General features: G+C 36.0%; 1 pseudogene; it reads right to left on the bottom strand.

The window, feature by feature from the left end:
- Positions 1–42823: 42823 nt before the first annotated feature.
- LOC128730106 (uncharacterized) lies at positions 42824–43563 on the bottom strand (annotated as a pseudogene).
- Between the last annotated feature and the right edge of the window lie 28526 nt (positions 43564–72089).

The following is a 72089-nucleotide window of genomic DNA, read 5'->3' as shown; positions in this document are numbered from 1 at the left end:
AAGAGCGAGTTAAAAGAACACGTCAGTAGAATTTATTAATACGAACTTTAAGTTGGAGCCGAACTCCAAGATTTTAGAAAAAATTCACTCACTTTTCTACTTGTGAATCGGTGAACACCAGACTGAGAATGAATCGCGAAAACGATGTACCAAACCCGACCGCGAATTCCACAGTGCGACAACTGTCCGCAGTTCAGCTGGTGGAAGAGACACTGTTTCGATACCAGGAGTTGGTACAGCAAGCCAGGGAAGCGAACGAACGAACCGCTTGATCCAATCCTTCGAAGCAACGGATCACCAGAGAACGACTCACGCGCCATCACGTGTGAGTATCGTTTCCGGATGGATCTTAGGCGAACGAGTTCTCAGCCTTTGATATCTCGCAGACACAATACATCGCCCGGCAAGGGAGAAAGCGGAATCTGCCGACGTTCACAGGCAATCCCGCAGAATGGCCAATGTTTCTATGCCTGCTTCGAGTACACCACGGAGACGTGCGGCTAAAACTATGACCGACTGCAGAAGGCCCTAAAAAGGGGAGCGCATTAGAGCTCAGATTTCCACGCTTAGAATGCTTTTCGGACGTCCTGAGATTATTGTTCACTCCCTGGTAAACAGGCCAACAGGCGAGCAATGCCAGCGCCCAAGCATGGCACGTCTCGAAACGCTCATCGACTTCGGTGTCACGGTGTTCAGAACCTCTGCGCGACTATCACGGCCTCAGGGCTGGATGAATACGTGTGTAAGGTGGCGTTATTAAACGAGCTGACGGAACTCGCTTGCCATCGTCGATTGAACACTCGCGTAAGTTTCGGATCACTTTAGTAACAATTTCGCTGCTGTTGTGGTGTCGAAAGTCAAGAGATAGCAAAGAGAGAGGCCATTCCTTTAATTTTCTTCCTTTTTTAATACAATTTTTTGAGTGCCACTCACGGGAGTGGCAACTCACTTTTCACTCAAATCATCACTCCACGACAAAACATGACGAAACCAATTGTTCGTTAAGGTTGAAACATCTTGGGCGAACACCCTCCCCCCCCCCCTGCCCATGACAAAAGAGTCATCATAAAGCCTAAGCCTGATGGCGCCGTAACGGGGAGTGAAACATAGTTTTGGTAATTGGACGCGTTACTATTCCTTTTTGACGGTTTTAGTTCCACACCACACGCGTAAGATGAGCCTGTCCAGGGTCCTGTCCATGACCAATGCGGCCAGGTACTATCTCACTACGATTCACAATCCGGTTTTCCCTTTCTGCATTTTGCTGCAAAGATACTCGGTTGTCCAATGCCCTCCGGAAGCGTTGAACAAGCATTTGCCAATTGTTTTGTAATTCGTCCAAAGTGTACGCCTTCAAACGAGTGTTTTGCAGGGATGAGATGATGTGCCGCAGTGCGACATGAGCAGGTGTAAGCGCCACCAAAGCACTGGGGTCATCCGCATATAAAGGAAGGCGAGTTCTATCTGCTGCAGAATGGTGGCTGTGTCCGTCGTGCGAAAGCCTAAGAGCTGCCTGTGGAGGTGTCTTTTGGCAGTAATCCACCGAAGTGTGGCGCTTGTGGGTGGTGTAAAATGCCATTGTCGGCGAACAGTGACGGATGCAATTTTGTTTTGGAACATTTCTCGTTCGGAAACATTTCAAAACAGTTGAAACATTTCAAAACGCATTTGCAGCACCTTTAAAGTTTTTTTCTCTTTCCCGTTATCGGAATGTATATCCGATGGTAATCGCGCGACGGGATGATAATGCGGCTAAGAATCCGGCTGTGGTGAAGATCGTCAACAAGCTCCAGATGAACTGGCTTCGTTGCAAAACATACGAACATAAAACAGCTCTCTTGTGCGTTGGTTTAAGATAAGCTGGGTCGGCTTGGCGTTCCCTGCGTTCATACGGGGAGTTGACCAGTTTGTTGTTGCAGCACTTGCCTTTTCGGGTCCTGCCGCATGCACCGGAAGCAATTCTTCACGATTCGCCCATCGAGTGGCCAATATTCTTCTCGAATCTGGGCAGCGCGACGAGATGAGCTAGCGGTTGTTGGGTTCTTTGGGCAGCAGCACACGATGGATTTGTTTAAATTGATAAGGGAAAAGCGGCGCAAAGTTTCAAACGCCCGCCTACTCGCACTCGCACCCGTTTTTCCGTCGAGAAATGGATTCAATCGTCGAAATGGAGGTGAAAGTTTTCCCCACTGACTTCTTCCCCGTTCAAGTAGCCGGATCTCGGATGCAAAATTCGTCTTGCTGCGCCAGTTTACATTCGTACCGATTTTACGAGCAGCTTCCATAAACAGGGGAGGGAATCGACCATGTAGCGGAGGTTGACTGTTTGTGTACGTGTGTTTTGTGTCTCGTGTGTTTTGTGTATAAAACCGGGTATGCAATGACGATGTTAATTCGAACCAAGAGTGAGTGATCTGACAGCGCTTATCCTGACGCTGAGTTTCCACATCCGAGTTTTCTGCAGGCCATTGGGACGGAGCTGATGCTAACCAAATCGGGACCGCAACGCCACACCAGAACTCTTTAGTATTTCAGCTGCTGAGTTCCCTCGAGACAGGATTTGATGATGATGACAAGCCGGGGATGTGAATGATTTCTGGATCTCTGGAACGCGATTCGCCAGATTCGAAACGATTCGGTTTCGTCGATCCTCATGGCTCGTCTAACACGATGATGGAGATGTGCTCCACAGCATACAGCAGCGCAAAGTTCTAATGTGATACGTTTCAGTGCGGGCAACGCGGGATTTCGACGCGAGCAGACTGACTCGTACCTGCCCCCTGCTGCCATATGCATTCTCCGATGCGTCTGCAAACGTATGAAGCTGTACTTTGGCGTTAGATAAGAGCACAACCCTATGCTGGCTTTGGAAGTCAGCCAGGCATCTTGCCGGGCGTCAGTAACCGATTTCCATTTGCTACCGATTTGGATCATCCCATGCAACTTTCTGAAGCCACAACTCCCTGCATCGTATGGTGAGGTGGGTGTTATTAATTGTCGGCTCGAAACTCGAAAACTCAGAGTACCCTTTTTCGGGCATCGAAGCGATGGAAGATGGTTTCGTTCGGAAACAAACTGCAGGGAAGACTGTGTGACCGATGTGTTCCGCTGGTAGGCCGGTAAGCACACGTCCACTGCACGTTAGATGTCCACGTTCGATGTTCGAATCTTCCTCTGGAGAGCGCAACTCGGTTAATTGTTGGCGAAGCGCATACGAGGGCTTCCTTTACGCTGTTCGCACCACGCGATGAAATCGGGAAAACATAGAAGTTTGTTTTTTAGAGCGCGTGTAGCGAGTGGCTAATCGACACCTTCATCTTCAGCAAGCTGCAATAATGTGCGGGTGGCCAAGAACGAGGATGGAGCCAAACCGTATGTTACCGTAGCTACAGCTCGTACAATCTAATCGACGATCGTCTGGTGAGAAACGGAAGAAGATGCGAAACTAATCGACGATCGTCTGGTGGTGCAGCACAATTTGTCTATACAGTTTTTGGCGATATTAGCTACGAAAGCGATCTTATAAGCTCGAAAACGAAACGCAAACTGATGTCGATGAGTTCATCTTGAACCGTAGGTCCAACTCGTACTGTTTCATTCAGCGAGAAACCAAACGTCGACGTTTGTGCCGAACCATCAAATACAATTCTAACCTTCGTTGTGGTGCTTGATGCCTTCAAAAACTGTACGATAATAAGCGGTAGATAATAAGCAGCTGTATGTGCCCCAGTTCCAATAAACTCGCTTCATGAATGCTTGGTACGCCCCCATTCGAAGTGCTGAGAGTCGCGTTCCAATCTACGCTCAACGCTGCTCAAAGCACACGAATAGCTTGAGCTCTAGACATTCGCGCGAGCATTTTGCCAAAAATCTGGCTGTTTTGGGGAGGCGAACAATATATCTCTACGCGGTGTCGTCACGTGCCGTCAATGTATCATTTACCCGTAAGTTCCGCTCAGTTCCAAAATCGTTGAAAACGACTCCACCAGAGGAGGTCATCCAGAGTGCTCGACGGCAGTTGTGCCGGTCATTACCCAGCCAAACACACTGTGCATCATGTGTTCATGAGCCGCTTTAGCAAAAACAAGCGATCCGCTCAAGGCACACTAGATGGTGTATTCCAATCGTTGGTGTTTTTATATCGCGCGCGCGTGTGTTGGGAGATTCAGAGACATCTGCACTGCAAACGAACTGCTTGCGGGAGACAATTCCCGTACGGCTTTTTTTTTTTTGCAGATTGGCCTGCACCAACGATAGTAACCTCTCACCTTTTCGTTGCTTCAGCCGCAGTCGGTGAGCGAGGCCCCATCGCTAATTAGGCAGTAGGCTGTGATGCGCTGTCCACGAGAGCTCGCGCAGGATGAGCGATTGTTTTGTGTTGTTTATGGCCGTGGTGAGATGTCAATGTGTATTAGTGTGTGTGTGTGTAGCATTACAGTAACGCCATTTGTACTGTGATGGGCAATCACGAGCCAATGTGATCTTTCCCGCAGACAATTCGATCGATGAATCGATGACGCTCCTTTGGTTCCATCGCTTCGAAACGCGGGCATCATGCGCGCTGTAGCAGCAAAACTAGGCATGGCGAGGAACGTTTATTCGCCGTTCAGTTCCTCGAGTCATTGTCCACGCGACGTCTGACGGTGAAATTAAACCGTCGTACTTCTTCGGGTTGGTGTCACTCGATGCGTGTGCCTCCCAATCGTCGTAATGTAGCTATGGGCAGCTTAGCTACTTTGTAGATGTTCGAGAATGCTTCCCCCAAGTGCCCGTGTCTTCTCGCAAATGTATTGCTGCAATATCTTTTTTTTGTGTCGCTCAAATGCATCTACAAGATGGTGCAGTGATGCTACGCTTTCCTTCCGTGCAGCAGGAATGGCAAAGAATGGCTTGTAAATGGCGCTTTTTTAAGCAGATATTCATTGGAGTATCGCTCAGTTAATGTGTTCCACGCCTAAATCGTAATTAGCCGCGCGCTTATGACGTGATTGACTCTATCTGTATGAGGCACGCAAAACGTATCGCGGAATGTCAACCATTGCATATAATTTGTTCTACTCATAGCATGGAGCAAAACTCGCCTATAATTGCTCCTCTATATAGCAATCGTCAACATCACTGAAACACTAGTGAACTATATTTTCAGATGCTTTTCATGTACATTCTATAACAATCCCCACTAGTTATATATATATCTTTAAGTCAATATGTCTTTATCCATTGCAGTGTAATTATTCCGAATTTTGAAAAACACAAAAACCTTCACATGATTTTGTCCAATAGTAAAAAATAACAAAATTAACAGTCACATACTTGAGGCGCAGAAGAGGAAGTGAATTAAATTATGTATTAAACTACACATCAAGGAGAGATTTGGATGAATTATAATAAAAAGTTATAAAAAAAGCAGCTGCAATTCATCAAGCGATATTGGAGACATTTATATGCCATAACAGAAATTGTGTAGCTTCGTAACGACCCTTAAACTAAGTTTCGTCGGTATACGATGGAGTTAGTCGCGGGTGTAGCCCTAGCAAATTCCGTGGAACATAGCCTACCCTTCCAATTGTGTTGCGTGCCCTCCACCATTCTCTCTCCGCCTCAGCTCCTTTTCGAATCATAAGAAGCTTATCGTTTACAAAGCAGCTCAATTCATCCGACTGTTGAGTGTTCTCCATTGTTTAAAATTCCCCGCTTTTCTTGCATACTGTAAAGGTATTCTGAACAGCCATCAAATCCTTCTTCGGCTTGTTCGCATTTTTCGGCCGGTGTTTCATGATCAGACAAGGTAGCTGCAAACAAACAATTTTTTTAGTACATCCTTGATATGAAAAAAAATTTTTTAGTACATCCTCGTTCTAAAAAAATTTTTTTAGTACATCCTTGATATGAAAAAAAATTTTTTAGTGCATCCTCGATCTAAAAAAATTTTTTTAGTACATCCTCGATCTAAAAAAAATTTTTTTAGTACATCCTCGTTCTAAAAAAATTTTTTTAGTACATCCTTGATATGAAAAAAAATTTTTTTAGTACATCCTCGATCTAAAAAAAATTTTTTTAGTACATCCTCGATCTAAACAAAATTTTTTTAGTACATCCTCGATCAAAAAAAATTTTTTTAGTACATCCTTGATTTAAAAACAATTTTTTTAGTACATCCTCGATCTAAAAAAATTTTTTTAGTACATCCTCGATCTAAAAAAAATTATTTTAGTACATCCTCGATCTAAAAAAATTTTTTTAGTACATCCTCGATCAAAAAAAATTTTTTTAGTACATCCTCGATGTAAAAAAAAATTTTTTAGTACATCCTTGATATGAAAAAAATTTTTTTAGTACATCCTAGATCAAAAAAAATTTTTTAGTACATCCTCGATCAAAAAAAAATTTTTTTAGTACATCCTCGATCTAAAAAATTTTTTTAGTACATCCTCGATGTCAAAAAATTTTTTTTAGTACATCCTTGATATGAAAAAATGTTTTTAGTACATCCTCGATCAAAAAAAATTTTTTTAGTACATCCTTGATCTAAAAAAAATTTTTTTAGTACATCCTCGATCAAAAAAAATGTTTTTAGTACATCCTCGATCTAAATAAATTTTTTAGTACATCCTCGATCTAAAAAAAATTTTTTTAGTACATCCTTGATATGACAAAATTTTTTTAGTACATCCTTGATATGAAAAAATTTTTTTAGTACATCCTCGATCAAAAAAAATTTTTTTATTACATCCTCGATGAAAAAAAAAATTTTTAGTACATCCTCGATCTAAAAAATTTTTTTTAGTACATCCTCGATCTAAAAAAATTTTTTTAGTACATCCTCGATCTAAAAAAAATGTTTTTAGTACATCCTAGATCAAAAAAAATTTTTTTAGTACATCCTCGATCTAAAAAAAATTTTTTTAGTACATCCTTGATATGAAAAAATTTTTTTTAGTACATCCTCGATCTAAAAAAATTTTTTTAGTACATCCTCGATCTAAAAAAAAATTTTTTAGTACATCCTCGATCTAAAAAAATTATTTTAGTACATCCTCGATCTAAAAAAATTTTTTTAGTACATCCTCGATCTAAAAAAAATTTTTTTAGTACATCCTCGATCTAAAAAAATTTTTTAGTACATCCTCGATCTAAAAAAAATTTTTTTAGTACATCCTTGATATGAAAAAATTTTTTTTAGTACATCCTCGATCTAAAAAAATTTTTTTAGTACATCCTCGATCTAAAAAAATTTTTTTAGTACATCCTCGATCTAAAAAAAATTTTTTTAGTACATCCTCGATCTAAAAAATTTTTTTAGTACATCCTCGATCTAAAAAAATTTTTTAAGTACATCCTCGATCAAAAAAAATTTGTTTAGTACATCCTAGATCAAAAAAAATTTTTTTAGTACATCCTCGATCTAAAAAATTTTTTTAGTACATCTTCGATCTAAAAAAAATTTTTTTAGTACATCCTTGATATGAAAAAATTGTTTTAGTACATCCTCGATCTAAAAAAATTTTTTTAGTACATCCTCGATCTAAAAAAATTTTTTTAGTACATCCTCGATCTAAAAAAAATTTTTTTAGTACATCCTCGATCTAAAAAAAAATTTTTTAGTACATCCTTGATGTGAAACAATTTTTTTTAGTACATCCTCGATTTAAAAAAATTTTTTTAGTACATCCTCGATCTAAAAATATTTTTTTAGTACATCCTCGATCTAAAAAAAATTTTTTTAGTACATCCTCGATCTAAAAAAAATTTTTTTAGTACATCCTTGATATGAAAAAATTTTTTTAGTACATCCTCGATCTTAAAAAATTTTTTAGTACATCCTCGATCAAAAAAAATTTTTAGTACATCCTCGATCTAAAAAAAATTTTTTTAGTGCATCCTCGATCTAGAAAAAAATTTTGTTAGTATATCCTTGATCTAAAAAAATTTTTTTAGTACATCCTCGATCTAAAAAAAATTTTTCTAGTACATCCTCGATCTAAAAAATTTTTTTAGTACATCCTCGATCTAAAAAAAATTTTTTTAGTACATCCTCGATCTAAAAAAAATTTTTTTAGTACATCCTTGATATGAAAAAATTTTTTTAGTACATCCTCGATCTAAAAAAAATTTTTTCAGTACATCCTCGATCAAAAAAATTTTTTTTAGTACATCCCCGATCTAAATAAAATTTTTTAGTACATCCTCGATCTAAAAAAAAATATTTTTAGTACATCCTTGATATGAAAACATTTTTTTTAGTCCATCCTCGATCAAAAAAAATTTTTTTAGTACATCCTCGATCTAAAAAAAATTTTTTTAGTACATCCTTGATATGAAAAAAATTTTTTTAGTACATCCTCGATCTAAAAAAATTTTTTTGTACATCCTCGATCTAAAAAAAATTTTTTTAGTACATCCTCGATCTAAAAAAAATTTTTTTAGTACATCCTCGATCTAAAAAAAATTTTTTTAGTACATCCTCGATCTAAAAAAAATTTTTTTAGTACATCCTTGATATGAACAAAATTTTTTTAGTACATCCTCGATCTAAAAAAATTTTTTTAGTACATCCTCGATCTAAAAAAATTTTTTTAGTACATCCTCGATCTAAAAAAATTTTTTTAGTACATCCTCGATCTAAAAAAATTTTTTTAGTACATCCTCGATCTAAAAAAATTTTTTTAGTACATCCTCGATCTAAAAAAATTTTTTTAGTACATCCTCGATCTAAAAAAATTTTTTTAGTACATTCTTGATCAAAAAAAATTTTTTTAGTACATCCTCGATCTAAAAAAATTTTTTTAGTACATCCTTGATATGAACAAATTTTTTTTAGTACATCCTCGATCTAAAAAAATTTTTTTAGTACATCCTTGATATGAAAAAAATTTTTTAGTACATCCTTGAACAAAATAAAATTTTTTAGTACATCCTTGAACAAAAAAAATTTTTATGGATCGTCCTTGATAAAAAAAAATTTTTTTAGTACATCCTTGATATGAAAACATTTTTTTTAGTACATCCTCGATCTAAAAAAATTTTTTTAGTACATCCTTGATATGAAAAAATTTTTTTTAGTACATCCTCGAACTAAAAAAATTTTTTTAGTACATCCTCGATCTAAAAAAATTTTTTTAGTACATCCTCGATCTAAAAAAAATTTTTTTAGTACATCCTCGATCTAAAAAAAATTTTTTTAGTACATCCTTGAACAAAATAAATTTTTTTCAGTACACCTGTTACAGACAATTCGGCGCGTGTTTGTTTGTTTACCCGACGTAACGGCACTGACCGGTAGGAGACAGGATAAGAGTGCCCATTACCGAAGGGACAGGGAAACATCGCAGAGATGACGCGGGAAAAAAAAAACGGCCATCGCGAGGGGGCCATTGGAGTTAAACAAATTTCAACGACGAAACCGAAGCGATAAGACGTGGATTTTTTTTGAACACCACCATCGCACCGCGCGCGCTTAAAAGAACGACCCAACGCAATCAATTGACTGGAATAAAGTGTCAGTGGAAGAGCGAGTTAAAAGAACACGTCAGAGTAGAGTTTATAAAATACGAACTTTAAGTTGGAGCCAAACTCCAAGATTTTAGAAAAATTCACTCACTTTTCTACTTGTGAATCGGTGAACACCAGACTGAGAATGAATCCTCGAAAACGATGTACCAAATCCGACCGCGAATTCCACAGTGCGACAACTTTCCGCAGTTCAGCTGGTGGAAGAGACACTGTTTCGATACCAGGAGTTGGTACAGCAAGCCAGGGAAGCGAACGAACGAACCGCTTGATCCAATCCTTCGAAGCAACGGATCACCAGAGAACGACTCACGCGCCATCACGTGTGAGTATCGTTTCCGGATGGATCTTAGGCGAACGAGTTCTCAGCCTTTGATATCTCGCAGGCACAGTACATCGCCCGGCAAGGGAGAAAGCGGGATCTGCCGACGTTCACAGGCAATCCCGCAGAATGGCCAACGTTTCTATGCCTCCTTCGAGTACACCACGGAGGCGTGCGGCTAAAACTATGACCGACTGCAGAAGGCCCTAAAAGGGGGAGCGCATTAGAGCTCAGATTTCCACGCTTAGAATGCTTTTCGGACGTCCTGAGATTATTGTTCACTCGCTGGTAAACAGGCCAACAGGCGAGCAATGCCAGCGCCCAAGCATGGCACGTCTCGAAACGCTCATCGACTTCGGTGTCGCGGTGTTCAGAACCTCTGCGCGACTATCACGGCATCAGGACTGGATGAATACATGTGTAACGTGGCGTTATTAAACGAGCTGACGGAACGCTTGCCATCGTCGCTGAACGTTCGCGGTAAGTTTCGGATCACTTTAGTAACAATTTCGCTGCTGCTTGTGGTGTCGAAAGTCAAGAGATAGCAAAAGAGGAGGCCATTCCTTTAATTTTCTTCCTTTTTTATACAAACTTTTGAGTGCCACTCACGGGAGTGGCAACTCACTATTCACTCAAATCATCACTCCACGACGAAACATGACGAAACCAAGTGTTCGTTTAGGTTGAAACATCTTGGGCGAACAGTCGCTGAAGCTCAACTGGGGGATGCCATCGAATCAGCCTGGGGCACGTTACGCTTTCGACTTTCGCTTCAACGACTGGCTGAGTCATCTAGTGGTGGAAGCAGCCAGCATTGGTGAGCATTTCGTCGGTGTACACTCCGCGGGGTTCAGCGAAAGCAGACAACATCGACACGTGAATGCGGCATCTGGCGACCCGGACCTTCACAACCAGCAGTGTGCCAGCGTTCAATGCGCCAAAGTAGAAAGCTGCCCCGATTTTCTGGCAACGGATATCGGGGACGCCCGCTGGCACAACAGTGCGTGAGATGCGTCTGTGTCGAAAATGGCTCGAACAACACCTTCACAGAACATGCTTTGGTAGAAGAATGGGGAATTCTCTGGTCTGGTGGACCGGAAATCAGAAAAGAGAGAAGCAAAACATCAATTAGGGTGTCGTTGAGAATATTTGTACCGCCCAATGTACGTTTGCCGTGGACAGGCCTGGCGCTACCAAAACAGAGCGCTATGCGCACAGAAACTTCAGAGCACCTGTCCGGCCTCATAAACTGACCTCATACACGAGTATTACACCTAGCGTTTCTCATTGGTAAATGACAACTGCCCCACTAGGTCATCCGCTTACGTATCGAGCGGGCCATTCGAATGAACCAGGAAGGGCGGCCAAAACGTCTACGGTTCTTACCAAAAAAAAAAAAAACCCCCCGTGATGGGAACGAGATTCTCAACCACCATTACACCGCAGATGTGTCCGCGTGTGTGTATGGACAACAACGGCGATGCAATAATCGGTTTGCAGCTAAAGGAATTCATCCCGTAGGTTCGAAAGAAGATCAACAAACGTTGGATGTTTTGACTGCGAGAAACCCCCGTTTGAAGGGCGAACGAGATATGAAACTATGAGCTTACGAGCTGTGGAAAATACAGCACAGTCCTGCAACCGGCAAGTAAAACGATGCAACGCTTCGAAGAAATGAAAAAAAAAAGAACCGGTGTTGAAAGCTGCCATTGTTGAGAAAACAATGCATGAGTACGAAAGAAAAGGCTCACGTCGAGAGAACTATCGGAAAAGTACGATACAGATTTGGTAATTTACCCAATTTTCTCGGCCATGAATCCCAACAACGCTTTTTGACGCTGCTGCCGCCTTCCAAAGGTAAACGGTGCTAGGTCCTAAACACGTTTCTGCTCAAGGGACTCTCAGATCAGCGGGTCTGAGCTTCTATAGCAGTCTTTGTACAAAATTCAGAGACTTCCGAGTAGGCATAGTAGTAGGAGACATCGAGCAAATGTTCTTCTTCCAGGTGGCCATGGTCAGACCGAGCTCCAGACGTGTATGTGTCATTGTGACCGTGATGACATTTGGTGCCGCGCATTATGTGAAGAACCTGAATGTTGAGCGATTTAAAGCCGAATTTTCTCGCACCTTCGAATGCACAGTCGAAGAGCATTCTGTTGGATGAGCTACATATGCTGGCGAGTGTCGAAACTGCAGAAGAAGAAGAAGCCATAAGAAGGCTGGCAAACGATGTGCGAAGTATACATTCCCCAGGTGGCTTCGAAGTAAGGAACTGGCTGTCTAATTCATGCGCGGTCATGAATTCATGACAAAAGCGAAAGATGTTCACGTTGGCACCTGACGCGAAAAACGGAAAAAGAGATTACGAATGTACGCAATCCGACACATTTACCTATAAAATCTCACCCAGAAACGATCTGCTCGTCGTGCTGATGGAAGTGAAGCAGCCGACAAAACACGCGAGGTGTTAGGCATCTCGCATGATCTACGAGGATCTACGACGCGTTGGGTCTCTTGGGTAATGTTCCTGAAAGGTCTGCTTCAACTCTCTTCTGGCGTGCTAACGTCACCATTTTACCCGACGTCTGTAAAACTCAGACTACCAACGTGCTATCGTCAGATAATCGTCGACGACGACGCTGACTCGACTTCATTCTGCAGCTGCGACGCGAGCGAAAATGGAATGGCACCACAGTTGCCAAACTTCCGACCTTTCCGAAGAATGGTGGATCTATCGAATGCGCTCTTGTAGGTATAGCGTCCCCCGCTGCGATTTCTTTCGCACCCTCGTCTCCCTCGTGACGTCATCTGTTGGTTAAGGGTCGGCTCGTCGCCGATATCTCGTCAGTCGGTAGCATTTCGAGTCGGAGAAATACTCGAGTCCACCCAACTTTCACGACGATTGGCAGTGGCCGATGATGGTACGAAGTGGTCAGGAATTCCCCGATCTGACCCCGCCTCAAGCCGATGCACTCAAGGGGCAGCCAAGGCGGAACAAACCGCGGTCATAATTATTTTTTTTTTCTCATAACTAAACTACCATTTTGCTATACAAATAGATGTAAAAGTGCTTTTATAACAAAACTTCAGCATTTTTTTTTGATATTTTGCACATCCAGAGGGCGCCACTGTGCGCAGTTTTTCCTGCGTTTCAGGTGCATTTTGTCTCAATCCCTATGATAGGTGAGAGTGTTATTGATAAAGATTTTTTGTATTTGAATTTGAATCGCAAACATGTTGCATGCTTTAATCGAGTCAAAAATACAGTTAAAAAAACCAAAAAAAGTTTCTAACAAAAAACAAATGCGTGAGGTCAAATCACATGATCTCTATACATATCTCTCTCGCTTTTTTGGTATTTAAATTGTATTTTTTGTAATTCATACAGGTTATAGAATTATCTACTCTGTCAATGCGTTGTATCAAACTCAAGTTTAAGTATTAGATAAATGCACATCCACCCTTAAAACTGCAATTGTCGTTGAACGCAAATATATAAAACCAACAAATGTTGATCAAAATGTTAGTTTATAAGGGAAGAAATAACCAATCAGAAGTTATTGAAAGCTTCATTCTTCGTAGGTACATTGCAAAGTATTATGTTTCCTCTCCGTGAGAAACAATTTCGATAGTACAATTAACATAATCTCATTTGCTGTTTTGCTAGAGGAAAAAATCATAAAGCGCTTCTGAAACGTTCACCTTTTGCCAATATGTATCTGCTTCCTTCTTGTGCAAATTTGGATTACTACTAGTCTGTAGTCCTGTTTTTTTGTCCTTTGATTTATCCTCTTCTTAATGCTTAATGATATCCCTGTGTCTGTAACAGGCAGAGTAAATCTATAATCATTTGCAACAAAAAACGGGTAGTCTATGTTAGATCTGAGTTCCATCACCAGTTGGGTTACAAAACAGGCAAGGATTTCACATCAAATCAATATCAATTTATATACGGTGGTGTGAGCCATGGAATTAAACATAAAAGTGTACATTTACATTTCGTTAAACATGGAAGGAAATGTTATTTAAAAAAAAAGGCGAAGGAAAATCATACCTTTCCGTTCAAGTTAATATTCTCTTTAAGGTGAATTTTGCAAAATATTGCAAAATATTCAGCAGAAAGATTGAACAATACTTTTTGCGAATTAAATAATTTACATTTCAGGCATTGATGCTTATAAAAAACAGTTCAGTGCTTCGTTGGTACGGCTCTTTCTCGTCAATACTAGTACAGTCATGTTCGCTGTGTTTGGTTCGCTACCGCGCGTATTTGCGGTTCGAAGTGGGTCCGGGCGCGTTTCACCATTACCATTATCATACGTTAAAGTATGTTTTAGGCAAAAAATTGGAAGTAAACAATTTTAAACCTTTTTTGTTCTTCATTACCAAAGTTGAAAAACATGATTTTTTTTAGTTTTTTATTTAGTTACAGCCCTAAAAAACATTTGCTTATATAAATTTTATAATTTTTGTTTTACTTTCACTCAAAAGAAGACTAACTTATGTTTCTAATGATGTATAATTTATCTATTTTACACCTCAATGCGCTATTAAAATAGTAAGTTGAATTGTGGGTGACTGACTAGCTGAAATTTTTTAGCTTTTTGGCAAGCCTTTTTTGATTTTTGGAGCTTTTTGCATCTTCGAAGATATACAATGCCTAGAAGTTTACAATTTCGGCATTTTCTTAGCTAACTATCTGACTTTCAATCGGCAGTATCAGATTTAGCAAAAGCGAATAAAACAAAAAACATTGGACTTATGATTCGCCATTGCGCCCTACGTGCGATGGCTCAAAAGGACCGAGCTTTCTATGGCAGACGGAAAAGGAATGGCCAACTTGATTCGACGGCAGAACTACGCCGCAAGCTCCTGCATCATTCCAGCACTTCGTTTGAAGCGCACACAGCCTGAAGCGTTTTCAGGCGAGATCTGTCGACTGGAGAGCCGCGTAGTAAAACAGCGTCCGTGGTCAAAAACCCGTCGAACAAAAGCAGCGTGCTGTAGAAACTCTCACCCAAGATCACGACGAAAATGGCGTGCTGAGCATAAGTGGGCGTTTCGAAAACTGCCCTGGAATAGATGAGTCACTGCAGAAGCCAGTAATTCTACCGAGACGACACACAGAGGAACTGACTTACTGATACTTTACTGCCACGTACGCCAGCGACACTGTAATCATCAGACCGTTGCTAACGAACTGAGCGCCAGTTACGCGCTTGTTGACGGAATACAAGCGCGTCCGGAAAACCGGTCAATAATTGACTATTTCGGCCCAACGTGCGTCGTAGTTGCACGTCGCCAGGAGAAACGTTGGGGAGTGTTTTGCACTTGCTTGACGACACGAGCAGTACACCTAGAAATCGCTCACTCACTAACTAAGTTCGTCCTGCATCTTAGCGATCCGTCGTTTTACTGCTACACGAGGAGTTCCGCGCGAAAGCAACACCGATAGAGGGACAAATTTCGTAGGCTCATCGAGAGAGAGTTGAGGGAAGCCCGAAGGAATGTTGATGAGGATAAGTTGATTGCCGAGTTTACTAGTCGTGAAGTGTGAAGTGGAGCTTCAACCCGCCAGTGGCTCCGCGTTTTGCAGGGTGTTGGGAACGCCTCGTTCCGTCGGTGAAAAAAGTACCTGGTCAGTTCGAGTTGCCGCGTACGCCCAACGACGAAATATTGCAATCTACGCTGGCCGAAATAGAAAGAAAGAGAAGAAGAATGATATGAAAAAAATTGGTTTAGTACATCCTCGATCTAAAAGAATTTTTTTAGTACATCCTCGATCAAAAAAAATTTTTTTAGTACATCCTTGATCTAAAAAAAATTTTTTTAGTACATTCTCGATCAAAAAAAATTTTTGTAGTACATCCTTGATCTAAAAAAAATTTTTTTAGTACATCCTCGATCTAAAAAAATTTTTTTAGTACATCCTCGATCTAAAAAAAATTTTTTTAGTACATCCTTGATATGAAAAATTTTTTTTTAGTACATCCTCGATCAAAAAAAATTTTTTAGTACAACCTTGATATGAAAAAATTTTTTTTAGTACATCCTCGATCTAAAAAAAATTTTTTTAGTACATCCTCGATCTAAAAAAAATTTTTTTAGTACATGCTTGATATGAAAAAAATTTTTTTTGTACATCCTCGATCTAAAAAAAATTTTTTTAGTACATCCTTGATATGAAAAAAATTTTTTTAGTACATCCTCGATCTAAAACAATTTTTTTAGTACATCCTCGATCTAAATAAAATTTTTTTAGTACATCCTAGATCAAAAAAAATTTTTTTAGTACATCCTCGATCTAAAAAAAATTTTTTTAGTACATCCTCGATCAAAAAAAATTTTTTTAGTACATCCTCTATCTAAAAAAAATTTTTTAGTACATCCTCGATCTAAAAAAAATTTTTTAGTACATCCTCGATCAAAAAAAATTTTTTTAGTACATCCTCGATCTAAAAAAAATTTTTTTAGTACATCCTCGATCTAAAAAAATTTTTTTAGTACATCCTCGATCTAAAAAAAATTTTTTTAGTACATCCTTGATATGAAAAAAATTTTTTTAGTACATCCTCGATCTAAAAAAATTTTTTTAGTACATCCTCGATCAAAAAAAATTTTGTTAGTTTATCCTCGATCTAAACAAATTTTTTTAGTACATCCTCGATCTAAAAAAAATTATTTTAGTACATCCTCGATCTAAAAAAAATTTTTTTAGTACATCCTCGATCTAAAAAAAATTTTTTAGTACATCCTCGATCAAAAAAAATTTTTTTAGTACATCCTCGATCTAAAAAAAATTTTTTTAGTACATCCTCGATCTAAAAAAATTTTTTTAGTACATCCTCGATCTAAAAAAAATTTTTGTAGTACATCCTCGATCAAAAAAAATTTTTTTAGTGCATCCTCGATCTAAAAAAAAATTTTTTAGTACATCCTTGATATGAAAAAAATTTTTTTAGTACATCCTCGATCAAAAAAAAATTTTTTTAGTACATCCTCGATCAAAAAAAATTTTTTTAGTACATCCTCGATCTAAAAAAAGTTTTTTTAGTACATCCTTGATATGAAAAAAATATTTTTAGTACATCCTCGATCAAAAAAAATTTTTTTAGTACATCCTCGATCAAAAAAAATATTTTTAGTACATCCTCGATCAAAAAAAATTTTTTTAGTACATCCTTGATATGAAAAAAAATTTTTTAGTACATCCTCGATCTAAAAAAAATTTTTTAGTACATCCTCGATCTAAAAAAAATTTTTTTAGTACATCCTTGATATGAAAAAATTTTTTTTAGTACATCCTTGAACAAAACAAATGTTTTTTTAGTCCACCTGTTACAGACAATTCGGCGCGTGTTTGTTTGTTTACCCGACGTAACGGCACTGACCGGTAGGAGACAGGATAAGAGTGCCCATTACCGAAGGGACAGGGAAACATCGCAGAGATGACGTGGGAAAAAAAAACGGCCATCGTGAGGGGGCCATTGGAGTTAAACAAATTTGAACGGCGAAACCGAAGCGATAAGACGTGGATTTTTTTTTGAACACCACCATCGCACCGCGCGCGCTTAAAAGAACGACCCAACGCAATCAATTGACTGGAATAAAGTGTTAGTGGAAGAGCGAGTTAAAAGAACACGTCAGTAGAATTTATTAATACGAACTTTAAGTTGGAGCCGAACTCCAAGATTTTAGAAAAAATTCACTCACTTTTCTACTTGTGAATCGGTGAACACCAGACTGAGAATGAATCGCGAAAACGATGTACCAAACCCGACCGCGAATTCCACAGTGCGACAACTGTCCGCAGTTCAGCTGGTGGAAGAGACACTGTTTCGATACCAGGAGTTGGTACAGCAAGCCAGGGAAGCGAACGAACGAACCGCTTGATCCAATCCTTCGAAGCAACGGATCACCAGAGAACGACTCACGCGCCATCACGTGTGAGTATCGTTTCCGGATGGATCTTAGGCGAACGAGTTCTCAGCCTTTGATATCTCGCAGACACAATACATCGCCCGGCAAGGGAGAAAGCGGAATCTGCCGACGTTCACAGGCAATCCCGCAGAATGGCCAATGTTTCTATGCCTGCTTCGAGTACACCACGGAGACGTGCGGCTAAAACTATGACCGACTGCAGAAGGCCCTAAAAAGGGGAGCGCATTAGAGCTCAGATTTCCACGCTTAGAATGCTTTTCGGACGTCCTGAGATTATTGTTCACTCCCTGGTAAACAGGCCAACAGGCGAGCAATGCCAGCGCCCAAGCATGGCACGTCTCGAAACGCTCATCGACTTCGGTGTCACGGTGTTCAGAACCTCTGCGCGACTATCACGGCCTCAGGGCTGGATGAATACGTGTGTAAGGTGGCGTTATTAAACGAGCTGACGGAACTCGCTTGCCATCGTCGATTGAACACTCGCGTAAGTTTCGGATCACTTTAGTAACAATTTCGCTGCTGTTGTGGTGTCGAAAGTCAAGAGATAGCAAAGAGAGAGGCCATTCCTTTAATTTTCTTCCTTTTTTAATACAATTTTTTGAGTGCCACTCACGGGAGTGGCAACTCACTTTTCACTCAAATCATCACTCCACGACAAAACATGACGAAACCAATTGTTCGTTAAGGTTGAAACATCTTGGGCGAACACCCTCCCCCCCCCCCTGCCCATGACAAAAGAGTCATCATAAAGCCTAAGCCTGATGGCGCCGTAACGGGGAGTGAAACATAGTTTTGGTAATTGGACGCGTTACTATTCCTTTTTGACGGTTTTAGTTCCACACCACACGCGTAAGATGAGCCTGTCCAGGGTCCTGTCCATGACCAATGCGGCCAGGTACTATCTCACTACGATTCACAATCCGGTTTTCCCTTTCTGCATTTTGCTGCAAAGATACTCGGTTGTCCAATGCCCTCCGGAAGCGTTGAACAAGCATTTGCCAATTGTTTTGTAATTCGTCCAAAGTGTACGCCTTCAAACGAGTGTTTTGCAGGGATGAGATGATGTGCCGCAGTGCGACATGAGCAGGTGTAAGCGCCACCAAAGCACTGGGGTCATCCGCATATAAAGGAAGGCGAGTTCTATCTGCTGCAGAATGGTGGCTGTGTCCGTCGTGCGAAAGCCTAAGAGCTGCCTGTGGAGGTGTCTTTTGGCAGTAATCCACCGAAGTGTGGCGCTTGTGGGTGGTGTAAAATGCCATTGTCGGCGAACAGTGACGGATGCAATTTTGTTTTGGAACATTTCTCGTTCGGAAACATTTCAAAACAGTTGAAACATTTCAAAACGCATTTGCAGCACCTTTAAAGTTTTTTTCTCTTTCCCGTTATCGGAATGTATATCCGATGGTAATCGCGCGACGGGATGATAATGCGGCTAAGAATCCGGCTGTGGTGAAGATCGTCAACAAGCTCCAGATGAACTGGCTTCGTTGCAAAACATACGAACATAAAACAGCTCTCTTGTGCGTTGGTTTAAGATAAGCTGGGTCGGCTTGGCGTTCCCTGCGTTCATACGGGGAGTTGACCAGTTTGTTGTTGCAGCACTTGCCTTTTCGGGTCCTGCCGCATGCACCGGAAGCAATTCTTCACGATTCGCCCATCGAGTGGCCAATATTCTTCTCGAATCTGGGCAGCGCGACGAGATGAGCTAGCGGTTGTTGGGTTCTTTGGGCAGCAGCACACGATGGATTTGTTTAAATTGATAAGGGAAAAGCGGCGCAAAGTTTCAAACGCCCGCCTACTCGCACTCGCACCCGTTTTTCCGTCGAGAAATGGATTCAATCGTCGAAATGGAGGTGAAAGTTTTCCCCACTGACTTCTTCCCCGTTCAAGTAGCCGGATCTCGGATGCAAAATTCGTCTTGCTGCGCCAGTTTACATTCGTACCGATTTTACGAGCAGCTTCCATAAACAGGGGAGGGAATCGACCATGTAGCGGAGGTTGACTGTTTGTGTACGTGTGTTTTGTGTCTCGTGTGTTTTGTGTATAAAACCGGGTATGCAATGACGATGTTAATTCGAACCAAGAGTGAGTGATCTGACAGCGCTTATCCTGACGCTGAGTTTCCACATCCGAGTTTTCTGCAGGCCATTGGGACGGAGCTGATGCTAACCAAATCGGGACCGCAACGCCACACCAGAACTCTTTAGTATTTCAGCTGCTGAGTTCCCTCGAGACAGGATTTGATGATGATGACAAGCCGGGGATGTGAATGATTTCTGGATCTCTGGAACGCGATTCGCCAGATTCGAAACGATTCGGTTTCGTCGATCCTCATGGCTCGTCTAACACGATGATGGAGATGTGCTCCACAGCATACAGCAGCGCAAAGTTCTAATGTGATACGTTTCAGTGCGGGCAACGCGGGATTTCGACGCGAGCAGACTGACTCGTACCTGCCCCCTGCTGCCATATGCATTCTCCGATGCGTCTGCAAACGTATGAAGCTGTACTTTGGCGTTAGATAAGAGCACAACCCTATGCTGGCTTTGGAAGTCAGCCAGGCATCTTGCCGGGCGTCAGTAACCGATTTCCATTTGCTACCGATTTGGATCATCCCATGCAACTTTCTGAAGCCACAACTCCCTGCATCGTATGGTGAGGTGGGTGTTATTAATTGTCGGCTCGAAACTCGAAAACTCAGAGTACCCTTTTTCGGGCATCGAAGCGATGGAAGATGGTTTCGTTCGGAAACAAACTGCAGGGAAGACTGTGTGACCGATGTGTTCCGCTGGTAGGCCGGTAAGCACACGTCCACTGCACGTTAGATGTCCACGTTCGATGTTCGAATCTTCCTCTGGAGAGCGCAACTCGGTTAATTGTTGGCGAAGCGCATACGAGGGCTTCCTTTACGCTGTTCGCACCACGCGATGAAATCGGGAAAACATAGAAGTTTGTTTTTTAGAGCGCGTGTAGCGAGTGGCTAATCGACACCTTCATCTTCAGCAAGCTGCAATAATGTGCGGGTGGCCAAGAACGAGGATGGAGCCAAACCGTATGTTACCGTAGCTACAGCTCGTACAATCTAATCGACGATCGTCTGGTGAGAAACGGAAGAAGATGCGAAACTAATCGACGATCGTCTGGTGGTGCAGCACAATTTGTCTATACAGTTTTTGGCGATATTAGCTACGAAAGCGATCTTATAAGCTCGAAAACGAAACGCAAACTGATGTCGATGAGTTCATCTTGAACCGTAGGTCCAACTCGTACTGTTTCATTCAGCGAGAAACCAAACGTCGACGTTTGTGCCGAACCATCAAATACAATTCTAACCTTCGTTGTGGTGCTTGATGCCTTCAAAAACTGTACGATAATAAGCGGTAGATAATAAGCAGCTGTATGTGCCCCAGTTCCAATAAACTCGCTTCATGAATGCTTGGTACGCCCCCATTCGAAGTGCTGAGAGTCGCGTTCCAATCTACGCTCAACGCTGCTCAAAGCACACGAATAGCTTGAGCTCTAGACATTCGCGCGAGCATTTTGCCAAAAATCTGGCTGTTTTGGGGAGGCGAACAATATATCTCTACGCGGTGTCGTCACGTGCCGTCAATGTATCATTTACCCGTAAGTTCCGCTCAGTTCCAAAATCGTTGAAAACGACTCCACCAGAGGAGGTCATCCAGAGTGCTCGACGGCAGTTGTGCCGGTCATTACCCAGCCAAACACACTGTGCATCATGTGTTCATGAGCCGCTTTAGCAAAAACAAGCGATCCGCTCAAGGCACACTAGATGGTGTATTCCAATCGTTGGTGTTTTTATATCGCGCGCGCGTGTGTTGGGAGATTCAGAGACATCTGCACTGCAAACGAACTGCTTGCGGGAGACAATTCCCGTACGGCTTTTTTTTTTTTGCAGATTGGCCTGCACCAACGATAGTAACCTCTCACCTTTTCGTTGCTTCAGCCGCAGTCGGTGAGCGAGGCCCCATCGCTAATTAGGCAGTAGGCTGTGATGCGCTGTCCACGAGAGCTCGCGCAGGATGAGCGATTGTTTTGTGTTGTTTATGGCCGTGGTGAGATGTCAATGTGTATTAGTGTGTGTGTGTGTAGCATTACAGTAACGCCATTTGTACTGTGATGGGCAATCACGAGCCAATGTGATCTTTCCCGCAGACAATTCGATCGATGAATCGATGACGCTCCTTTGGTTCCATCGCTTCGAAACGCGGGCATCATGCGCGCTGTAGCAGCAAAACTAGGCATGGCGAGGAACGTTTATTCGCCGTTCAGTTCCTCGAGTCATTGTCCACGCGACGTCTGACGGTGAAATTAAACCGTCGTACTTCTTCGGGTTGGTGTCACTCGATGCGTGTGCCTCCCAATCGTCGTAATGTAGCTATGGGCAGCTTAGCTACTTTGTAGATGTTCGAGAATGCTTCCCCCAAGTGCCCGTGTCTTCTCGCAAATGTATTGCTGCAATATCTTTTTTTTGTGTCGCTCAAATGCATCTACAAGATGGTGCAGTGATGCTACGCTTTCCTTCCGTGCAGCAGGAATGGCAAAGAATGGCTTGTAAATGGCGCTTTTTTAAGCAGATATTCATTGGAGTATCGCTCAGTTAATGTGTTCCACGCCTAAATCGTAATTAGCCGCGCGCTTATGACGTGATTGACTCTATCTGTATGAGGCACGCAAAACGTATCGCGGAATGTCAACCATTGCATATAATTTGTTCTACTCATAGCATGGAGCAAAACTCGCCTATAATTGCTCCTCTATATAGCAATCGTCAACATCACTGAAACACTAGTGAACTATATTTTCAGATGCTTTTCATGTACATTCTATAACAATCCCCACTAGTTATATATATATCTTTAAGTCAATATGTCTTTATCCATTGCAGTGTAATTATTCCGAATTTTGAAAAACACAAAAACCTTCACATGATTTTGTCCAATAGTAAAAAATAACAAAATTAACAGTCACATACTTGAGGCGCAGAAGAGGAAGTGAATTAAATTATGTATTAAACTACACATCAAGGAGAGATTTGGATGAATTATAATAAAAAGTTATAAAAAAAGCAGCTGCAATTCATCAAGCGATATTGGAGACATTTATATGCCATAACAGAAATTGTGTAGCTTCGTAACGACCCTTAAACTAAGTTTCGTCGGTATACGATGGAGTTAGTCGCGGGTGTAGCCCTAGCAAATTCCGTGGAACATAGCCTACCCTTCCAATTGTGTTGCGTGCCCTCCACCATTCTCTCTCCGCCTCAGCTCCTTTTCGAATCATAAGAAGCTTATCGTTTACAAAGCAGCTCAATTCATCCGACTGTTGAGTGTTCTCCATTGTTTAAAATTCCCCGCTTTTCTTGCATACTGTAAAGGTATTCTGAACAGCCATCAAATCCTTCTTCGGCTTGTTCGCATTTTTCGGCCGGTGTTTCATGATCAGACAAGGTAGCTGCAAACAAACAATTTTTTTAGTACATCCTTGATATGAAAAAAAATTTTTTAGTACATCCTCGTTCTAAAAAAATTTTTTTAGTACATCCTTGATATGAAAAAAAATTTTTTAGTGCATCCTCGATCTAAAAAAATTTTTTTAGTACATCCTCGATCTAAAAAAAATTTTTTTAGTACATCCTCGTTCTAAAAAAATTTTTTTAGTACATCCTTGATATGAAAAAAAATTTTTTTAGTACATCCTCGATCTAAAAAAAATTTTTTTAGTACATCCTCGATCTAAACAAAATTTTTTTAGTACATCCTCGATCAAAAAAAATTTTTTTAGTACATCCTTGATTTAAAAACAATTTTTTTAGTACATCCTCGATCTAAAAAAATTTTTTTAGTACATCCTCGATCTAAAAAAAATTATTTTAGTACATCCTCGATCTAAAAAAATTTTTTTAGTACATCCTCGATCAAAAAAAATTTTTTTAGTACATCCTCGATGTAAAAAAAAATTTTTTAGTACATCCTTGATATGAAAAAAATTTTTTTAGTACATCCTAGATCAAAAAAAATTTTTTAGTACATCCTCGATCAAAAAAAAATTTTTTTAGTACATCCTCGATCTAAAAAATTTTTTTAGTACATCCTCGATGTCAAAAAATTTTTTTTAGTACATCCTTGATATGAAAAAATGTTTTTAGTACATCCTCGATCAAAAAAAATTTTTTTAGTACATCCTTGATCTAAAAAAAATTTTTTTAGTACATCCTCGATCAAAAAAAATGTTTTTAGTACATCCTCGATCTAAATAAATTTTTTAGTACATCCTCGATCTAAAAAAAATTTTTTTAGTACATCCTTGATATGACAAAATTTTTTTAGTACATCCTTGATATGAAAAAATTTTTTTAGTACATCCTCGATCAAAAAAAATTTTTTTATTACATCCTCGATGAAAAAAAAAATTTTTAGTACATCCTCGATCTAAAAAATTTTTTTTAGTACATCCTCGATCTAAAAAAATTTTTTTAGTACATCCTCGATCTAAAAAAAATGTTTTTAGTACATCCTAGATCAAAAAAAATTTTTTTAGTACATCCTCGATCTAAAAAAAATTTTTTTAGTACATCCTTGATATGAAAAAATTTTTTTTAGTACATCCTCGATCTAAAAAAATTTTTTTAGTACATCCTCGATCTAAAAAAAAATTTTTTAGTACATCCTCGATCTAAAAAAATTATTTTAGTACATCCTCGATCTAAAAAAATTTTTTTAGTACATCCTCGATCTAAAAAAAATTTTTTTAGTACATCCTCGATCTAAAAAAATTTTTTAGTACATCCTCGATCTAAAAAAAATTTTTTTAGTACATCCTTGATATGAAAAAATTTTTTTTAGTACATCCTCGATCTAAAAAAATTTTTTTAGTACATCCTCGATCTAAAAAAATTTTTTTAGTACATCCTCGATCTAAAAAAAATTTTTTTAGTACATCCTCGATCTAAAAAATTTTTTTAGTACATCCTCGATCTAAAAAAATTTTTTAAGTACATCCTCGATCAAAAAAAATTTGTTTAGTACATCCTAGATCAAAAAAAATTTTTTTAGTACATCCTCGATCTAAAAAATTTTTTTAGTACATCTTCGATCTAAAAAAAATTTTTTTAGTACATCCTTGATATGAAAAAATTGTTTTAGTACATCCTCGATCTAAAAAAATTTTTTTAGTACATCCTCGATCTAAAAAAATTTTTTTAGTACATCCTCGATCTAAAAAAAATTTTTTTAGTACATCCTCGATCTAAAAAAAAATTTTTTAGTACATCCTTGATGTGAAACAATTTTTTTTAGTACATCCTCGATTTAAAAAAATTTTTTTAGTACATCCTCGATCTAAAAATATTTTTTTAGTACATCCTCGATCTAAAAAAAATTTTTTTAGTACATCCTCGATCTAAAAAAAATTTTTTTAGTACATCCTTGATATGAAAAAATTTTTTTAGTACATCCTCGATCTTAAAAAATTTTTTAGTACATCCTCGATCAAAAAAAATTTTTAGTACATCCTCGATCTAAAAAAAATTTTTTTAGTGCATCCTCGATCTAGAAAAAAATTTTGTTAGTATATCCTTGATCTAAAAAAATTTTTTTAGTACATCCTCGATCTAAAAAAAATTTTTCTAGTACATCCTCGATCTAAAAAATTTTTTTAGTACATCCTCGATCTAAAAAAAATTTTTTTAGTACATCCTCGATCTAAAAAAAATTTTTTTAGTACATCCTTGATATGAAAAAATTTTTTTAGTACATCCTCGATCTAAAAAAAATTTTTTCAGTACATCCTCGATCAAAAAAATTTTTTTTAGTACATCCCCGATCTAAATAAAATTTTTTAGTACATCCTCGATCTAAAAAAAAATATTTTTAGTACATCCTTGATATGAAAACATTTTTTTTAGTCCATCCTCGATCAAAAAAAATTTTTTTAGTACATCCTCGATCTAAAAAAAATTTTTTTAGTACATCCTTGATATGAAAAAAATTTTTTTAGTACATCCTCGATCTAAAAAAATTTTTTTGTACATCCTCGATCTAAAAAAAATTTTTTTAGTACATCCTCGATCTAAAAAAAATTTTTTTAGTACATCCTCGATCTAAAAAAAATTTTTTTAGTACATCCTCGATCTAAAAAAAATTTTTTTAGTACATCCTTGATATGAACAAAATTTTTTTAGTACATCCTCGATCTAAAAAAATTTTTTTAGTACATCCTCGATCTAAAAAAATTTTTTTAGTACATCCTCGATCTAAAAAAATTTTTTTAGTACATCCTCGATCTAAAAAAATTTTTTTAGTACATCCTCGATCTAAAAAAATTTTTTTAGTACATCCTCGATCTAAAAAAATTTTTTTAGTACATCCTCGATCTAAAAAAATTTTTTTAGTACATTCTTGATCAAAAAAAATTTTTTTAGTACATCCTCGATCTAAAAAAATTTTTTTAGTACATCCTTGATATGAACAAATTTTTTTTAGTACATCCTCGATCTAAAAAAATTTTTTTAGTACATCCTTGATATGAAAAAAATTTTTTAGTACATCCTTGAACAAAATAAAATTTTTTAGTACATCCTTGAACAAAAAAAATTTTTATGGATCGTCCTTGATAAAAAAAAATTTTTTTAGTACATCCTTGATATGAAAACATTTTTTTTAGTACATCCTCGATCTAAAAAAATTTTTTTAGTACATCCTTGATATGAAAAAATTTTTTTTAGTACATCCTCGAACTAAAAAAATTTTTTTAGTACATCCTCGATCTAAAAAAATTTTTTTAGTACATCCTCGATCTAAAAAAAATTTTTTTAGTACATCCTCGATCTAAAAAAAATTTTTTTAGTACATCCTTGAACAAAATAAATTTTTTTCAGTACACCTGTTACAGACAATTCGGCGCGTGTTTGTTTGTTTACCCGACGTAACGGCACTGACCGGTAGGAGACAGGATAAGAGTGCCCATTACCGAAGGGACAGGGAAACATCGCAGAGATGACGCGGGAAAAAAAAAACGGCCATCGCGAGGGGGCCATTGGAGTTAAACAAATTTCAACGACGAAACCGAAGCGATAAGACGTGGATTTTTTTTGAACACCACCATCGCACCGCGCGCGCTTAAAAGAACGACCCAACGCAATCAATTGACTGGAATAAAGTGTCAGTGGAAGAGCGAGTTAAAAGAACACGTCAGAGTAGAGTTTATAAAATACGAACTTTAAGTTGGAGCCAAACTCCAAGATTTTAGAAAAATTCACTCACTTTTCTACTTGTGAATCGGTGAACACCAGACTGAGAATGAATCCTCGAAAACGATGTACCAAATCCGACCGCGAATTCCACAGTGCGACAACTTTCCGCAGTTCAGCTGGTGGAAGAGACACTGTTTCGATACCAGGAGTTGGTACAGCAAGCCAGGGAAGCGAACGAACGAACCGCTTGATCCAATCCTTCGAAGCAACGGATCACCAGAGAACGACTCACGCGCCATCACGTGTGAGTATCGTTTCCGGATGGATCTTAGGCGAACGAGTTCTCAGCCTTTGATATCTCGCAGACACAATACATCGCCCGGCAAGGGAGAAAGCGGAATCTGCCGACGTTCACAGGCAATCCCGCAGAATGGCCAATGTTTCTATGCCTGCTTCGAGTACACCACGGAGACGTGCGGCTAAAACTATGACCGACTGCAGAAGGCCCTAAAAAGGGGAGCGCATTAGAGCTCAGATTTCCACGCTTAGAATGCTTTTCGGACGTCCTGAGATTATTGTTCACTCGCTGGTAAACAGGCCAACAGGCGAGCAATGCCAGCGCCCAAGCATGGCACGTCTCGAAACGCTCATCGACTTCGGTGTCGCGGTGTTCAGAACCTCTGCGCGACTATCACGGCATCAGGACTGGATGAATACATGTGTAACGTGGCGTTATTAAACGAGCTGACGGAACGCTTGCCATCGTCGCTGAACGTTCGCGGTAAGTTTCGGATCACTTTAGTAACAATTTCGCTGCTGCTTGTGGTGTCGAAAGTCAAGAGATAGCAAAAGAGGAGGCCATTCCTTTAATTTTCTTCCTTTTTTATACAAACTTTTGAGTGCCACTCACGGGAGTGGCAACTCACTATTCACTCAAATCATCACTCCACGACGAAACATGACGAAACCAAGTGTTCGTTTAGGTTGAAACATCTTGGGCGAACAGTCGCTGAAGCTCAACTGGGGGATGCCATCGAATCAGCCTGGGGCACGTTACGCTTTCGACTTTCGCTTCAACGACTGGCTGAGTCATCTAGTGGTGGAAGCAGCCAGCATTGGTGAGCATTTCGTCGGTGTACACTCCGCGGGGTTCAGCGAAAGCAGACAACATCGACACGTGAATGCGGCATCTGGCGACCCGGACCTTCACAACCAGCAGTGTGCCAGCGTTCAATGCGCCAAAGTAGAAAGCTGCCCCGATTTTCTGGCAACGGATATCGGGGACGCCCGCTGGCACAACAGTGCGTGAGATGCGTCTGTGTCGAAAATGGCTCGAACAACACCTTCACAGAACATGCTTTGGTAGAAGAATGGGGAATTCTCTGGTCTGGTGGACCGGAAATCAGAAAAGAGAGAAGCAAAACATCAATTAGGGTGTCGTTGAGAATATTTGTACCGCCCAATGTACGTTTGCCGTGGACAGGCCTGGCGCTACCAAAACAGAGCGCTATGCGCACAGAAACTTCAGAGCACCTGTCCGGCCTCATAAACTGACCTCATACACGAGTATTACACCTAGCGTTTCTCATTGGTAAATGACAACTGCCCCACTAGGTCATCCGCTTACGTATCGAGCGGGCCATTCGAATGAACCAGGAAGGGCGGCCAAAACGTCTACGGTTCTTACCAAAAAAAAAAAAAACCCCCCGTGATGGGAACGAGATTCTCAACCACCATTACACCGCAGATGTGTCCGCGTGTGTGTATGGACAACAACGGCGATGCAATAATCGGTTTGCAGCTAAAGGAATTCATCCCGTAGGTTCGAAAGAAGATCAACAAACGTTGGATGTTTTGACTGCGAGAAACCCCCGTTTGAAGGGCGAACGAGATATGAAACTATGAGCTTACGAGCTGTGGAAAATACAGCACAGTCCTGCAACCGGCAAGTAAAACGATGCAACGCTTCGAAGAAATGAAAAAAAAAAGAACCGGTGTTGAAAGCTGCCATTGTTGAGAAAACAATGCATGAGTACGAAAGAAAAGGCTCACGTCGAGAGAACTATCGGAAAAGTACGATACAGATTTGGTAATTTACCCAATTTTCTCGGCCATGAATCCCAACAACGCTTTTTGACGCTGCTGCCGCCTTCCAAAGGTAAACGGTGCTAGGTCCTAAACACGTTTCTGCTCAAGGGACTCTCAGATCAGCGGGTCTGAGCTTCTATAGCAGTCTTTGTACAAAATTCAGAGACTTCCGAGTAGGCATAGTAGTAGGAGACATCGAGCAAATGTTCTTCTTCCAGGTGGCCATGGTCAGACCGAGCTCCAGACGTGTATGTGTCATTGTGACCGTGATGACATTTGGTGCCGCGCATTATGTGAAGAACCTGAATGTTGAGCGATTTAAAGCCGAATTTTCTCGCACCTTCGAATGCACAGTCGAAGAGCATTCTGTTGGATGAGCTACATATGCTGGCGAGTGTCGAAACTGCAGAAGAAGAAGAAGCCATAAGAAGGCTGGCAAACGATGTGCGAAGTATACATTCCCCAGGTGGCTTCGAAGTAAGGAACTGGCTGTCTAATTCATGCGCGGTCATGAATTCATGACAAAAGCGAAAGATGTTCACGTTGGCACCTGACGCGAAAAACGGAAAAAGAGATTACGAATGTACGCAATCCGACACATTTACCTATAAAATCTCACCCAGAAACGATCTGCTCGTCGTGCTGATGGAAGTGAAGCAGCCGACAAAACACGCGAGGTGTTAGGCATCTCGCATGATCTACGAGGATCTACGACGCGTTGGGTCTCTTGGGTAATGTTCCTGAAAGGTCTGCTTCAACTCTCTTCTGGCGTGCTAACGTCACCATTTTACCCGACGTCTGTAAAACTCAGACTACCAACGTGCTATCGTCAGATAATCGTCGACGACGACGCTGACTCGACTTCATTCTGCAGCTGCGACGCGAGCGAAAATGGAATGGCACCACAGTTGCCAAACTTCCGACCTTTCCGAAGAATGGTGGATCTATCGAATGCGCTCTTGTAGGTATAGCGTCCCCCGCTGCGATTTCTTTCGCACCCTCGTCTCCCTCGTGACGTCATCTGTTGGTTAAGGGTCGGCTCGTCGCCGATATCTCGTCAGTCGGTAGCATTTCGAGTCGGAGAAATACTCGAGTCCACCCAACTTTCACGACGATTGGCAGTGGCCGATGATGGTACGAAGTGGTCAGGAATTCCCCGATCTGACCCCGCCTCAAGCCGATGCACTCAAGGGGCAGCCAAGGCGGAACAAACCGCGGTCATAATTATTTTTTTTTTCTCATAACTAAACTACCATTTTGCTATACAAATAGATGTAAAAGTGCTTTTATAACAAAACTTCAGCATTTTTTTTTGATATTTTGCACATCCAGAGGGCGCCACTGTGCGCAGTTTTTCCTGCGTTTCAGGTGCATTTTGTCTCAATCCCTATGATAGGTGAGAGTGTTATTGATAAAGATTTTTTGTATTTGAATTTGAATCGCAAACATGTTGCATGCTTTAATCGAGTCAAAAATACAGTTAAAAAAACCAAAAAAAGTTTCTAACAAAAAACAAATGCGTGAGGTCAAATCACATGATCTCTATACATATCTCTCTCGCTTTTTTGGTATTTAAATTGTATTTTTTGTAATTCATACAGGTTATAGAATTATCTACTCTGTCAATGCGTTGTATCAAACTCAAGTTTAAGTATTAGATAAATGCACATCCACCCTTAAAACTGCAATTGTCGTTGAACGCAAATATATAAAACCAACAAATGTTGATCAAAATGTTAGTTTATAAGGGAAGAAATAACCAATCAGAAGTTATTGAAAGCTTCATTCTTCGTAGGTACATTGCAAAGTATTATGTTTCCTCTCCGTGAGAAACAATTTCGATAGTACAATTAACATAATCTCATTTGCTGTTTTGCTAGAGGAAAAAATCATAAAGCGCTTCTGAAACGTTCACCTTTTGCCAATATGTATCTGCTTCCTTCTTGTGCAAATTTGGATTACTACTAGTCTGTAGTCCTGTTTTTTTGTCCTTTGATTTATCCTCTTCTTAATGCTTAATGATATCCCTGTGTCTGTAACAGGCAGAGTAAATCTATAATCATTTGCAACAAAAAACGGGTAGTCTATGTTAGATCTGAGTTCCATCACCAGTTGGGTTACAAAACAGGCAAGGATTTCACATCAAATCAATATCAATTTATATACGGTGGTGTGAGCCATGGAATTAAACATAAAAGTGTACATTTACATTTCGTTAAACATGGAAGGAAATGTTATTTAAAAAAAAAGGCGAAGGAAAATCATACCTTTCCGTTCAAGTTAATATTCTCTTTAAGGTGAATTTTGCAAAATATTGCAAAATATTCAGCAGAAAGATTGAACAATACTTTTTGCGAATTAAATAATTTACATTTCAGGCATTGATGCTTATAAAAAACAGTTCAGTGCTTCGTTGGTACGGCTCTTTCTCGTCAATACTAGTACAGTCATGTTCGCTGTGTTTGGTTCGCTACCGCGCGTATTTGCGGTTCGAAGTGGGTCCGGGCGCGTTTCACCATTACCATTATCATACGTTAAAGTATGTTTTAGGCAAAAAATTGGAAGTAAACAATTTTAAACCTTTTTTGTTCTTCATTACCAAAGTTGAAAAACATGATTTTTTTTAGTTTTTTATTTAGTTACAGCCCTAAAAAACATTTGCTTATATAAATTTTATAATTTTTGTTTTACTTTCACTCAAAAGAAGACTAACTTATGTTTCTAATGATGTATAATTTATCTATTTTACACCTCAATGCGCTATTAAAATAGTAAGTTGAATTGTGGGTGACTGACTAGCTGAAATTTTTTAGCTTTTTGGCAAGCCTTTTTTGATTTTTGGAGCTTTTTGCATCTTCGAAGATATACAATGCCTAGAAGTCTACAATTTCGGACTTTTCTCAGCTAACTATCTGACTTTCAATCGGCAATATCAGCTTTAGCAAAAGCGAATAAAACAAAAAACATTGGACTTATGATCGCCCTTGCGCCCTACGTGCCTTGGCCTGGGTGTCGAGCCGTCGCTCAAGTGACGCCGGGTATCGAGCAGTTACGTAGGTGACAGTCCACCAGCCGTTTTGTTTTGCAGTTTGCAATGCAGATTCTCTTGGGCTCGACGTCCAGGCGAACCAGCTTTACCGCGGGTCTTTCTATTAGATTTCCTTTCGCTGTTGCTCTTCGTACCGCTCCGTCGTCGTTCGATCGTGTTATTTTGACAACACGCCCCCGTGGCCAACAGTTACGGTACATCGTTTCATCAACGGTCAGCACGATGTCGTTTTTCCCTTAGTGGCGGAGTCGGTTCGAACCACTGCGTCCGTTTGGTTTGCCCGAGCTTGTGCCGCTTTCCAGTTATTCCAGTTAGGGCTGCTGGCGAGTCGTCGAATTTGACTAACTGCTTCATACCTGTCGAGGACCCTCGAAGCAAATGGTTAGGCGTAAGCGGGTCGCCGTGTCTTCGCTGTTCGCAGCGAACGTGCGTTAGCGGTCGAGCATTAATGAGGTTTTTCCACCTCGATGAGCGCGTTGATCAGGACTGCATCCGAGGGATGTCTCTCGTTCAGGGTATTTGTCAGCATCCGCTTGACGGACTGAATCATCCGTTCCCATGCCCCGCCGAATGCTGTGGTGCCGCAGGAGCATTGACCTTCCATAAGGGCGCTGGTGCCCCAAATTCGGAATTCCCAATTAAACAAAATCCCCCCAAACGCTTCTCTGACTTACGTCCGTTTACGACTATCATCGGGCCAAAAACCAATCAATGCCAGCATATGAGAACGACTGACCGGGAGCTCGCTCATCTGAGGTGGGGTGGGCTTTGACTTCCGCAGCGTGCACGGCTTACACTCTCTGGACACTCGTCGGCAGGTTGATCGAAGCGACGGAATGTCATACATTTGCCTTACTTCGTTAATGGCCGTCTCCTGGCAACCATGTTTGAACCGCCGATGCATGTCATCGATGACGATTTGGGAAGGAGAATCGGTCGCTTAGTTGACGGTTCCGCAATGTGGCATCCATCTATCCTTCCGTGCATCCTCAAGGACTCCCCCTAGGTACCTCTGAGTTCTTCTGCAGCTTGACGTACTCTTCCGGGTACGCTTGCTGCTGCACTTCACGAAGGATAAAGATTTCAGCTTTCGTTAACTCTTCGCGCGTAAGGCCCACGCTGGAGCGCGATGACGGATTGCGCCGGTGTCGGATAAATCGCAACACGTAGGCAGCGGTGCGGACCAGCCTCGTCCAACGGGAAAATCTAGAGAAGTCAATTGTTGGTCGATTAACATAATGCACGCCGACTAATTGTGCTTCTTTTCGTATCTCCTCGTAGGTAGGTATGTTCGCTGGTTGAGCTATATTCCATTCTGCTTCAAGTTGTTTGGCGCACCGGGCTTGGATGGGACAAAGAATCCTTGAAAAAAAAAATATTTTGGGAAATCCTCGATCTAAAAAAAATTTTTTTAGTACATCCTTGATATGAAAAAATTTTTTTAGTACATCCTCGATCTAAAAAAATTTTTTTAGTACATCCTCGATCTAAAAAAAATTTTTTTAGTACATCCTTGATATGAAAAAATTTTTTTAGTACATCTTTGATCAAAAAAAATTTTTTTAGTACATCCTCGATCTAAAAAAATTTTTTTAGTACATCCTCGATCTAAAAAAATTTTTTTAGTACATCCTCGATCTAAAAAAAATTTTTTAAGTACATCCTTTGTATGAAAAAAAATTTTTTTAGTACATCCTCGATCTAAAAAAATTTTTTTAGTACATCCTCAATCAAAAAAAATTTTTTTAGTACATCCTCGATCTAAAAAAATTTTTTTAGTACTTCCTCGATCTAAAAAAAATTTTTTTAGTACATCCTCGATCTAAAAAATTTTTTTTAGTATATCCTCGATCTAAAAAAATTTTTTTAGTACATCTTCGATCTAAAAAAATTTTTTTAGTACATCCTCGATCTAAAAAAATTTTTTTGGTACATCTTCGATCTAAAAAAATTTTTTTAGTACATCCTCGATCTAAAAAAATTTTTTTTGTACATCCTCAATCAAAAAAAATTTTTTTAGTACATCCTCGATCAAAAAAAATTTTTTTAGTACATCTTCGATCTAAAAAAATTTTTTTAGTACATCCTCGATCAAAAAAAATTTTTTTAGTACATCCTCGATCTAAAAAAAATTTTTTTAGTACATCCTTGATATGAAAAAAATTTTTTTAGTACATACTCGATCAAAAAAAATTTTTTTAGTACATCCTCGATCTAAAAAAAATTTTTTTAGTACATCCTTGATATGACAAAAATTTTTTTAGTACATCCTCGATCTAAAAAAATTTTTTTAGTACATCCTCGATCAAAAAAAATTTTTTTAGTACATCCTCGATCTAAAAAAAATTTTTTTAGTACATCCTTGATATGACAAAAATTTTTTTAGTACATCCTCGATCTAAAAAAATTTTATAGTACATCCTCGATCAAAAAAAATTTTTTAGTACATCCTCGATCTAAAAAAAAATTTTTTAGTACATCCTTGATATGAAAAAAAATTTTTTTAGTACATCCTCGATCAAAAAAAATTTTTTTAGTACATCCTCGATCTAAAAAAAATTTTTTTAGTACATCCTTGATATGAAAAAAATTTTTTTAGTACATCCTCGATCTAAAAAAAATTTTTTTCGTACATCCTCGATCAAAAACAATTTTTTTAGTACATCCTCGATCTAAAACAAATGTTTTTAGTACATCTTTGATATGAAAAAAATTTTTTTAGTACATCCTCGATCTAAAAAAAATTATTTTAGTACATCCTCGATCAAAAAAAATTTTTTTAGTACATCCTCGATCTAAAAAAAATTTTTTTAGTACATCCTTGATATGAAAAAAATTTTTTTAGTACATCCTCGATCAAAAAAATTTGTTTTAGTACATCCTCGATCAAAAAAAATTTTTTTAGTACATCCTCGATCTAAAAAAAATTTTTTTAGTACATCCTTGATATGAAACAAATTTTTTTAGTACATCCTCGATCAAAAAAAATTTTTTTAGTACATCCTCGATTTAAAAAAAATTTTTTAGTACATCCTTGATATGAAAAAATTTTTTTTAGTACATCCTCGATCTAAACAAATTTTTTTAGTACATCCTCGATCTAAAAAAAATTTTTTTAGTACATCCTCGATCTAAAAAAAATTTGTTTAGTACATCCTTGATATGAAAAAATTTTTTTTAGTACATCCTCGATCTAAAAAAATTTTTTTAGTACATCCTCGATCTAAAAAAATTTTTTTAGTACATCCTCGATCTAAAAAAAATTTTTTTAGTACATCCTCGATCAAAAAAAATTTTTTTAGTACATCCTCGATCTAAAAAAAATTTTTTTAGTACATCCTTGATATGAAAAAATTTTTTTTAGTACATCCTCGATCTAAAAAAATTTTTTTAGTACATCCTCGATCTAAAAAAATTTTTTTAGTACATCCTCGATCTAAAAAAAATTTTTTTAGTACAACCTAGATCAAAAAAAATTTTTTTAGTACATCCTCGATCTAAAAAAAATTTTTTTAGTACATCCTTGATATGAAAAAATTTTTTTTAGTACATCCTCGATCTAAAAAAATTTTTTCAGTACATCCTCGATCAAAAAAAATTTTTTTAGTACATCTTCGATCTAAAAAAAATTTTTTTAGTACATCCTTGATATGAAAAAAATTTTTTTAGTACATCCTCGATCTAAAAAAATTTTTTTAGTACATCCTCGAACAAAACAAATTTTGTAGTACATCCTCGATCTAAAAAAAAATTTTTTAGTACATCCTTGATATGAAAAAAATTTTTTTAGTACATCCTCGATCAAAAAAATTTTTTTTAGTACATCCTCGATCAAAAAAAATTTTTTTAGTACATCCTCGATCTAAAAAAAATTTTTTTAGTACATCCTTGATATGAAACAAATTTTTTTAGTACATCCTCGATCAAAAAAAATTTTTTTAGTACATCCTCGATTTAAAAAAAATTTTTTAGTACATCCTTGATATGAAAAAATTTTTTTTAGTACATCCTCGATCTAAACAAATTTTTTTAGTACATCCTCGATCTAAAAAAAATTTTTTTAGTACATCCTCGATCTAAAAAAAATTTGTTTAGTACATCCTTGATATGAAAAAATTTTTTTTAGTACATCCTCGATCTAAAAAAAAAATTTTTTAGTACATCCTTGATATGAAAAAAATTTTTTTAGTACATCCTCGATCAAAAAAAATTTTTTTAGTACATCCTCGATCTAAAAAAAAATTTTTTTAGTACATCCTTGATATGAAAAAAATTTTTATAGTACATCCTCGATCAAAAAAAATTTTTTTAGTACATCCTCGATCTAAAAAAAATTTTTTTAGTACATCCTTGATATGAAAAAAATTTTTTTAGTACATCCTCGATCTAAAAGAAATTTTTTTAGTACATCCTCGATCTAAAAATAATTTTTTAGTACATCCTCGATCGAAAAAATTTTTTTTAGTACATCCTTGATCTAAAAAAAATTTTTTTAGTACATCCTCGATCTAAAAAAATTTTTTTAGTACATCCTCGATCTAAAAAAAATTTTTTTAGTACATCCTCGAACAAAACAAATTTTGTAGTACATCCTCGATCTAAAAAAAAATTTTTTAGTACATCCTTGATATGAAAAAAATTTTTTTAGTACATCCTCGATCAAAAAAATTTTTTTTAGTACATCCTCGATCAAAAAAAATTTTTTTAGTACATCCTCGATCTAAAAAAAATTTTTTTAGTACATCCTTGATATGAAACAAATTTTTTTAGTACATCCTCGATCAAAAAAAATTTTTTTAGTACATCCTCGATTTAAAAAAAATTTTTTAGTACATCCTTGATATGAAAAAATTTTTTTTAGTACATCCTCGATCTAAACAAATTTTTTTAGTACATCCTCGATCTAAAAAAAATTTTTTTAGTACATCCTCGATCTAAAAAAAATTTGTTTAGTACATCCTTGATATGAAAAAATTTTTTTTAGTACATCCTCGATCTAAAAAAAAAATTTTTTAGTACATCCTTGATATGAAAAAAATTTTTTTAGTACATCCTCGATCAAAAAAAATTTTTTTAGTACATCCTCGATCTAAAAAAAAATTTTTTTAGTACATCCTTGATATGAAAAAAATTTTTATAGTACATCCTCGATCAAAAAAAATTTTTTTAGTACATCCTCGATCTAAAAAAAATTTTTTTAGTACATCCTTGATATGAAAAAAATTTTTTTAGTACATCCTCGATCTAAAAGAAATTTTTTTAGTACATCCTCGATCTAAAAATAATTTTTTAGTACATCCTCGATCGAAAAAATTTTTTTTAGTACATCCTTGATCTAAAAAAAATTTTTTTAGTACATCCTCGATCTAAAAAAATTTTTTTAGTACATCCTCGATCTAAAAAAAATTTTTTTAGTACATCCTCGATCTAAAAAAATTTTTTAGTACATCCTCGATCTAAAAAAAATTTTTTTAGTACATCCTCGATTTAAAAAAAATTTTTTAGTACATCCTCGATCTAAAAAATTTTTTTAGTACATCCTCGATCTTAAAAAAATTTTTTAGTACATCCTCGATCTAAAAAATTTTTTTAGTACATCCTTGATCTAAAAAAATTTTTTTAGTACATCCTCGATCAAAAAAAATTTTTTTAGTACATCCTCGATCAAAAAAAATTTTTTTAGTACATCCTCGATCTAAAAAAAATTTTAAGTACATCCTCGATTTAAAAAAAAAATTTTAGTACATCCTCGATTTAAAAAAAATTTTTTAGTACATCCTCGATCTAAAAAATTTTTTTAGTACATCCTCGATATGAAAAAAATTTTTTTAGTACATCCTTGATATGAAAAAAAATTTTATTGTTATTGCTTTATAATTAAATGTTTTCAATGTTTTTGAGATTTACATCATAAAAAAACTGTGAAAGTATGAAAAAACCCATGTAAAATTATGATTTTTTTTTATAAAAGACGATTTTTTTTTAGAAAGCTTCAAAAGTCTTCAAGCTAAAACATTATACAGGTTGTCAGGTACAACAGCTTATCTTTCAGTTCAATACAAAATCTGCTGCCACTATGTGCCACACCACAAAATAATCCATTTTTTCTGAGCCACGATACCGGGTTCAACGACCAAAATCACCCGTTTTGGAGGTTATGGTGTTGTGACATAAGGAATGAAGCTTCTGACGGTAATTTAAGCAAAGTTACTTTGAATATGGACCTTTTTTCACAAAGTTTATTGAAAAACAACACTAGTAAGGCAACATAAGAGTGTGTTTTGATAGATCAAGTAGGAGGGATTTGATGCACCATGAAGATTTTCCATCGCCGATTTTCACCAATTTTTGCCATCAAATCTGCTGTCAAAGCACCAATTTTTTTTCAATTTAACTGGAATCGTGTTTGGAATAGAGGGTAAAGGAAAGAATTTTGCAATCAGATCGGCAAAAATTGAGCCATATTTACCTACCTTTCTTTAAACGAACGCTTAATTGAATGAAACCAGCATATGAAAAATATTTAAATGTAAAATAGTTATTTTCGCATTTTGACTTGGAATTATGAGTTGTGGGGTTTGTACAAACAAATACAATTTCTATGATAAATTTTTGCTGTTTTTTCTTGCAACGCCCAACGACCATGAGAAATGGTTTTATTATTCCGGCCCTTATTTGAGTTCGTTTTCACGTGATAAGCATTTGCAAGCAAAGAAACAAACTGTACATCTTTGTAATATCAGTGTCATTTTAATGTATGTAATATAACATTAGCAATAGTTATAGCCCCGGACAATAAAGCTGAATCGGAGATAAATATCTTGTCAAACAAGTGATAGTTTTTCAAATGGATCGAATACAATAGTAAGTTGTAACGATTTTTAATCATTTCTAGGAAATTGCCAGCATAAATTTTTGAAACATATTATAATATTATCAGACACTTTTATAGAGCTGCAATGACATAATCGCACCTAGATGCTTATTCGTATCGCAAGCCTGATGTTATTTTCCGTTTTATTTGTTTGAATTTTCTTGCTACTAAACTATTTCAATTATTTTGTGACTATGCATATTCATCAAAACTGATAATATTTAACCAATCAGTTTGTTTAAATACAACGAAACGTAGCAACGCAGCAATTGCATACATACAGGCGTTATAATACATGAAAAAGCTTTTTTAAGGATTTTTAATATCAAAAAAAGGGCATGAATTACCAAAAACTGATCGATATATCGTTTTCAGTAGCACCAAATTGTACGTTTCAATCAAAGTTTTTGGGCGAATAAAGGCGCTAGGGCTTTTATCCCGGTATTTGTATGGGAGTGCCCACTGTGCGATGGGTTGAGCAAGCTGGCGTCTTCAACCTTAGCGCGGTATGCAGGGTATCCTTTTGATGTACGTGTGGGTCAAGACCGATGGCGGCGATGCATTGCGTCCAAAGAATAGATCCGGAGTGGGGAATGGATTACAACGTATGTGAGCACTTGATTTTGAGAATGGTTCCATGCCAAATACGTAGTGATTGTATATCGGATGTATAGATTCATATGGTAGATTGCATGCATCGTTTGCATATATCCGGTGATAGGAAACAAAGGGTGTTTATTTTGTTTACTATCGTTGCATTTTGATACAAACCGAGGGAGTTAGATTGCGAATCAGTTAGCAACACCGAGATCGAGAAGTGATCTATATCGAAACCGGTACAAGACACTTCAGACTAGACAGTTTCCCTTCAGCAATATTGAATTCAAGAGAGTCAAGATCGAGTTCTCCCCCAACGGAAACCATGAGAGAGTCAAGATCGAGTTCTCCCCCAACGGAAGCCATGAGAGAGTCAAAATCATGTGCACCCCAACGTGATGTTAGGGCTATTGCGAGCGGAAATTCTAAAGAACAGACAGGATCGAACGCGATCAAAACCTTATCAAGACTTCCATACATAAACGAAGACAAGCAGAGACAGGCCGAGTTGAGTTCGATAGTGAGGTTCAGCCGTGTGAGGACGTGTTGTCCAAACCGAGAAAAAAAAATAAATAAAATTATTTTTCATCTGAATCGAGCTATCGTTTTCCATGACTAATCCCAACTTACGATATGGTTTGCGGTGTTTGGTGTGATTTCATACGTGTTTTGGTCTATTCCGCTGGTCAAAATATCATGCTCTGGTACCGTAATCATGCGTCCACATCGTGCGATCGCTGATCAAAAAAAACATTACCTCACAAACGAAATAGCAGCCCTACTGCCAGGAATCACTCAAAAGAAACTCACGACGGAGGCTCTCAAAAAGGCTTGAATTTTTGCGGGTTTTTCTCGTCAAAATTGCAACCGCGGCCTGGAAACGCTGCGTGCGAAATCATGCTATCTTCAGCAGTAGCGTATGCGAGAAGCGTATAGTTCGTATACGAAGCATGAGTGGAGTGAAAGGAAAAGAAAATCCATAAGACAGAATCGCACACCCCCTAGAGGGATGAATCAAATTTTTCCTTCGATAAAAATTTATGATATTTAGAAAATGTTACAGCCATCATTTTACTTGATTCATAAAACGATACTTTATGAAGTGAATTTGTTGTTTTTGTGCTTCAATTTTACTTTTCGTAATATTTTTAAGTGATTTTTGCTAGTTATTTTTCCTTACATTTAATTAGCTATGCGAAGGAGGAAAACATGATGGGAAATTGTGTGTAATGAAACGTAAAATTTAAATATCAAATGTTTACTTTCAGCTATGGTGTGTGATTTTGCAGTACAAAAATATACTGATTTATGCTAAATCTCAAACCTAAACTCATTCATTCATTCGTCTAGGGATGCATTCATTTCGGTTGACGAAATTTGATGTTGAATTTTGTCAGTTGTATCAAAGTTGGTGAAGTTGGTGCGATTTTTGTAATAATTTTTGCTTAAAGTTCCAACTAATCTGCTAGTTGATTCGCGGACATATCCAAGAACTACAACGCGTGTAATATTTTGAAATACGTAGTTAAGTTGTACAATAATATTTGTTTGGATTCATGTACGAAAAAATTAAATTTCTCGCGTTGTCAATAACAGTAAGAACAGTGTCATAATTTACTAGTATCCTTAAACAGGCCCTAACGTTTACAGATCATGCTGTCATCACTAATATTCCGCATTCAGTTAACAAAGATGATGGATGTGCATAGTTTTCATTTGCTCGGAGCTACATTAGAACTTATTAGAGCTGTTGAAATTGAAGAGCATCGAAAGAAAACACGGAAGCGAAATCATGTCGTAACGGAGGTTTCCATGGTGCGTGAGTTAGCAGAAGAAAATGTATGGGAGTTCAAAAATTATTTGCGAATGAGTGAAATAACTTTTAACCTCTTGCTGCGAAAAGTTCAACCACGAATTGCTAAACAAGACACGGTGATGAGGCTTGCGATTCCTCCACGTTCGCGGTTAATTTTGACGCTACGCTTTCTTGCAAACTGGACGAAGCTTCCGGGATTTATCATATGCATCAAGAATTTCTCCTAGCTGCATATCTTCAATAATCATGGAATCATGTGCAGCAATTCAGGAAGGATTAAAAGAATACATTAAGGATTTATGTTAGTATAAAAGAAAATACTAGTTTGTCGTTGCAGTCGGTGTCACAAGTCCTTTTTTTTCTGTTTGCAGCTGCCACAATCCATAGATGAATGTGTTCCCGTGTGATCCGGCGCATTCTGGATCAACTTATTTTAACTACAAAAGGGAGCTTCAGTGTCGTATTAATGGCGTAGTTGTGAATGCTGAATATAACGTTTTATCCGTCGATGCGAGAGTGCGTGATCCTCTGTTCAACTGCCTTTCCGTAGCTTTGGGCTGACACAGGCTCTATCGGCAGACAGACAGACAGACAGACAGGGCGAAGTGTGCTTTTGATCGCCACCGTAACACGTCCTTCGCAATTGATCGCGCTGGCAGCAGCAGCAGCACTGAATCTCTGACCACAAAACCCATCCGAAGCACTAGCACTACTAGCGCGGGGAAATATCGTGTGACAGAAAACTGCCTGAACTCTGCATCAGGTCAAGCAGGTTGAATCGAGGCCACCGAAATAGCCCGATCCGATGCGATCCGAATCCGATGACCCTCACCGACATTGGCATTGGCATTGGCGAACAGCTCGTCCGTCAGTTTCCGGTGGTCAAGTTCACCCATTGGCCGGCAAACGGACTCCTTCTAAACCCCTTCGGAAGTTCACGACACGTGGTTCAGCACACCACAAGCGACTCGAACGCGAGTTAACACTTCCACTTGGTGTAAGGGTTTTTGGAAAGGTTTCGGATTCCTCGCACAGAGTAACGCGTTGTAGAATTTTGAGCTAAATCTGAGGAATGTCTTTATTTTTACCTTTTTTTGTCTTTTTCTATGCTAAAATGGGATGGATGGCTGAGGCTGACATGTTGTTTTGTTGCTTGATTTATGGTGGTTTTGGAGTACCGGAAGTTTTGGCGGGTGCACATGTTTTATGCGGATTCCAGGGGGGAATTCCAGTACGGGTTTTGGCGGATGCATATGTTCATTCAGGCGCCAGGGTACAGGTGATTAGTTTTTAATGAAGTCGCTGAGCATTGTAAGCGGTTGCTTATTCGTCTCAGGCCATTCCATTATTGTAGATATTGTAAAAAAAATAGAGGGTACGTGACGATACGATGCTAACTCGCCCCTCCTTAAATTTTAAGGCTCCGTCCGAAAAACTGCCATCATCGCCGGCGGTTTAATGGTATCGGGCTGGATTTCTTGTTGTGGTTGATCTGATGTAGTTTTAGAAGTAGGCTGTCCTCGGATGTTTATGACTGTTCGTTTTTGCTTGCTGATGATTAGGTATACACAAATAACAATCAATAGCATTATCGGTGTACTTGCTAAACCAACCGTTCCAAGTGAAGCTCTTCGATTCTAATCGAATTTGATGCATCTCTTTCCTAAGTTCCACATGTGTTGAATAAAGATGTTCGAGATTGGGGTTTAGCACGTTGTTTACTGATGTAACGTTTAAGCCATAGATAGGGAGATTCAGCGGTGATCCATGTAGTTCTGTTTTGTTATTTGAAATCTCTTCCTCATTCAGGAATATTTTACAAGATTTGTATGACAGGTGAAACGAGCCTGTCAGATTTCTCTTCTTTAGACCGCATGTGGTTTTTATTGTAAATTCAACGGCTGAGTTGATAAGAATGTGCATCTTGTCTAGATGGATAATTTCGAATTTTGTTGGGTTCGCTACAAAATCACACGCTGCTTGCTGTCCTCGTAGAAGGGCTGGGACACATTCGCCGTTATCTTCTTGCAATTCTTTTAAATCATAGATATACTTGTTGCCGTTTGGTATGATGAAGAGTTGGGAGTTTAGGGATAGGTAAAATTGTTTAGGTACATGAATTTTCTTATTCCTATTTGTTATTGTTGTTTTTAGGCTGCCCACATGGACAGAGGAGTCGTGGTAGGCCCAAACTGAGATGGAGTGATGGCGTGGATGCGTCCGCCTAAAAGGCCCGCGGATCAACGATTGGCAGGTGACGGCGCTCGACCGCGAGCGGTTCCGGTTTCTCCTGGAGCAGGCCAAGACCGCGAAGCGGTTGTAGCACCTGATAACGTAACGTAACGTGAACAAAACAAATTTTTATGGATCGTCCTTGATCAAAAAAAATTTTTTTAGTACATCCTCGATCTAAAAAAATTTTTTAGTACATCCTCGATCTAAAAAAAATTTTTTTAGTACATCCTCGACCTAAAAAAATTTTTTTAGTACATCCTCGATTTAAAAAAAATTTTTTTAGTACATCCTCGATTTAAAAAAATTTTTTTAGTACATCCTCGATCTAAAAAAAATTTTTTTAGTACATCCTCGATCTAAAAAAATTTTTTTAGTACATCCTCGACCTAAAAAAAATTTTTTTAGTACATCCTCGATCTAAAAAAATTTTTTTAGTACATCCTCGACCTAAAAAAAATTTTTTTAGTACATCCTCGATCTAAAAAAATTTTTTTAGTACATCCTTGATATGAAAAAATTTTTTTTAGTACATCCTCGATCTAAAAAAAATTTTTTTAGTACATCCTCGATCTAAAAAAAATTTTTTGAGTACATCCTCGATCTAAAAAAAATTTTTTAAGTACATCCTTGATATGAAAAAAATTTTTTTAGTACATCCTCGATCTAAAAAAATTTTTTTAGTACATCCTCGATCTAAAAAAAATTTTTTTAGTACATCCTCGATCTAAAAAAATTTTTTTTGTACATCCTTGATATGAAAAAATTTTTTTAGTACATCCTCGATCTAAAAAAATTTTTTTAGTATATCCTCGATCCAAAAAAATTTTTTTAGTACATCCTCGATCTAAAAAAAATTTTTTTAGTACATCCTCGATCTAAAAAAATTTTTTAGTACATCCTTGATATGAAAAAAATTTTTTTAGTACATCCTCGATCTAAAAAAAATTTTTTTAGTACATCCTTGATATGAAAAAATTTTTTTTAGTACATCCTCGATCTAATAAAATTTTTTTAATACATCCTCGATCAAAAAAAATTTTTTTAGTACATCCTCGATCTAAAAAAAATTTTTTTAGTACATCCTTGATATGAAAAATATTTTTTTAGTACATCCTCGATCTAAAAAAACTTTTTTAGTACATCCTCGATCTAAAAAAAATTTTTTTAGTACATCCTTGATATGAAAACAATTTTTTTAGTAAATCCTCGATCTAAAAAAATTTTTTAGTACATCCTCGATCTAAAAAAATTTTTTAAGTACATCCTCGATCTAAAAAAAATTTTTTTAGTATATCCTTGATATGAAAAAAATTTTTTTAGTACATCCTCGATCAAAAAAAAATTTTTTTAGTACATCCTTGATATGAAAAAAATTTTTTAGTACATCCTCGATCTAAAAAAATTTTTTAAGTACATCCTCGATCTAAAAAAAATTTTTTTAGTACATCCTCGATCTAAAAAACATATTTTTAGTACATCCTCGATCTAAAAAAATTTTTTAAGTACATCCTCGATCTAAAAAAAATTTTTTTAGTACATCCTCGATCTAAAAAACATATTTTTAGTACATCCTCGATCTAAAAAAATTTTTTTAGTACATCCTCGATTTAAAAAAAAATTTTTTAGTACATCCTTGATATGGAGAAAATTTTTTTAGTACATCCTCGATTTAAAAAAAAATTTTTTAAGTACATCCTTGATATGAAAAAAATTTTTTTAGTACATCCTCGATCTAAAAAAAATTTTTTAAGTACATCCTTGATATGAAAAAAATTTTTTTAGTACATCCTCGATCTAAAAAAATTTTTTTAGTACATCCTCGATCTAAAAAAAATTTTTTTAGTACATCCTCGATCTAAAAAAATTTTTTTTGTACATCCTTGATATGAAAAAATTTTTTTAGTACATCCTCGATCTAAAAAAATTTTTTTAGTATATCCTCGATCTAAAAAAATTTTTTTAGTACATCCTCGATCTAAAAAAAATTTTTTTAGTACATCCTCGATCTAAAAAAATTTTTTAGTACATCCTTGATATGAAAAAAATTTTTTTAGTACATCCTCGATCTAAAAAAAATTTTTTTAGTACATCCTTGATATGAAAAAATTTTTTTTAGTACATCCTCGATCTAATAAAATTTTTTTAATACATCCTCGATCAAAAAAAAATTTTTTAGTACATCCTCGATCTAAAAAAAATTTTTTTAGTACATCCTTGATATGAAAAAAATTTTTTTAGTACATCCTCGATCAAAAAAAATTTTTTTAGTACATCCTCGATCAAAAAAAATTTTTTTAGTACATCCTCGATCTAAAAAAAATTTTTTTAGTACATCCTTGATATGAAAAAAATTTTTTAGTACATCCTCGATCAAAAAAAATTTTTTTAGTACATCCTCGATCAAAAAAAGTTTTTTTAGTACATCCTTGATATGAAAAAAATTTTTTTAGTACATCCTCGATCAAAAAAAATTTTTTTAGTACATCCTCGATAAAAAAAAATTTTTTAGTACATCCTCGATGTAAAAAAATTTTTTTTAGTACATCCTCGATATGAAAAAAATGTTTTTAGTACATCCTCGATCAAAAAAAATTTTTTTAGTACATCCTCGATCTAAAAAAAATTTTTTAGTACATCCTTGATATGAAAAAAATTTTTTTAGTATATCCTCGATCTAAAAAAATTTTTTAGTACATCCTCGATCAAAAAAAATTTTTGTAGTACATCCTCGATCTAAAAAAAATTTTTTTAGTACATCCTTGATATGAAAAAAAATTTTTTAGTACATCCTCGATCTAAAAAAATTTTTTTAGTACATCCTTGATATGAAAAAAATTTTTTTAGTACATCCTCAATCTAAAAAAAATTTTTTTAATACATCCTTGATATGAAAAAATTTTTTTAGTACATCCTCGATCTAAAACAATTTTTTTAGTACATCCTCGATCTAAAAAAATTTTTTTAGTACATCCTCGAACTAAAAAAAATTTTTTAGTACATTATCGATTTAAAAAAAAATTTTCAAGTACATCTTCGATCAAAAAAAATTTTTGTAGTACATCCTTGATCTAAAAAAAATTTTTCTAGTACATCCTCGATCTAAAAAAATTTTTTTAGCACATCCTCGATCTAAAAAAAATTTTTTTAGTACATCCTCGATCTAAAAAAATTTTTTTAGTACATCCTCGATCTAAAAAAATTTTTTTAGTACATCCTCGAACTAAAAAAAATTTTTCTAGTACATCCTCGATCTAAAAAAATTTTTTAGTACATCCTCGATCAAAAAAAATTTTTTAGTACATCCTCGATCAAAAAAAAATTTTTTAGTACATCCTTGATATGAAAAAAATTTTTTTAGTACATCCTCGACCTAAAAAAAATTTTTTTAGTACATCCTCGATCTAAAAAAAGTTTTTTAGTACATCCTCGACCTAAAAAAAATTTTTTTAGTACATCCTCGAACTAAAAAAATTTTTTTAGTACATCCTCGATCTAAAAAAAATTTTTTTAGTACATCCTCGATATAAAAAATTTTTTTAGTACATCCTCGATCTAAAAAAATTTTTTAGTACATCGTCGATCTAAAAAATTTGTTAAGTTCATATAAAGCGTGTGCGTTGGCACATTTTTATTCGAACAAACACACGAAAACATGAACAGTGTCAAATGAAAACACATTTAAAAACAAAAAAATACACACAACAATCAAAAAAACAACATTCGTACGAAAGCAAAGTACGGCAAAACCGAAACCTCCCCTGGCTAATGATCGCCTGGCAACGACGTGCACGGAAACGGGGGTGGGGTTATGTTCGCTCGGGTGCCCCTAAACACATTCTGCGGTACCGAAAAAGCCGCCGTGGCTGGTCGACAGGGGCACAGATGACCGCAGATGATGCAAAAAGTCACCCGGCTCAGCTGTCGCTCGGTGAAAAATCCAGCGGCAAACGTACGTTTTGTGTATTTATTTTCGGTAGGCTCGATAACGGTTTGACACTTCGCTGACTCTGCAGTGAAAGATGCATAATGGTGACCGGAGGAGAAATTATGTTCCATTCGATGGAAAAGCTCTTTTCTCCTGCAAACTCTTTCCTATTATTTACACACAACATTCAATCACTTACTGGTTTTTTTTTTCATTTTTAGCCGCCAAAAATAGAGCTCTAATCTGCTAAATTACCCCGAGTTTTTAGAAGAATTTAAATCTTTCCTTCTGTCAGGAGCTGTCAACATATCAAAAACAAAATACCTCGCTCAAGCAAAACTGTCAGCTCCATCATTTTGACACTTACAATTACAATTTGTGCAACTCTAAAAAGCGGGTAAGTGAGTTCTTCTCGTTTTGCGGAAAATTAAGCGCAATTCACTCATCTAATCGTCTTGTTGTTTGGACTCTGTACAATTTACCGTTCGTCTTTCCACTTCCATTGTTCCATTGCCCAATGATTCGCCAGCTTTTGGAACCGCTTTAAGGTCGTCGTCATCATCATCATCATCTTCCTTTACCGCTAGCGTTCGGGTCCATTTGGGGCGAACAGCTACAGCTACAGCTACACCAGGCCAGTGGAAGAAGGCCCAGTTGCCCAAAGCCATAGGAACGTACGGCCATCGGAAGGAAGGACCTTTCACCGAGCGAGGTGTACGAGGTACAGCGATGAAGCTTAGGGTTTTAGGCCAACGAAACCATCCTAGCAATCGAAAGTACACTGATGTTCTGAGCACAAAGAAGGTTGTTTGCGCGAGAATTCTGGATATTCTCAACCATTCGGGCTTGGTTGTTCAGCCAAAACTCACAAAAAAAGGTAGGTATCTACCACAGAATTAGCTCGTTGGGAAGCTCAACGGGAAACATTTCTATGCACGATTCTTTTAACGACGGATTACCGCGCGGAGTATATTTACATCGGAAATTCTCTGCTAAACTGCACAATGCATCCTAGCAGGCATCGATAATTCAAGCAGTTAATTGGCCACTTGAACGTACCCCCCCCCCCGAAAAAAGTGGTCCACCTGGGCTGGGTCTCGATCTCGTGTCACTCCGCAAAAAAAAGAAGCACGCAGCTCGATTTGCGGGTCAACGGAACATTTTTTTCTATTACATCTCGGTCGCTTTCGTTCTGTTTCGTTTGCAGAACTGATTTTTAGGTCGCGTGCGTTATTTGCGCTATGCTTTTTTATAGTTCCGTGCCAGTTTTGGGTGCATGCGAGGCATCGACTTACATCGGGAGCAGAACGGCAACGAAAGCAAACGAGAAAGGTTCTCGCTGGTGCCGAACGCAAAAGCAAACACCCAGCAGGCGCTAATAGAGAGGGAGGCTTTTCCTATTCGCGATGAAGAAGAAACTGCACTTCTCGCGTGTCCTTGCGAGAGAGAGCGAGAGAGCGAGAGAGAGAAGTCTCTCAATTTGCGAAAGAGAATCGAAAGGATAAACATGCCAAAATGTCCCCAAAACCGCGCCAGGATCCTACCCAGGGGATCCCCAAAACGAACGAACGAACGGAGAGAGAGAGAGAGAGAGAGAGCACTTTGAGTGTGTGTGTGTGTGCCAGTGTTGAGGGATCGGTCCTCTGCTCCTGCTGCTGGATGTCCTTGCGGGGGTTTTACTCGTGCATTCATTCCTGCACGCAGTTCGTACGCAGTTCGTTTCGCGTGTGTTCCCAGCACAGCACCGCGGGTTTTGGTTTTGCACGAGCACGGGAAAAAGTCGTGCCCCAAAAAAGGGACGAAGCTGTGTGTGTCCGCGTGAGGCCGGGGGGGTTTTGTGGTCCGCGCCACTGTCACTCACGCACGGTGTCCTTCGAGTGTGACAGAACTAGCGAGTGAATTCGGTGTCGAGTACCGAGTAGTAGAACCGATCGGCAAACTTCAACCGAGCCAAACTCTGATACTCGCTCAGGATAGGACTGGCAAACGAGGGAGGTTCGAGCAATCCACCCACCCACCCAGGAAGCATTTGGGCGAAGATCCTCCGGTAGCGAGAAAGAGACAAAAGCCTATCGGTCCTATCTGCTTCTCGCTTGCACAACGCCAGCCGAACTGGAAATTGAGCATTTGTTGAGCATAAAAATCATTGCTCGACCCGTTTTGGTTTGCATTGTGTGCAACAGCGCAGGCTCAGGTTTTGTCAGAGTGTGGTTGAATGACGCGCCATGAAGTTGCGTATTGCCATAATGCAGTCGCTTGTGGAGAGCGATCGTACAACCTCGACGTGGATAGCTCGGATGGTTAGACATGTAAACAAAACCCTCCAAACGCTTCTCTGACTTACGTCCGTTTACGACTATCATCGGGCCAAAACCAATCAATGCCAGCATATGAGAACGACTGACTGGGAGCTCGCTCATCTGAGGGGGGGGGGGGGGGGGGGGGGGTGGGCTTTGACTTCCGCAGCATGCACAGCTTACACTCTCTGGACACTCGTCGGCACGTTGATCGAAGCGACGGAATGTCATGCATTTGCCTTACTTCGTTAATGACCGTCTCCTGGCAACCGTGTTTGAACCGCCGATGCATGTCATCGATGACGATTTGGGAAGGAGAATCGGTCGCTTAGCTGACGGTTCCGCAATGTGGCATCCATCTATCCTTCCGTGCATCCTCAAGGACTCCCCCTAGGTACCTCTGAGTTCTTCTGCAGCTTGACGTACGCTTCCGGGTACGCTTGCTGCTGCACTTCACGAAGGATAAAGATTTCAGCTTTCGTTAACTCTTCCCGCGTAAGGCCCACGCTGGAGCGCGATGACGGATTGCGCCGGTGTCGGATAAATCGCAACACGTAGGCAGCGGTGCGGACCAGCCTCGTCCAACGGGAAAATCTAGAGAAGACAATTGTTGGTCGATTAACATAATGAACGCCGACTAATTGTGCTTCTTTTCGTATCTCCTCGTAGGTATGTATGTTCGCTGGTTGAGCTATATTCCATTCTGCTTCAAGTTGTATGGCGCACCGGGCTTGGATGGGACAAAGAATCCTTGAACAAAACAAATTTTTTTAGTACATCCTCGATCTAAAAAAAATTTTTTTAGTACATCCTTGATATGAAAAAAATTTTTTTAGTACATCCTCGATCAAAAAAAATTTTTTTAGTACATCCTTGATATGAAAAAATTTTTTTTAGTACATCCTCGATCTAAAAAAAAATTTTTTAGTACATCCTTGATATGAAAAAATTTTTTTTAGTACATCCTCGATCTAAAAAATTTTTTTTAGTACATCCTCGATCTAAAAAAAATTTTTTTAGTACATCCTCGATCTAAAAAAAATTTTTTTAGTACATCCTTGATATGAAAAAAATTTTTTTAGTACATCCTCGATCAATAAAAATTTTTTTAGTACATCCTTGATATGAAAAAATTTTTTTTAGTACATCCTCGATCTAAAAAAAAATTTTTTAGTACATCCTTGATATGAAAAAATTTTTTTTAGTACATCCTCGATCTAAAAAATTTTTTTTAGTACATCCTCGATCTAAAAAATTTTTTTTAGTACATCCTCGATCTAAAAAAATTTTTCTAGTACATCCTCGATCTAAAAAAATTTTTTTAGTACATCCTAGATCAAATAAAAATGTTTTAGTACATCCTCGATCTAAAAAAAATTTTTTTAGTACATCCTTGATATGAAAAAAATTTTTTTAGTACATTCTCGATCTAAAAAAATTTTTTTAGTACATTCGATCTAAAAAAATTTTTTTAGTACATCCTCGATCAAAAAAAATTTTTTTAGTACATCCTTGATATGAAAAAAAATTTTTTAGTACATCCTCGATCAAAAAAAATTTTTTTAATACATCCTCGATTTAAAAAAAATTTTTTTAGTACATCCTCGATCTAAAAAAATTTTTTTAGTACATCCTCGATCAAAAAAAATTTTTTTAGTACATCCTCGATCTAAAAAAAATTTTTTAAGTACATCCTTGATATGAAAAAAATTTTTTTAGTACATCCTTGATCAAAAAAAATTTTTTTAGTACATCCTCGATCGAAAAAAAATTTTTTTAGTACATCCTCTATCAAAAAAAATTTTTTTAGTACATCCTCGATCTAAAAAAAATTTTTTAGTACATCCTTGATATGAAAAAAATTTTTTTAGTACATCCTCGATTTAAAAAAAACTTTTCTAGTACATCCACGATCTAAAAAAAAATTTTCTAGTACATCCTCGATTAAAAAAAAATTTTTTAGTACATCCTCGATCTAAAAAAATTTTTTAGTAAATCCTCGATTTAAAAAAAATTTTGTTAGTACATCCTCGATTTTAAAAAAAATTTTCTAGTACGTCCTCGATCTAAAAAAATTTTTTTAGTACATCCTCGATTTAAAAAAAATTTTTCTAGTACATCCTCGATCTAAAAAAATTTTTTTAGTACATCCTTGATCTAACAAAAATTTTTTTAGTACATCCTCGATCTAAAAAAAATTTTTTTAGTACATCCTCGATCTAAAAAAATTTTTTTAGTCCATCCTCGATCAAAAAACCTTTTTTTTAGTACATCCAAAGCGTGTGCATTGGCACATTTTTATTCGAACAAACACACGAAAACATGAACAGTGATAAAATGAAAACACATTTAAAAAAAAAATACACATAACATTCAAAAAAACAACATTCGTACGAAAGCAAAGTACGGCAAAACCGAAACCTCCCCTGGCTCGAAATGATCGCCAGGCAACGACGTGCACGGAAACGGGGGTGGGGTTATGTTCGCTCGGGTGCCCCTAAACACATTCTGCGGTCGACCTAAAGCCCCCGTGGCTGGTCGACAGCGGCACAGATGACCGCAGATGATGCAAAAGTCACCCGGCTCAGCTGTCGGTCGGTGAAAAATCCAGCGGCAGACGTACGTTTTGTTTATTTATTTCCGGTAGGCTCGTGGTGACCGGAGAAATGATGTTCCATTCGATGGAAAAGCTCTTTTCTCCCGTAAACTCTTTCCTATTATTGACACACAACATTCAATCACTTACTGTTTTTTTTTTCATTTTTAGCCGCCAAAAATAGAGCTCTAATCTGCTAAATTACCCCGAGTTTTAGAATAATTTAAATCTTTCCTTCTGTCAGGAGCTGTCAAAACATCAAAAACAAAATACCTCGCTCAAGCAAAGTTGTCAGCTCCATGATTTTGACACTTACAATTACAATTTGTGCAACTCTAAAAAGCGGGTAAGTGAATTCTTCTCGTTTTGCGGAAAATTAGCTGCAATTCACTCATCTAATCGTCTTGTTGTTTGGACTCTGCACAATTTACCGTTCATCTTTCCACTTCCATTGGTCCATTGCCCAATGATTCGCCAGCTTTTGGAACCGCTATAAGGTCGTCGTCGTGATCATCATCATCTTCCTTTACCGCTAGCGTTCGGGTCCATTTGGGGCGAACTACAGCTACAGCTACACCAGGCCAGTGGAAGAAGGCCCAGTTGCCCAAAGCCATAGGAACGTACGGCCATAGGAAGGAAGGACCTTTCACCGAGCGAGGTGTCCAGGTACAGCGATGAAGCTTAGGGTTTTAGGCCAACGAAACCATCCTAGCAATCGAAAGTACACCGATGTTCGGATCACAAAGAAGGTTGTTTGCCGAGAATTCTGGATATTCTCAACCATTCGGGCTTGGTTGTTCAGCCAAAACTCACAAAAACGGTAGGTATCTACCACAGAATTAGCTCGTTGGGAAGCTCAACGGGAAACATTTCTATGCACGATTCTTCTAACGACGGATTACCGCGCGGAGTATATTTACATCGGAAATTCTCTGCTAAACTGCACAATGCATCCTAGCAGGCATTGATAATTCATGCTGCTCAAAGGGGGCAGTTAATTTGCCACTTGAACGTACCCCCCCCGAAAAAAGTGGTCCACTTGGCTGGGTCTCGATCTCGTGTCACTCCGCAAAAAAAAAAAGCACGCAGCTCGATTTGCGGGTCAACGGAACATTTTTTTTCTATTACATCTCGGTCGCTTTCGTTCTGTTTCGTTTGCAGAACTGACTCGAGGTCGCGTGCGTTATTTGCGCTATGTTTTTTTATAGTTCCGTGCCAGTTTTGGGTGCATGCGAGGCATCGACTTACATCGGGAGCAGAACGGTAAAAGAAAGCAAACGAGAAGGTTCTTGCTGGTGCCGAACGCAAAAGCAAACACCCAGCAGGCGCTAATAGAGAGGGAGGCTTTTTCCATTCGCGATGAAGAAGAAACTGCACTTCTCGCGTGTCCTTGCGAGCGAACGAGAGAGAGAGAGAGAGAGAGAGAAGTCTCTCAATTTGCGAAAGAGAATCGAAAGGATAAACATGCCAAAATGTCCCCAAAACCGCGCCAGGATCCTACCCAGGGGATCTCCAAAAACGAACGAACGAACGGAGAGAGAGAGAGAGAGAGAGAGCACTTTGAGTGTGTGTGTGTGTGGCAGTGTGAGGGATCGGTCCTCTGCTCCTGCTCCTGCTGCTGCTGGATGTCCTTGAGGGGGTTTCACTCGTTCATTCATTCCTGCACGCAGTTCGTACGCAGTTCGTTTCGCGTGTGTTCCCAGCACAGCACCGCGGGTTTTGGTTTTGCACGAGCACGGGAAAAAGTCGTGCCCCAAAAAAGGACGAAGCTGTGTCCGTGTGTTCACTCAGGCACGGTGTCCTTCGAGTGTGACAGGACTAGCGAGTGAATTCGGTGTCGAGTACCGAATAGTAGAACCGATCGGCAAACTTCAACCGAGCCAAACTCTGATACTCGCTCAGGATAGGACTGGCAAACGAGGGAGGTTCGTGCAATCCACCCACCCACCCAGGAAGCATTTGGGCGAAGATCCTCCGGTTGCAAGAAAGAGACAAAAGCCTGTCGGTCCTATCTGCTTCTCGCTTGCACAACGCTAGCCGAACTGGCAAATTGAGCATATGTTGAGCATAAACTCAGACAGTTTTGTCAGAGTGTGGTTGAATGACGCACCAGCGAAAGGGGACTTGGAGAATTTTCTTCAGAAGTTCTTGAGAACTTGTCGTTTCTGGGGTAAACTGCACAGGTAAGCTTACAAGCATTGTTCCTTAAAACATGCGATTACATTCTTCTTAATCCCATGCTTTCTGATTATATGTTGGCTTTTACGTGATGAGAGGAAAAAAAAAAACAATCAACATCATTTATTCGCCGCACAAATGCTGTTTTCAGAAGACTGCCTAAGATGGAATTCTGATGCATTTCGAATGCCCGCTGAACGATCGCTGGGCTAGCAGAGTTGTGGTACCGTGCAGCTTTAGAGGCCGTCTCAATGACTGGGCCTAGCACTAGCTCAGTTACCAAGTCGTGAACACTTCGTGGCTAGATGGATGCACTTTAACCTATAATCGAATAGCCCTATAAAGTGTAAAATAAAGAGCGCGGCCTACCGACGCTCTCTTTTATCATCCAGTCGGCGCCCAAGCCGGAGCAGGGAACTCCAGAAACAAAATAAACCACGAGGTACATCGATTAATAGAAAAAATACACCACATAGCGTTTACAACGTCCAATCCACTCCACTGGAGCCACAGCAAATTGTCGATTCTAAGGTATCTGTGTCCGTTTGCGTTAGCTTCTCCTCACGCATACGTTCATTCTGAGAACGCTGAACATTAACGCTGAAAATATCTATATAGCTAAAGGTATAATACCTACAATAGGTCCTGTTGCTGAGCAATAATAGGTGTTAATGAAAATAAAATCAAACTCTACTTAAGCTAACATAAGTGAGAAGTGATTTCTTTGTTAAAAATCATACGAAAAATTTGGGGAATAAAATTGCAAAAAAGAGGCTAACGGTGCCTAAGTACATTGTAAGCCATTTTTATTCGATGGGCATGCGTTTAAGGTCAGTAGAACTCGCACTCCATCGGAGCTTTAGCTTCAGGTGTAGCTGGCTGGCGAGACCGACCCGTGTTCGATTTCAGGTGATCTTATAAATATAAATGTTCGCTTGGCGAGTAGACCATGTTTAGTTCAACTTCCTTTCTACCTTTGATCGCTGTAAAGCACGCCGGGGGTTAACTTGATTTTAGCCTGCTCATTTAGATCTATCTACTGGAGAGCACGTTCAGGACAGCGCATTACTCAGTTGCATTAGAACCACAACCGGTTTCGGCTCCTTTTTGGCAAATTTAAATGTCGCACATTTTGTGGACCACAGATTCGGTCTGTCTTGTTTGTAATGGCCAGCTGTTGCTCTAGGTATCTCGATGGCCCTGGTTTGGTCTTCCTGACGTACTGTAAGTATCGCCGATGTGAGGAAAAAAGCGCATTAGTTCATTGACGTCCGCTGCAACTGTACACTGGCCATCAGCTGCTTTAACTGAGACGGAAACGGAAACAAAGCAATTGTTCGGTCAACCGTTGTTGGAGTTGATAGATGTCGACTTCTCATACTTCTTCAATTGTACGGGATAAGTAGCTATTTGAGAGAGAGAGAGAGAGGTTGTTTAAAGTAGCGCTGCGCTACACTCTATCTCATCGAGTAACGATATCGGCAGAAGCTCCCCAAGGATATTATATAGGATATATTTTATACTAACTGCTTAACACGCTGATTCATTCGGGTCGGTGTAGTTTAAGGTAACAGGAATTACAGCAAACAAAAAATTAAATTTTTTGTGTACTTTTCAATTCCATTTCTTTTGTGTACGTGATTGCTAGCTTCGTCTTTGAAGGTTTTCTATTGCATTTCATTCATCTTTCTCTGTTTGCTTTTGACACAAACTTATACAATTGGCCTATACCTTGCCTTTTGCAAACTATCCTGCACTCCTTTTTTAAGCAAATCTTAACCCTTTTACACCATCTTAGCTAGCAAGAAACGGGGGGTTTATATCAAATTCTTTCTTCTCTTGTTGTTTCTCACAACCTGTGTATAGACTTTTTCGACGAGTGGTTCTTTGGAAGCACCCGTCTCTTTTTCCCTTTTCTTCTTCGGGGTGGCCGAAACTTATCCGAGGCTTTTGCAAAATACAAAAAAGATGCATTTTCGAACAGATCTGTGTTTTGTATTGTTTGGTGAAGAATATACCCTGTTTTGGCTTAACGAGAGAGAGAGAGAGAGCGGGTCGATCTCTCGAGAGAGCGCGGGGAAGGGCGAATGAAAGCAAAAACCACCGAACTAGAAAAAAAAAACGGTACCGAAAGCAACCCCGAAAAGGCACGAAGGCCGAGTACTTGCGGTGATCTGAATTCAGCCAACATATTGCGTCGGACGAGTCCGTCGAAAAGAATCGTTTGTTGATGCACGGACGATGTGCTTGGGCGACTACTGCGGCCTGCAGCTCCATACGTGGCATCGACATATGCCTTTAATGGCGCCGACTCGAGTGCCACCTCGACGTTTCCGTTCACCTCGTATCGGAAGCATCAGCGCCGGCGTCGATCGAACACGTGGAGTTGGAGCGAGTAATTTTCTAGTACACAGGGATCGCCGATAACAACGAGGGATAACGAGGCTCTCGTTCTCGATGAGGTAGTCGTTCCATTTGTTGGCGATTTCCAACGTCACTTCGTCGTCCCATCCAAGCCCGCCAAGTGCGAAAAAACTTCCTGCAGTAGTACCTTTGGATGTAGCAGTACTCCTGCGTTAAGACCTAGAGGGTCGTAAATCGACATGAGAATTTTTAACATCTCTCTTTTCGTCGGTGGTCTGTCGCATAGCGTCATGTTGTCTCGATCTAAAAAAAATTTTTTAGTACATCCTCGATCTAAAAAAATTTTTTAGTACATCCTCGATCAAAAAAAATTTTTTTAGTACATCCTCGATCTAAAAAAAATTTTTTTAGTACATCCTTGATATGAAAAAATTTTTTTAGTACATCCTCGATTTAAAAAAATTATTTTAGTACATCCTTGATATGAAAAAATTTTTTTTAGTACATCCTCGATCTAAACAAATTTTTTTAGTACATCCTCGATCTAAAAAAAATTTATTTAGTACATCCTCGATCAAAAAAAATTTTTTTAGTACATCCTTGATCTAAAAAAAATTTTTTAGTACATCCTTGATATGAAAAAATTTTTTTAGTACATCCTCGATCTAAAAAAAATTTTTTTAGTACATCCTTGATATGAAAAAAATTTTTTTAGTACATCCTCGATTCAAAAAAAATTTTTTAGTACATCCTCGATTTAAAAAAAATTTTTTTAGTACATCCTCGATCTAAAAAAATTTTTTTAGTACATCCTCGATCTAAAAAAAATTTTTTTAGTACATCCTTGATATGAAAAAAATTTTTTTAGTACATCCTCGATCAAAAAAAATTTTTTTAGTACATCCTTGATCTAAAAAAAATTTTTTTAGTACATCCTTGATATGAAAAAATTTTTTTTAGTACATCCTCGATCAAAAAAAATTTTTTTAGTACATCCTCGATCTAAAAAAAATTTTTTTAGTACATCCTTGATATGAAAAAAATTTTTTTAGTACATCCTCGATCAAAAAAAATTTTTTTAGTACATCCTTGATCTAAAAAAAATTTTTTTAGTACATCCTTGATATGGAAAAATTTTTTTTAGCACATCCTCGATCAAAAAAAATTTTTTTAGTACATCCTCGATCTAAAAAAAATTTTTTTAGTACATCCTTGATATGAAAAAAATTTTTTTAGTACATCCTCGATCAAAAAAAATTTTTTTAGTACATCCTTGATATGAAAAAAATTTTTTTAGTACATCCTCGATCAAAAAAAATTTTTTTAGTACATCCTTGATATGAAAAAAATTTTTTTAGTACATCCTCGATCAAAAAAAATTTTTTTAGTACATTCTCGATCAAAAAAAATTTTTTTAGTACATCCTTGATCTAAAAAAAATTTTTTTAGTACATCCTTGATATGAAAAAAATTTTTTTAGTACATCCTCGATCAAAAAAAATTTTTTTAGTACATCCTCGATCTAAAAAAAAATTTTTTAGTACATCCTTGATATGAAAAAATTTTTTTAGTACATCCTCGATCAAAAAAAATTTTTTTAGTACATCCTCGATCTAAAAAAAATTTTTTTAGTACATCCTCGATCAAAAAAAATTTTTTTAGTACATCCTTGATCTAAAAAAAATTTTTTTAGTACATCCTTGATATGAAAAAATTTTTTTTAGTACATCCTCGATCAAAAAAAATTTTTTTAGTACATCCTTGATCTAAAAAAAATTTTTTTAGTACATCCTTGATAAGAAAAAATTTTTTTTAGTACATCCTCGATCAAAAAAAATTTTTTTAGTACATCCTCGATCAAAAAAAATTTTTTTAGTACATCCTCGATCTAAAAAAAATTTTTTTAGTACATCCTTGATATGAAAAAAATTTTTTTAGTACATCCTCGATCAAAAAAAATTTTTTTAGTACATCCTTGATCTAAAAAAAATTTTTTTAGTACATCCTTGATATGAAAAAATTTTTTTTAGTACATCCTCGATCTAAAAAAATTTTTTTAGTACATCCTCGACCTAAAAAAAATTTTTTTAGTACATCCTCGATCTAAAAAAATTTTTTTAGTACATCCTCGATTTAAAAAAAAATTTTTTAGTACATCCTCGATCTAAAAAAATTTTTTTAGTACATCCTCGATCTAAAAAAAATTTTTTTAGTACATCCTTGATATGAAAAAATTTTTTTAGTACATCCTCGATTTAAAAAAAATTTTTTAGTACATCCTCGATCTAAAAAAAATTTTTTTAGTACATCCTCGATCTAAAAAAATTTTTTTAGTACATCCTCGATTTAAAAAAAATTTTTTTAGTACATCCTCGATCTAAAAAAATTTTTTTAGTACATCCTCGATCTAAAAAAAATTTTTTTAGTACATCCTCGATCTAAAAAAAATTTTTTTAGTACATCCTCGATCTAAAAAAAATTTTTTTAGTACATCCTTGATATGAAAAAAATTTTTTTAGTACATCCTCGATCTAAAAAAATTTTTTTAGTACATCCTCGACCTAAAAAAAATTTTTTTAGTACATCCTCGATCTAAAAAAATTTTTTTAGTACATCCTCGACCTAAAAAAAATTTTTTTAGTACATCCTCGATCTAAAAAAATTTTTTTAGTACATCCTCGATTTAAAAAAAAATTTTTTAGTACATCCTCGATTTAAAAAAATTTTTTTAGTACATCCTCGATCTGAAAAAATTTTTTTAGTACATCCTCGATCTAAAAAAAAATTTTTTAGTACATCCTCGATCTAAAAAAATTTTTTTAGTACATCCTCGATCTAAAAAAATTTTTTTAGTACATCCTCGACCTAAAAAAAATTTTTTTAGTACATCCTCGATCTAAAAAAATTTTTTTAGTACATCCTCGACCTAAAAAAAATTTTTTTAGTACATCCTCGATAAAAAAAAATTTTTTAGTACATCCTCGATGTAAAAAAATTTTTTTTAGTACATCCTCGATCTAAAAAAATTTTTTTAGTACATCCTCGATCAAAAAAAATTTTTTAGTACATCCTCGATCTAAAAAAATTTTTTAGTACATCCTCGATTTAAAAAAAAATTTTTTAGTACATCCTCGATCTAAAAAAATTTTTTTAGTACATCCTCGATTTAAAAAAAATTTTTTTAGTACATCCTTGATATGAAAAAAATTTTTTTAGTACATCCTCGATCAACAAAAATTTTTTTAGTACATCCTCGATCTAAAAAAAATTTTTTTTAGTACATCCTTGATATGAAAAAAATTTTTTTAGTACATCCTCGATAAAAAACAATTTTTTAGTACATCCTTGATATGAAAAAATTTTTTTTAGTACATCCTCGATGTAAAAAAAATTTTTTTAGTACATCCTCGATCTAAAAAAAATTTTTTAGTACATCCTTGACATGAAAAAATTTTTTTTAGTACATCCTCGATTTAAAAAAAAAATTTTTAGTACATCCTCGATCTAAAAAAAATTTTTTTAGTACATCCTTGATCAAAAAAAAATTTTTTAGTACATCCTCGATCTAAAAAAATTTGTTTAGAACATCCTCGATCTAAAAAAATTTTTTCAGTACATCCTCGATCTAAAAAAAATTTGTTTAGTACATCCTCGATCTAAAAAAAATTTTTTTAGTACATCCTTGATATGAAACAATTTTTTTTAGTACATCCTCGATCTAAAAAAAATTTTTTTAGTACATCCTCGATCTAAAAAAAATTTTCTAGTACATCCTCGATCTAAAACAAATTTTTTTAGTACATCCTCGATCTAAAAAAATTTTTTAGTACATCCTCGATCAAAAAAAATTTTTTTAGTACATGCTCGATCTAAAAAAAATTTTTTTAGTACATCCTTGATATGAAAAAAATTTTTTTAGTACATCCTCGATCAAAAAAAATTTTTTTAGTACATCCTCGATCTAAAAAAAATTTTTTTAGTACATTCTCGATCAAAAAAAATTTTTTTAGTACATGCTCGATCTAAAAAAAATTTTTTTAGTACATCCTTAATATGAAAAATTTTTTTTAGTACATCCTCGATCTAAAAAAATTTTTTTAGTACATCCTCGATCTAAACAAATTTTTTTAGTACATCCTCGATCTAAAAAAAATTTTTTTGGTACATCCTCGATCAAAAAAAAAATTTTTTTAGTACATCCTCGGTCTAAACAAATTTTTTTAGTACATCCTCGATCTAAAAACAATTTTTTTTAGTACATCCTCGATTTAAAAAAAATTTTTCTAGTACATCCTCGATCTAAAAAAATTTTTTTAGTACATCCTCGATCTAAAAAAAATTTTTTAGTACATCCTCGATCAAAAAAAATTTTTTTAGTACATCCTCGATCTAAAAAAAATTTTTTTAGTACATCCTTGATATGAAAAATTTTTTTTAGTACATCCTCGATTTAAAAAAATTTTTTTAGTACATCCTCGGTCTAAACAAATTTTTTTAGTACATCCTCGATCTAAAAACAATTTTTTTAGTACATCCTCGATTTAAAAAAAATTTTTCTAGTACATCCTCGATCTAAAAAAATTTTTTTAGTACATCCTCGATCTAAAAAAAATTTTTTAGTACATCCTCGATCTAAAAAAAATTTTTTTAGTACATCCTTGATATGAAAAAAATTTTTTTAGTACATCCTCGATCTAAAAAAATTTTTTTAGTACATCCTCGATCTAAAAAAAATTTTTTTAGTACATCCTTGATATGAAAAATTTTTTTTAGTACATCCTCGATTTAAAAAAATTTTTTTAGTACATCCTCGGTCTAAACAAATTTTTTTAGTACATCCTCGATCTAAAAACAATTTTTTTAGTACATCCTCGATTTAAAAAAAATTTTTCTAGTACATCCTCGATCTAAAAAAATTTTTTTAGTACATCCTCGATCTAAAAAAATTTTTTAGTACATCCTCGATCTAAAAAAAATTTTTTTAGTACATCCTTGATATGAAAAAAATTTTTTTAGTACATCCTCGATCTAAAAAAATTTTTTTAGTACATCCTCGATCTAAAAAAATTTTTTTTAGTACATCCTTGATATGAAAAAATTTTTTTAGTACATCCTCGATCTAAAAAAATTTTTTTAGTACATCCTCGATCTAAAAAAAATTTTTTTAGTACATCCTCGATCAAAAAAATTTTTTTAGTACATCCTCGATCTAAAAAAATTTTTTTTAGTACATCCTTGATATGAAAAAATTTTTTTAGTACATCCTCGATCTAAAAAAAATTTTTTAGTACATCCTCGATCAAAAAAAATTTTTTTAGTACATCCTTGATATGAAAAAAATTTTTTTAGTACATCCTCGATCTAAAAAAATTTTTTTAGTACATCCTCGATCTAAAAAAAATTTTTTTAGTACATCCTTGATATGAAAAAAATTTTTTTAGTACATCCTCGATCTAAAAAAATTTTTTTAGTACATCCTCGATCTAAAAAAATTTTTTTTAGTACATCCTTGATATGAAAAAATTTTTTTAGTACATCCTCGATCTAAAAAAATTTTTTTAGTACATCCTCGATCTAAAAAAAATTTTTTTAGTACATCCTCGATCAAAAAAATTTTTTTAGTACATCCTCGATCTAAAAAAATTTTTTTTAGTACATCCTTGATATGAAAAAATTTTTTTAGTACATCCTCGATCTAAAAAAAATTTTTTAGTACATCCTCGATCAAAAAAAATTTTTTTAGTACATCCTTGATATGAAAAAAATTTTTTTAGTACATCCTCGATCTAAAAAAATTTTTTTAGTACATCCTCGATCTAAAAAAAATTTTTTTAGTACATCCTTGATATGAAAAAAATTTTTTTAGTACATCCTCGATCTAAAAAAAATTTTTTTAGTACATCCTAGATCAAAAAAAATTTTTTTAGTACATCCTCGATCTAAAAAAAAATTTTTTTAGTACATCCTCGATCTAAAAAAAATTTTTTTAGTACATCCTTGATATGAAAAAAATTTTTTTAGTACATCCTCGATCTAAAAAAAATTTTTTTAGTACATCCTAGATCAAAAAAAATTTTTTTAGTACATCCTCGATCTAAAAAAAATTTTTTTAGTACATCCTCGATTTAAAAAAAATTTTTTAGTACATCCTTGATGTGAAAAATTTTTTTTTAGTACATCTCCGATCTAAAAAAATTTTTTTAGTACATCCTCGATTTAAAAAAATTTTTTTAGTACATCCTTGATATGAAAAAAATTTTTTAGTACATCCTCGATCTAAAAAAAATTTTTTAGTACATCCTCGATCTAAAAAAAATTTTTTTAGTACATCCTTGATATGAAAAAAATTTTTTTAGTACATCCTCGATCTAAAAAAAATTTTTTTAGTACATCCTCGATCTAAAAAAAATTGTTTTAGTACATCCTTGATATGAAAAAAATTTTTTAGCACATCCTCGATCTAAAAAAATTTTTTAGTACATCCTCGATCTAAAAAAATTTTTTTAGTACATCCTCGATCTAAAAAAATTTTTTTAGTACATCCTTGATATGAAAAAAATTTTTTAAGTACATCCTCGATCTAAAAAAAATTTGTTTAGTACATCCTTGATATAAAAAAAAATTTTTTTAGTACATCCTCGATCTAAAAAAATTTTTTTAGTACATCCTCGATCTAAAAAAAATTTGTTTAGTACATCCTCGATCAAAAAAAATTTTTTTAAGTACATCCTAGATGAAAAAAAAATTTTTTTTAGTACATCCTTGATCTAAAAAAAATTTTTTTAGTACATCCTTGATATGAAAAAATTTTTTTAGTACATCCTCGATCTAAAAAAAATTTTTTTAGTACATCCTTGATATGAAAAAAATTTTTTTAGTACATCCTCGATCTAAAAAAATTTTTTTAGTACATCCTCGATTTAAAAAAATTTTTTTTAGTACATCCTCGATCTAAAAAAATTTTTTTAGTACATCCTCGATCTAAAAAAAATTTGTTTAGTACATCCTTGATATGAAAAAATTTTTTAAGTACATCCTCGATTTAAAAAATATTTTTTTAGTACATCCTTGATATGAAAAAAATTTTTTTAGTACATCCTCGATCTAAAAAAATTTTTTTAGTACATCCTCGATCTAAAAAAAATTTGTTTAGTACATCCTCGATCAAAAAAAAATTTTTTAGTACATCCTCGATCTAAAAAAATTTATTTAGTACATCCTCGATCTAAAAAAAATTTTTTTAGTACATCCTCGATCTAAAAAAATTTTTTTAGTACATCCTCGATCAAAAAAAATTTTTTTAGTACATCCTCGATCAAAAAAAATTTTTTTAGTACATCCTCGATCAAAAAAAATTTTTTTAGTACATCCTCGATCTAAAAAAATTTTTTTAGTACATCCTCGATCTAAAAAAATTTTTTTAGTACATCCTCGATCAAAACAAATTTTTTTTGTACATCCTTGATCTAAAAAAATTTTTTTAGTACATCCTCGATCTAAAAAAATTTTTTTAGTACATCCTCAATCAAAAAAAATTTTTTTAGTACATCCTCGATCTAAAAAAAATTTTTTTAGTACATCCTCGATCAAAAAAATTTTTTCAGTACATCCTCGATCTAAAAAAATATTTTGTACATCCTCGATCTAAAAAAATTTTTTTAGTACATCCTCGATCAAAAAAAATTTTTTTAGTACATCCTCGATCTAAAAAAAATTTTTTAGTACATCCTCGAACTAAAAAAATTTTTTTAGTACATCCTCGATCTAAAAAAAATTTTTAGTACATCCTTGATATGAAAAATATTTTTTTAGTACATCCTCGATCAAAAAAAATTTTTTTAGTACATCCTCGATCAAAAAAATTTTTTTAGTACATCCTCGATCTAATAAAAATTTTTTTAGTACATCCTCGATCTAAAAAAAATTTTTTTAGTACATCTTTGATATGAAAAAAATTTTTTTAGTACATCCTCGATCTAAAAAAATTTTTTTAGTGCATCTTCGATCTAAAAAAATTTTGTTAGTACATCCTCGATCTAAAAAATTTTTTTAGTACATCCTCGATCTAAAAAAATTTTTTAGTACATCCTCGATTTAAAAAAAATTTTTTAGTACATCCTCGATCTAAAAAAATTTTTTTAGTACATCCTTGATATGAAAAAATTGTTTTAGTACATCCTCGATCTAAAAAAATTTTTGTAGTACATCCTCGATCAAAACAAATTTTTTTAGTACATCCTCGATTTAAAAAAAATTTTTTTAGTACATCCTTGATATGAAAAAATTTTTTTAGTACATCCTCGATTTAAAAAAAATTTTTTAGTACATCCTCGATCTAAAAAAATTTTTTTAGTACATCCTCAATCAAAAAAATTTTTTTTAGTACATCCTCGATCTAAAAAAATTTTTTTAGTACATCCTCGATTTAAAAAAAATTTTTTAGTACATCCTCGATCTAAAAAAATTTTTTTAGTACATCCTCGATCAAAAAAAATTTTTTTAGTACATCCTTGATATGAAAAATTTTTTTTAGTACATCCTCGATCAAAAAAAAATTTTTTTAGTACATCCTCGATTTAAAAAAAATTTTTTAGTACAATCTTGATATGAAAAAAATTTTTTTAGTACATCCTCGATCTAAAAAAATTTTTTTAGTACATCCTCGATCTAAAAAAAATTTTTTTAGTACATCCTCGATCTAAAAAAATTTTTGTAGTACATCCTCGATCAAAAAAAATTTTTTTAGTACATCCTCGATTTAAAAAAAATTTTTTTAGTACATCCTTGATATGAAAAAAATTTTTTTAGTACATCCTCGATCTAAAAAAAATTTTTTTAGTACATCCTTGATATGAAAAAATTTTTTTAGTACATCCTCGATCTAAAAAAAATTTTTTTAGTACATCCTTGATATGAAAAATTTTTTTAGTACATCCTCGATCTAAAAAAAAATTTTTTAGTACATCCTCGATATAAAAAAATTTTTTAGTACATCCTCGATCAAAAAAAAATTTTTTTAGTACATCCTCGATCTAAAAAAAATTTTTTAGTACATCTTTGATATGAAAAAAATTTTTTTAGTACATCCTCGATCAAAAAAAATTTTTTTAGTACATCCTTGATCTAAAAAAAAATTTTTAGTACATCCTCGATCTAAAAAAAATTTTTTTAGTACATCCTCGATCAAAAAAAATTTTTTTAGTACATCCTCGACCTAAAAAAATTTTTTTTAGTACGTCCTCGATCTAAAAAAAATTTTTTTAGTACATCCTCGATCAAAAAAAATTTTTTAGTACATCCTCGATCTAAAAAAAATTTTTTTAGTACATCCTCGATCAAAAATAATTTTTTTAGTACATCCTCGATCTAAAAAAAATTTTTTTAGTACATCCTCGATCTAAAAAAAAATTTTTTTAGTACATCCTCGATCTAAAAAAATTTTTTTAGTACATCCTCGATTTAAAAAAAATTTTTTTAGTACATCCTCGATCTAAAAAAAATTTTTTTAGTACATCCTCGATTTAAAAAAAATTTTTTTAGTACATCCTTGATAAGAAAAAAATTTTTTTAGTACATCCTCGATCTAAAAAAAATTTTTTTAGTACATCCTTGATATGAAAAAAGTTTTTTAGTACATCCTCGATCTAAAAAAATTTTTTTAGTACATCTTTGATATGAAAAAAATTTTTTTAGTACATCCTCGATCAAAAAAAATTTTTTTAGTACATCCTTGATCTAAAAAAAAATTTTTAGTACATCCTCGATCTAAAAAAAATTTTTTTAGTACATCCTCGATCAAAAAAAATTTTTTTAGTACATCCTCGATCTAAAAAAATTTTTTTTAGTACGTCCTCGATCTAAAAAAAATTTTTTTAGTACATCCTCGATCAAAAAAAATTTTTTAGTACATCCTCGATCTAAAAAAAATTTTTTTAGTACATCCTCGATCAAAAATAATTTTTTTAGTACATCCTCGATCTAAAAAAATTTTTTTTAGTACGTCCTCGATCTAAAAAAAATTTTTTTAGTACATCCTCGATCAAAAAAAATTTTTTAGTACATCCTCGATCTAAAAAAAATTTTTTTAGTACATCCTCGATCAAAAATAATTTTTTTAGTACATTCTCGATCTAAAAAAAATTTTTTTAGTACATCCTCGATCTAAAAAAAATTTTTTTAGTACATCCTCGATCAAAAAAAATTTTTTTAGTACATCCTCGATCAAAAAAATTTTTTTAGTACATCCTCGATTTAAAAAAAAATTTTCTAGTACATCCTCGATCTAAAATAATTTTTTAGTACATCCTCGATCTAAAAAAATTTTTTTAGTACATCCTTGTTCGAAAAAAATTTTTTTAGTACATCCTCGATCTAAAAAAATTTTTTTAGTACATCCTCGATCTAAAAAAAATTTTTTTAGTACATCCTTGATATGAAAAAATTTTTTTTAGTACATCCTCGATTTAAAAAAAATTTTTTAGTACGTCCTCGATCTAAAAAAAATTTTTTTAGTACATCCTCGATCTAAAAAAATTTTTTTAGTACATCGTCGATTTAAAAAAAATTTTTTTAGTACATCCTCGATCTAAAAAAATTTTTTTAGTACATCCTCGATTTAAAAAAAATTTTTTTAGTACATCCTCGATTTAAAAAAATTTTTTTAGTACATCCTCGATCTAAAAAAATTTTTTTAGTACATCCTCGATTTAAAAAAAATTTTTTAGTACATCCTCGATCTAAAAAAAAATTTTTTTAGTACATCCTCGATCTAAAAAAATTTTTTTAGTACATCCTCGATTTAAAAAAAATTTTTTTAGTACATCCTCGATCTAAAAAAATTTTTTTAGTACATCCTCGACCTAAAAAAAATTTTTTTAGTACATCCTCGATCTAAAAAAATTTTTTTAGTACATCCTCGATTTAAAAAAAATTTTTTTAGTACATCTTCGAGTTAAAAAAATTTTTTAGTACATCCTCGATCTAAAAAAAAATTTTTTAGTACATCCTTGATATGAAAAAATTTTTTTTAGTACATCCTCGATCTAAAAAAATTTTTTTTAGTACATCCTCGACCTAAAAAAAATTTTTTTAGTACATCCTCGATCCAAAAAATTTTTTTTAGTACATTCTCGATCTAAAAAAAATTTTTTTAGTACATCCTTGATATGAAAAAAATTTTTTTAGTACATCCTCGATGTAAAAAAAATTTTTTTAGTACATCCTCGATCTAAAAAAATTTTTTTAGTACATCCTTCATTCGTTTCATTCTTTGAAACGAGGGACTATTACATCATGGAGGGTAAAGGTATGGCCGTTTCCAAAATAACAGTAAATATATTCTTCAGTATATAAGTGATAATAACGCTGTGCACATGTTAAGTAAAATTGCATTTTTTTATTACTGAGTTGTGTTGCGTTGAAATATTGGTTGTTGTGAAAAAAACTTAAATTAAGATTACAAAGAGAAATGACTAAGAACACGGGTTATGTTTTGAATAGGAACAGCAATAAAAGTGAAAAATCCAGGGGAAAAGGAAAATTGTTTCCGGGCGCGCGTAGGTGACGAAATAAGAGTAAGCGAATAGAAAATAAAAAGAAGCAAAAGCGAAAGAGACAGAGACAGAAAATAGTGAAAGAGAAAAAATTATAACAAACATCATCCGAGCGTTCAGTTCACTAGTGCCTTAAAAATCGCTGAATGAGATGAGGATATCGGGCTAGGATGAGCATGGTTTACGATGGGCCGCTAAATGCGAAATTTTCAAACCCTTCAGCCAGATTTGATAAACGAATCGAGTGATAAATCGATGATAAATAATGCAAAAGAATAATAATGTTTCGAAATGGCGGATGTATAACATACAAATAAGATAAGGTTGGAAGTGTAGAGTTCAGTTCATAGTTTAAAAATGTAAGGATTCACACCTATTGTATAACGTTGTTTCAACAGCAACAGAGAAAGTTGAGCTAAGAGAAATAGAACATTGCTAAAGCTGAAGCTAGCAACAGAACAAATGGATTGAATTCAAAAACAATGCGAAAGCAGTTGAATAGAGATCTTCAAAGATTAAACTACGACCTTGATTCGTAACAATCCTTGCCCCTGAAATGTTGCCTTAAACTAGGACGATAAAACAAAAGCTGGTAAATCAGCTATTTTCCATTAAATGATTTCTTACATGGCATTCGTACATGCAAGTTTGTGTGCTCATTGGCTAGGGGGAGCGAACGCAAACGTAAGCACGGTTGAGCTGGCTGGCTGGACCTTCTCTCAACTCCGCTGACAGGAAACACGATCGCTTGCGGGTTGCATTCAGCTACCCAGCAAGCAAATGCCGAAGCGCTTCTGTAGCGGGAAAGAGCAAAAAAGATGATTTTTTATGTGCACCTCTCCAGTTTGAGTTACTTTTGGGTGCCTCTCGGCTGATCGTGTGAGCGAACGACGCGAAAGTCTCAATTTGTGAGCGCAGGAATTCCCAGGAAGCATTTTGGGCGAAGAGCCTCCGGTAGCGAGAAAGAGACAAAAGCCTATCGGTCCTATCTGCTTCTCGCTTGCACAACGCTAGCCGAACTGGCAAATTGAGCATGTGTTGAGCATAAATTCAGACATTTTTGTCAGAGTGTGGTTGAATGACGCGCCAGCGAAAGGGGACTTGGAGAATTTTCTTGCGAAGATCTTGAGGACTTGTCGTTTCCGGGGGTAAACTGCACCGGTAAGCTTACAAGCATTGTTCCTTAAAACATGCGATTACATTCTTCTTAATCCCATCATTTTCTGATCAAATGTTGGCTTTTACGCGATGAGAGGAAAAACAAAATCAACAACATCATTTATTCGCCGCACAAATGCTGTTTTCAGAAGACTGCCTAAGATGGAATTCTGATGCATTTCGAATGCCCGCTGAACGATCGCTGGGCTAGCAGAGTTTTGCTACCGTGCAGCTTTAGTGGCCGTCTCAATGACTGGGCCTAGCACTAGCTCAGTTACCAAGTCGTGGACACTTCGTGGCTAGATGGATGCACTTTAACCTATAATCGAATAGCTAACAAAGTGTAAAATAAAGAGCGCGGCCTACCGACGCTCTCTTTTAGCATCCAGTCGGCGCCCAAACCGGAGCAGGGAACTCCAGAAACAAAAGAAACCACGAGGTACATCGATTAATAGAGCAAAAAAAAAAAAATACACCACATAGCGTTTACAACGTCCAATCCACTCCACTGGAGCCACAGCAAATTGTCGATTCTAAGGTATCTGTGTCCGTTTGCGTTAGCTTCTCCTCACGCATACGTTCATTCTGAGAACGCTGAACATTAACGCTGAAAATATCTATATAGCTAAAGGTATAATATATACAATAGGTCCTGTTGCTGAGTAATAATAGGTGTTAATGAAAATAAAATCAAACTCTACTTATGCTAACATAAGTGATGAGTGATTTCTTTGTTAAAAATCATACGAAAAATTTTTGGGAATAAAATTGCAAAAAAGACGCTAGCGGTGCCTAAGTACATTGTGAGCCATTTTTATTCGATGGGCATGCGTTTAAGGTCAGTAGAACTCGCACTCCATCGGAGCTTTAGCTTCAGGTGTTGCGCCATCGCCATGCATTGCAGCTGGCGAAACCGACCCGTGTTCGATTGCAGGCGATCTTATAAATATAAATGTTCGCTTGGCGAGTAGACCATGTTTAGTTCAACTTCCTTTCTACCTTTGATCGCTGTAACGTACGCCGGGGGTTAACTTGATTTTAGCCTGCTCATTTAGATCTACTACTAGATCTATCTACTGGAGAGCACGTTCAGGACAGCGCATTACTCAGTTGCATTAGAACCACAACCGGTTTCGGCTCCTTTTTGGCAAGTTTAAATGTCGCACATTTTGTGGACCACAGATTCGGTCTGTCTGTCTTGTTTGCAATGGCCAGCTGTTGCTCTAGGTATCTCGATGGCCCTGGTTTGGTCTTCCTGATGTACCAGAAGTATCGCCGATGTGAGGAAAAAAGCGCATTAGTTCATTGACGTCCGCTGCAACTGTACACTGGCCATCAGCTGCTTTAACTGAGACGGAAACGGAAACAAAGCAATTGTTCGGTCAACCGTTGTTGGAGTTGAAAGATGTCGACTTCTCATACGTCTTCAATTGTTCGGGATAAGTAGCTATTTGAGAGAGAGAGAGAGAGAGAGAGAGAGAGAGAGAGAGAGAGAGAGAGAGGTTGTTTAAAGTAGCGCTGCGCTCCACTCTATCTCATCGAGTAACGATATCGGCAGAAGCTCCTCAAGGAAGTCTACTAAGTCGGATGCTATATATTTCATACGAACTGCTTAACACGCTGCTTCATTCGGGTCGGTGTAGTTTAAGGTAACAGGAATTACGACAAACAAAAAATTCAATTTTTTGTGTATTTTTCAATTCCCTTTTTTTTTGTGTACGTGATTGCTAGCTTCGTCTTTGAAGGTTTTCTATTGCATTTAATTCATCTTTCTCTGTTGCTTTTGACACAAACCTATACAATTGGCCTATACCTTGCCTTTTGCAAACTATCCTGCACTCCTTTTTTAAGCAAATCTTAACCCTTTTACACCATCTTAGCTAGCAAGAAACGGGGTTTTTTTCTATCAAATTCTTTCTTCTCGTGTTGTTTCTCACAACCTGTGTATAGACTTTTTCGACGAGTGGTTGTTTGGAAGCACCCGTCTCTTTTTCCCTTTTTTCTTCGGAGTGGCCGAAACTTATCCGAGGCTTTTGCAAAATACAAAAAAGATGCATTTTCGAACAGATCAGTGTTTTGTATTGTTAGGTGAAGAATATACCCTGTTTTGGCTTAACGAGAGAGAGAGAGAGAGAGAGAGCGGGTCGATCTGAATGAATGAAAGCAAAAACCACCGAACTAGAAAAAAAAAACGGTACCGAAAGCAACCCCGAAAAGGCACGAAGGCGCGAGGAGTTTCCCGATCTCGCGGTCGAGCAAAAGTCGCCTGCTCAACCGCAGCTCGACCGCGATTGTGCCCGGTGAGTAGTTTTTACTTGTGTGATAGGTTTTCATTCACTCGCCCTTCCCTGCTTTCTAGAGAGAAGTCAGAACAGA

The sequence above is a fragment of the Anopheles nili genome, unplaced genomic scaffold (genome assembly GCF_943737925.1).
Source record: "Anopheles nili unplaced genomic scaffold, idAnoNiliSN_F5_01 U_low_cov_19, whole genome shotgun sequence".
NCBI lineage: Eukaryota > Metazoa > Arthropoda > Insecta > Diptera > Culicidae > Anopheles > Anopheles nili.
Note: the sequence above shows the minus strand (reverse complement) of the source record. Positions and strands in the feature narration are given on the sequence as shown.